The sequence below is a fragment of the Lotus japonicus genome, chromosome 6 (genome assembly GCF_012489685.1).
Source record: "Lotus japonicus ecotype B-129 chromosome 6, LjGifu_v1.2".
Classification (NCBI taxonomy): Eukaryota; Viridiplantae; Streptophyta; class Magnoliopsida; order Fabales; family Fabaceae; genus Lotus; species Lotus japonicus.
The window spans coordinates 32479910-32551533 of record NC_080046.1 but is presented as its reverse complement, the minus strand read 5'-3'; the positions used below and the strand labels follow the sequence as shown (position 1 = coordinate 32551533).

Sequence of the window (71624 nt, the reverse complement as noted above, 5' to 3'; positions counted from 1 at the left end):
TTACTACGCCTATTATGACTTTACTTTACTGTTACTCGTATTTTAGCTATAGAAGTTATACGAGGTTTAGAATGACACGCTAAGCCTAGAAAGTAGTCTTCTACCGATGCGTTTAAAAGGAAGCTAGAAGCTGAAGAATGAATTTCATAGAGATTCATTATGGATAGTATACGTATGATGTCGAGGGTGTGTAGTTCCGTAGCGACATCATTGAAGATTTAACGTCAGGGTATTTGCGACCACTGGATGATAGGAACTCATTGACTGTTCCAGTGGGCTTTTTCTAGATTTTCACCTTCGATGTATTAGGCCTGATCAACTTAATATTGAGGGGGTGATTTTCGGAATCACAGCTGGATATGGACTTTGATAGAAGGATGTGTAAGATGAATTTGAATTGATCGAGGATTAGTCGGATTTGGGAGGAAAGTTCGTGTTAAGTAATTGATTTTCTTTGGGAAGGAGTTGTCGTTGTAAGAGATGAATATTCTTTTAGGAAATGTTGGAGAGCTACAGAGCATCAGAGATCCAAACTTGGAAAAGGTTTAGGTTTTAAGTCTATTAATTCTTGTCATAAGTGTATAGGACTTGAAGTTTGTCATAATTTGATTGGGAGATTAAGAAGTTTATCGACAAGATGGTAATCAAGTTACAAGAAGGAAAGTGTTAGTATTAAGATGAATACTTGAAGTTATCATAGTTGGACAAGCTACTCAGAGTCTAATAGTGAATGGAACTTTGTTATGGATTTCGGTGATGCTTGATAGAGTTAGCAAGTGAATTTTGCTCAGTTGAATAAGAATCCTATGATTAAGATTGACTTGGGGAGTTGGAAATCGTGTGTGAGTAAGGGATGTAGTGGTGATAGCAGTTACGATAGTAGTTAAACCTCAGAAGGTTGGAGGATCGGATGACGAAATGACTAGTTAAGTCCCTTGAGGTATAGTTATGATTTGATCTTCTAGAGGATAAATCTCGATTGATGCGAAGCGTTAGGGATTTCAGTAAGTGTAAACTGGTTTGAGTGAGGAAGGTTTTGAGGACAAAGACGACAATAATGGATTGTTGGATATCAAGAGGATGATTAGCTTATGAGGGGTTGATGAATTTATGATTAAGGAGAATGAGTCTTGTCATGCACAAGGTAGTAAGACTCAAGTTGAGCATTCAATCTGGAACATAGAGATGTACCGAGTTTCTAATCAGTATTTTGGACGAACAAGGGCAGAGGAGCAAGTGGTTAAGGTTGTGCGATTGCACGAATGCCAACAAATATTATTTCCAACGGAGAACCGATTCAAGTGGTCGAACCGGACAACAGAGAGTTAGAGGACGATATGTCTTTTGAGACGCCGTCGGTCAGCATTGGGACTAGAAGAGTGAAACAATCGAGGGGAAAGCAGAGTGCTTTAGTGCAAGTTATTTGGAACAAAGACACAGACGGTGCTATATGGGAGTTAGAGGAAAAGACCAAGGGACAATATTCAGAATTTTTTTTTACTAACCCTTAAGTTTCGAGGACGAAACTTTCTTTTTGGAGGGTAGTAATGTAAGGCCCAAGTTTTTCAGTTTATACCAAGTGAATAAATTCTTATTCACCAGTAGGTTTGATGCATGGCGAAGGGAAACCTGAACAAGAGTTTAGTAAATGAAATAAATTTATGAAGGAGAAAGTTCAGGAAAAGTCAAAGGATTACATCATGATCGATAAAAGTTATAGTACGATCGTTATACGCTTAACCTAGGTCAGAAACCCTAGTATATAGCTAATTTTCACTTTTAGGCACGCTGGCAGTTAATTCCAAAAATCTTCAGAGAAATGTTAGAACTTCTCTTTTTCCATATATCACCATCATTTCGAGGCGAAACTCTAGGATCTACGAACGTCTGATTCCAATCATCGGAAGTTTGCCGAAACCGAATCCCTGGTATTTCAAAACCCTAGAATTTCTCGACGATGAAGACTTTTTCTATTCAGAGCTTCAAATGAATATTCCACACGCGTACACCCATTTCTCTTGATGATTTTAATCTTTCTTCAGAAGGAAGTTTTCCATTCCGACATTCGATGCAAAAAGCAACTTATCGGGTAAAATAGTTTTATACCGACTATGCTTTAGTTGCCAAAAATATAAGGAGACGTCATTTTAGTTTTGGAATTCTTTCGCCAAAACCTATCTTAGAATTCACGGAGAATGACGCCAAAAAAAATCAGATTCGCGAAACTTTCATTTTCCCGCGAATTTCCAACCTTTATATATAGCAAAGAAAGGAAGAAAAACTCAAATTTTCCTCCATTTTCTTCATCAAGGCCGCGAGTTCTACAAGGGAGGGAGAAGAGAAGATTTTCTTCATCGTTTGCTTGATCGTTGATCCGTTAGTTGCTACTTCAAGGCTTCGAGGTATAGTCGCTAATCCTTACCTCTGATCGCTTTTTCCATAGCTTTTCTGTAGAGTTTTCTGAGCGGATAGTTTATGGGTTTTTGCAAAACTATCCTGAATCTTTCATTTCTGATTCTAAACCTCTTCCTTATGCGCCCAAGATCACTTCTGCCGGGTTAGATTTTCCGTTATGTCGCCGGAATTCCGCCGGAATCAATTTGAGCCTAAAATACCCATTTTTGGAGTTTTTGGTGTAAAGCTTCAACCTTTAGGCTGAAAACTATCGCCTTAGCTTAGTGCTAGTAGGATTAGTTGTCATAAACGTCGTTGGTGACGTCCCTGCAAAATTTTATTTTTGGGATTTCAGTTTTGAAAAATCCTAAGTAAAAATCATGACCAAAATACCCCTGCGACAGTTTTTGATCCGATAATTTTTCCGAGTTCAGAATACCCTTAGTTACGGCTTATGAAAGCATAAGAACCAAGTTTGATCGAAGAAAAATCGAGCCCCATAATTGCACAAAGTGGCCGAGCTCTATTAGGGGGGAGGAGGAAAATTTCCTTTTCCGAAAACTTGTCTTTCGCGCTAGATTATCGTACCTTAGAGTATAGATTACTTCGAGTAACCTTAGTAAGTATCGATAGCTTAGTTTTCGATAGATTCTGATAGTATTTCTGTGGTTTTGCTCTAAAGGTGATTTTGAGGAATTCCCAGAGGAGCAAGCCTTTGATTGTGAACAAGTGTTAGGAGATCGTCCTGGAGAATCTACAGGTGAGGGCTTCTCACTGAATCTCTAGTTAATGCTTAGGGTCGATGTTTCGACATTGTTTACTGTTTATGCACTGGAATTGTGTGTGATTGGAAAATGTTTTCTGAGGCTTCGGCTGACAATGTAGATGATTCATCTACTGAATGTTTTTGAGATTGTCTTACATGCTATGTGCTATGTGGGTAATCTAGGATGTGTGGAGCATACTTTATATGCTAAGTGCTAAGTGTTTATGATGCGATTTATTGATATATAACATGTTGTTGATTGTGATGATTTAAATATGCTCTGTACTGGAATCTGAGATTCTGAATGGTGAGAATAGCGGGCAGGTCAAGCCGATTTTATTTTGAGAGTTTTGAGAAAGTTTGATAGGACGAACGAGGTTCGGGCCTTAATTTTGTTTAGTGGATCGAGACATCCTCTGGAAGCGACTTGGGATTGGGAGATCCTGAAAATGTATAAGACTTGCGATAAGACAAAATGGAATCTATTTTATAAAGAAAATTCATAAGACCTTAAATAACCTCAAAATCTTTAAGTAATGATAACAACCTCGAAGGAAGGCATTGGAAGTCAAATCATAGTTTTGGAAAAACGAGGAGTGTCGTCGGATCCAAGTGTTGAGTTTGTTGTTGTGCTGTTGGAGCAGCGTTTGTTGTTGTGCTGTTGGAGCAGCGTTTATTGTTGTGCTGTTGGAGCAGCGTTTGTTATTGTGCTGTTGGAGCAGCGTTGGTTGTGGTGCTGTTGGAGCAGCTATGTGTCGTTATGAAGTGTGTCTTTTGGTCGCAGAATCGACTTTACCTTAGGGTAAGCTTTTAGAGACTTTAACTTCCCTAGAACACGTGGCGACGTGTCGAGTGAGGACGGAGACGTTGTTTGACTAATCATTTTGCATACATGCAACATTAATGGGGTATTAACACAGGACGTACTCTGGACCTCGTCGGTTTCCAAAATGGTCATAAGACCCGGAATGCCGTGAAAGAGCGTTTATAGACGTCTCTTGTAGCAGACCGAAATGGCAGACCTACGGGTTTACTGCTGATCTGGCTACCTTTGTGTGGTGTAAGAGGCACGCGGGCCGAAATGGTTCCACCGTGGCTGGTGTTAGGGCTGATCCGTTTGATGTCCATCCCTTTCCGGAATGCATGTGGTTAACTGGGTTAACCTGCATATCATTTCATGCAACATGCATACTGACTTAGTGATGAGTGTGTTTGATACTTGTTAATTCTATTTGAGGCATGTTAACTGTGATTTATCGTCGTTTATATTCATCATGAGATAGGCAACCCTAGGATGTTATCCCTAGCTAAAAGCCTAAGTGGCTATCCTATTATCTGTATCTATCCTTGCTATTATTTACATAATTCTTTGGAGTTGACCCTCGCGTCTTCTGTGTGTGCTTTGGCGAACAAACGCCCTTTGTCAGATGTCTTTGGCGGACTAGTTCACGACGGTTCACCCTTCGGGGGAAACTAGAGTTGGGATGCTGGAACAGGAGCGCATCGCGATAGCGAGCGGAGGACGGAGGATGTACCTAGACTTAGTCGTTCTGGATTCAGATTCGGACGACGATCACGCTAGCATGTAGGATTGAGTGTTAGTGTGAGCTCCTCGAGATGGGATTAGTGTAGGAGTAGAGTCTTAGCTCTGAACATCATTTGTTTCATTCGGGACAGGGTAGTTTCCCACCTATAGCTTTTTGTGTGGTTTCGTTACGGGAATCACAGAGAGTTGGTTGGACTTAGGAAGTCTTGTTTCAGGCCGATGGGCCAGCTTATTCTCATTTTGAGGGATAGTGTTGCGGACACTTAACCTTTTCTTTTGGTTTGTACTTTTGCCTACGGGCGCTACTCTTCTATTACCCGTCACTGGAGGTTCACTCGTGACGAGGTTGCTACTTACAGCGGGGGTTGTTTATATATTGTATATTAGTTTTATTACTTTTCGCACTTGGGTTTTATTTATTTCAGTCTTGTCTTAGTTATAATCAAAAAAAATATATATATATTCACGTTTTTCCGCATTAAGTTTACTTTTGGTTACTAAAGTGACGCCACCGAAATCGGGGTGTTACACATGGCCTGATTCACAGTCTCAAGAGGGCTCTCACCTGCACTTGTGCCTCTGCTAGATTCAATTTTAGAATCAATGAGATTTTGGATCAAATCTCAAAGAACTTGTGCGTCCCAATCTCAAGGGACTATGATTTGAGTTTAAATTTATGAAATTCGTTCCTGTATTTTTTTTCCTTTGAAAAAAATGGAGGAAAAGTCGTGAGTGAGTGAGAGAGATGGAGCTTCTTCCTTATGTTTACCAAAAAGAGAGAGATGGAGCAATTTCTAAAAAGAAGCAGAGAAGTTGGTAAAGTTAACTTGAGAAGTTGAGAGTTAACGGAGTTAGGGAGAGAGAAGAAATTAGTCCATGTGTCAAATTTTAATTGGAAAACAGTATCAACAACACTTAAAGTACTGTACCTAAGTTTTACCCCTTTAATATCTTAATCTTAATAATACTAGTTTTTAACCCGTGCCTTGCACGGGGAATTTGTTCTTGATTTTTTTAAAAAAAAATTGTTTAACAAATTGTTTAATATTTACTTATTAATTATAGTTATGTTCTTTTTTTTATGGTTTTTTAAAGTTTTGTGGGTGTTATTTTGTTAGTTTAGCATATAGGTTTAGTGTTCCCAAAAATTGACAATTTTTTCATCGTTGTTGTTTCAGAGCAATGTGTTTTTGGTTGAAAAGCACATATATATAATTCCGCACTAAGATTTTCAAACAGACAACGATTCCTTGAAAAATTGACAACCGTGGTCAATAAACGAAAAATTTAAAAATTGTCAAAATGATTCTAATTGACCACCGAGGTCAATATACCCGAAAAAGTAGAAATTGTCAATGCGGATAAAGAAATATAAAGAAAATTTTTATGTGTAAGCAACATAAAGGGAATGGTTCTACATCTTCTCCACATTGATCTTCTTCATCATATCTGCACTTGTAAATTTGACTTGAATTTTGAAATTATTTGTGGGTCCATGCAAATTTTGAGCACATTAAATGCCGATTTGAACCACCTTCCGAATCTATTCTTCCCTTTGACAGGAGTAATTGTTTTTAATGTATTTTTAAATGGATTATAGTTAGTTAATATTTTTAATATATGACCCGTGCCTTCGACGGAGGAATTAAAAATTATATAATTTTTAAATTTTTATAAAAAATTGTTAATTTTATTTTGTAATCGTAGTGGATATTTTATGTATTCAGGCACATTTGTGTTTATTTCGTTTTGGTTGCAGTGAATAACCCTAATATGGTCGTTTAAATATTGAAATAAATTTTTTTTTGTCTTACACAGCATGAAGTTTTAACGTCAATTTGTCGGCGGTGTCATTTTAAGTTCTTGTGCAAACTATAGAATATATGTTTTATAGATTGAATAAATAAAGCAAGACGAACTATAATAGATAATCATTTGAAATAATGAATTCTTCAAAAAGTCTTATGGCACGCTGAATTATTTAAAATTCAAAGGTAGCTAGAATATTTTTTAATTTGCACCCTAAATTAATGTATCATGTAATTTAAATTTAATTCGTGTTAAATTCCTAGAACTGCACTACTGTTTGAAAATACTTTCTAAGTTTTAAGATAAGTTGTTTCTTTTTTATTTGATCTAAAATAATTCACTTTAATTTTGCTAGAAGTTCCCTGCTGTTTTAAAATATTTTAAGTTTCAAGATAAGTTCTTGGTTTTTTTAATTTTGGTCTAAAATTGAATCATTTATTTTTCTAAAGTAAAATATTATTTAAATATGAATCATAATTGATTATGAATTTATGATAAGCTACTTTAAATTTAATTTTTTAAATGCTCATTTTTTAAGTTGAATTGAATCTCCCTTTTTTTTTGTACCAAAAAAAATCTCATTTTTTAAAACCATGAAAATAAAGTAGTTATGTTTTTTTAAATAACACCCTAATTTTGCGGTTTAATTTCAACGCCCCTGTCATGATAGTTTTGTCCTCCAAAAATTTTATTTTTAAGTTATTAACATTAATACACATTAAAATACTGTAAAATGAAAGACATATTCGAATTACAAAGATTTAAAAAAAATGACAACAATAATAATATTCTGTCTATTCTTTTAATATTGTAATTCAATAATTTATCACATAATAAATTACGATATTAACAACTTAATAAATCATATATTTTTCTTTTGTGAAAAAAAGAATGAAAATACGTGCAAAGGAAACTTAAAATTCTTCTATTAGGCAAGCTTAGTAAAACTCCTCCAAGTGGAGGTTCAAGTTCAATAGATCCACAGCAAGGCAGCATCCATTAGAATTTCTTTATAATCTTAGTCATCAGAAAGCAAAGATATTGAGTCACAAAACTATGATGCTATTAAAATATAAATAAGTGAACCTGAACAAATTAGAACCTTCGGAGCTGTCCAATAAGGGCTTCCTTTGAATGCGAATGGACCCTGATCTGCAAATTACATAAGGTATAAGTAGGAAAGAATAAAATAAAGAACCACTTTCGGGTTCAGTAAGTCTCATAAATTCAATCTCATAAATAAAACTCAACAGAAAAAAATGAAGCTTAAGAAAACCACTATTAGAGTCCCCTTTTTTCATGTTAATTGCATCCTGATACAGTCCTGATACAGAATATTTACAGCTACTGGTGCGTGATCAAGATTGCATTTGTATATTTTCCCATACCCTAAGGACATTAAGTTCAGCCACTTGTCTTTCATATGGTTCCTGTTAGTTGTATCGACCTCTGATTGGCAAGCACATCCTCCTTACGTACTCCGAGCAGCATCCTAAATCACATTCTTATTGAACAACTCTGATTCAAAATCATGAAGAGAAGGGTTTTTTATTTCACAAAATAGAGAAGAAAGTGATAACAAAAATGCCATCAACAAATATCAAGGACCATGGTGGCGGCTCAGAGTGGTTGTGATTAGCAGTGACCCATGATTTCACTTTTCAGCCTCCGATCTGCTCGAAAATTAGGGAAGAACTCAAAATTATCAAAAATAGTCACGTCAGATATTGAGTAGCCTAGAATTTTATATTAGTTTTAGCATATTTTCTTTTAATTTACATATGAAAGTATTTTCATGTAAAATGTTCGTACTCATAGGAGCTTATTACTTACTAACTTAAACATAAATAAATAGATTATATGTGATCTCATTTTGTATTGTAGCTCCAGATTTTAAACTTAATTTAGTCATGTTCTTTCAGTTTTGTTACTAATATGTTATGGAAGGCTAAAAGCAAGATAATTTGTTTTTGCTACAGAGTCTGGAGTTTTTAATTCTTCACAATTGAGGCTTAGATATTTTGCATGTTCTCCACACAAAAAAATTACACATAAAAATAAAAGATTGGTTATTAAGTAAAGCTTTATACCTTGTTAGCTGGAAAATTTTCCGAATTATCTTACCAGATGAGTTAAGGAAGGAAAGCTCCAAGGCTGAGAGCCGGACACAATGGTTAATATAGAACAACCAAATCCTATGTTCGTTCTTGATGTTCCATTCTATAGAGATCCCATTATCTCCAGTGAGAAAGAAATCAAACATCTAAAAAAAATTAAGTTAGCAACATAGATTGAATCATTGGAAAATTTCGATTTCTTTATCAAATGAATCATTGCAGACAATTTACGTATTAATGGCATTATAAAACTCATTCAGGAAAAGATCCTCATTTAAATTTCGATTTTCTTCAAATATTATGTTGTATGTTAAACTGTGAGTACTGATGATGATTCATGATAGTGAGGAGAATCCGATTTCACCATCATAGAACTTAAGGCACACTTTTAAAATACTTTTAGGAGTCAGAATCAGACAATTTCATTAAGAATCAAGCCCAATGCATGTATAAACAATGCAAAAAATGATTGAGAAAATATTTCCTTTTCCTTCATCAATAAATCCACATTGCTATGGAGCTCCTTGTTTCTCCCATTCAGCTTCTCTCTATCTTCTCATCATGTAGTAGCTGTAGCTGATAAGCTCCTTTAAGAATTCTTCCATGAAGATTGGGAAGAACGTTTCCTTCCTTTTGAGAAGAAGAAACTTGGTGTCCATGAAATTTTTAAAAAGTATCCATATCTTAAATTCAATTTGCTATTGATTGCAAAGTGTGTTTACTTCTTTGTTCGAAACAGTTTCTCCACATTTTCAAGTTTTATAGTTCTTGAAAGAACACATAGGATGATCAGAATGAGTGTCACCATAATGTGCGGAACTGATGTAATTAAGATGACCTTCTTATTATTCTTACAATCTTCCAGGAGAATCAAATGGGGCAATGAGATGGATTACAAATATGCCAGAATCAAGTCTTCAAGCAATTAACCATGACACCAACCATATCTCTACTTTTAAGGACCATATTTAATCCTTGCTGCTAAATTAAGAGTAGATTAAGAGCTCCTTTTTAATGTCTCTACAATTTTCACTTAGGGAGTTTGATTAGCACGCTCCCAGTTCAAATTTAATTTAACTTAAAAAATAAGTTTGAACATCATATCAGTTATGGCTTCACATATTCTCTTATGACCTCAGAAGCTAAAACAAAATGGCTCACAAAGTACCCCAAAGTGAAGGGATCTTAATATCAATTGCTGATACTGCATTTCTTGATCCTGGAGAAGGATAATAAGAGTCAACAATAGAGTTCCCATATGAAATCATGAGAAACATAAGGATAACACGCATTAAATAAAAATGCACATTTTTGTTCCTTTGAACTCAATATGTGATCGGTGATCTAACTCTTACTTTCTTCTCATAAATGCTAGCTTTCCTCTCTCACCTAGGATAACATGGACCCTAATGTGCAAAATACTTTACTCACCTGCAACATCTTAATCTGCCAAAAAAATTACCCCATCAATTTACTTTGGCATTCAATTTAAGAAAATGCTGAAATGCAGTGGATAGAGTAGGTCATACAATTGCATTGATTTGGCTGATATTGAAGAGCATCGTCATCTTTATGTGCAATCTTTCACTTGCAGAAAATATTTGTGCAAATGTATGAAAGTATTTTCATGTAAAATGTTCACTCTAATGTGAGAATCTAAATCTTTAACTTGTACATTTAAGTTAAAATTACTATAAAAACTTTTGTACCATTTTGTCACTAATAACTGCCATTGAAATAAACAAATGCCATTGAAATGAAAAAAATTATTGAAGTGATCGTACCAAAATAAATAACAAAATTTTGTATTTTTTTAGTAGGCACAGCTTCATGAGAGATAGTTATGAAACTAAATCTTCCACAAAATATTTTAGTTTAAATTGTTGATTCCTTATACAACAACGGGACATGTCTAACCGCTCAATACTTGCAAATAGAGACCCAACCAATAAGAACAAACCAATTTTATTTGGGTGCCATTATCGGCGGCTAATAGAGTTGGTTAGTTGAGTCATGATATTTAGATAAATTATTGCAGCATAATATACCTGATAACAGATTCTAGGCAATTTAAAAGATATTGATACATAAAAATGTACTATAAAGAGTTAATTATAGATTCCATAAAAATGCTAGATTCCATTATCATTTACGGTCGATATATGATTGCATAACCAGCGCTGAAAAAACCAATAGTAATGTTATAAAAGTTGATCAAAAATTCTGATACTATAATGCAAGGGGTCTCAAAAATCCTTTAAACCTTCATTAGCATTGTTAGACATAATTAAAGCCTAAAATACCATTTAAATGGGACAAATATGAGTACATACAATGAACTAAAAAAGATGGAAAATGGGCACATAGATGAAAGCATGTCAATTGGTCATAGCTGGCACGCATTATCTGTCTCTGAACATCTTCAGCATTGTCCTGTAAGAAGAATGAGCCTCCACTAATCGTGTGCATTTTTCAACCTTCCTCCTACGCTTTATGAACACTAATTCCAGGTCTTGAATAGTAAGTTTTTGTTCTTCAATTTCATAAATAACTTTGAGATGCTGCAACATGTAACCAAGGACCAAATTCTTCATTATAACTATCACAAAAGATGTGAGATAAGAATGAATATATATTGATATCCAACATTATTTCCCTTTACTCAGTACAACAAACATAAATTCATTTGAAGAACTAAGGAATCACATGAACTGAATACAATATAGACATAGGTACCCTTCTTTAAGATATATTTCATGGGGAATTAATTAGTAAAAATAGCTTTGAAGTACCACTTTATATTATTTCAAAAAACCAAGACACCAGGGAGACGAATGAGATTTGTGAGCAAGACAGAAACTAAAGGTGAAATTGGTTGAAAAGGGGTGGTGGGACATAATCGTTGCTGAACTTACATTTGTTTTTGAGATGATAGTGGTTCAAAGGGGGTGGTGGTTCATGGAGGCTGCCAAATTTTATCCTTGTTTCTGAGAATAACAATGCTTTCAACTTAATCTGATATGTAGTGAAGTTTAATCAAGTAGAAAACACTTAATTTTGAGCACCCTAAGAAACAAACTGATAAGAAGAGTTACTTGAGGATTACACAACTATCACAAACATGAAGACTCTAGCCAACAATAGTTATTACTACTTACTATCATACTGGGGAAAACTTCCAAATGTAGCTATTATCAAGACTTAAGTTTGGAAATAAGCATTGAGAATATAAACATGAAGATCCCACACAACTTGTGCACTGAACATGAAAATGAGCATAATTGTAGCAAAATTTGGAACTATTAAGAATTAAGAAATAATTCAGACCATATGTTTGAGAAAGCCAGAGCCTCACCTTAGCTTAAAAAGTTTGATGAGTAAGCCTCTTTTGTAGAACCCCTCCAGATTGCGGATGCATGCTGAGCCATAGAATCACTCTACTGCAAGCTAAAATTTATAAAAGCAAAGATAGCATAACTAATCTTGATCTTAATCAACAACAATTTCGTTATCAAAATAAAAATATGTAACCTTCTTTGCTGATTATGGATGATACATACCCCCTCTTTCTTTCCTTCAATATGTTTCTCCAACCTCAGTGTGTTTTAAAAATAATATAATTCTCTCATTTCTCGAAGTGTGTGAATGTGTTTTTGTGAAGATAGGAATGAGACGCAAATCATTGAGAGCTCATTGGTACAAAAATGGATACAAAACAATGTCCCTTGAGAGCATTACATACCTATAAGTCACAGAACACAACACAAGTAGTCCTCTCAATTTCTTGTTCTCATACAAGTTCATCGACAAAATGCAATAAGATTAAGCCAGATGTTTATAAAATGAAAAGGCTATATCATGAGGGATTTTTATACATTCAAAAGTCACAAATAAACTGAGAAATAATTAGAATACATCTCAAGTAGGATTGTAGGAAGATTGGACGTGTACATTGATACGTGATTTATAATTTCCCTTCATACATTTACATTTATATGTAAAACCCCCTTCAACCTCATTTCAACAAACAACTCAAATGCATAAAAAATAATAATAGAGTCCTCCAACCATCTCTAATGACTCACCTCTACAAATCATGCCCCTCTACACATCTAGGAAGTGGAAGCAAACAAATAAAGAAAAGAAAGGAATACCTTAAGTCACAACACAATCAAAAAAAAAAAAAAAGAATACCTTCTCGAGTTCTCCTTGGACTGCTTTTACAATTTCATTCTTCAGCTCAAAAGCAGAATCTGGTTCAAGGCTTGATCTGGCCAAAGGTAACATAATATGAAAAAGAACATGACTGGAAAAAGAATATATATGACCAAATTATATCACCTTCACCCAAAGGTAAAAATTTCCTATCTGAAAACATTGAGACAAATGTTCGGCGAATATTTCTCTTTGGACAATGAAAAAGAATATGATTGGAAAAGAAAAAAAAAAAGCATCTGAATATCTACTATTGCTGACCCAACTAAGAGTTTAGCGATGAAGGTATCCTCAATTTCACCACTACATTAAAAAAAATATGAAACACATCTGAGCAACATAGAAAAAGAAAAACAAAACAAAATGGGAGTTGTGTGGGAGCAACAATGAACGTTCAATGCCTGTGGTGGCTAGCCATGACTCTCCGGCTAGCTGTCTTAGTAATTTTCACAGCTTCAATACTATCAATTACACTGCCAATTTGGTTCATCTATAGAATAGCTAGTAAAAAATGAAAATTTCCTCATATAGTTAGAACATAATATGATTGTAGTATTTTCAGATTGAAATGAAGGAACTTCTGAGAGGGAAGTCATGCAAATAAAAAGATGGAAAAAGCTAATTTACCTTCAACAAAAGAACATTGCAAGCCTCTTCATGAGTGGAAAATCACAGATCTTCTTAGGTACTTAAGTTTTGGTCCCTTCAAATGGGTGACATGACGCTGATCACCAAAGATAATTTTTGCGGACTCATTCTAATAAATCGTTCTTTTCCAGCAAACACACCATCAGAAGCAGCTCCTTCTAAATAGCCACCACTTTTCCTAACACAAATGTACTCTGCAAAGTCAAGTATCTTTCAGCACATATTGACAGGGTATGATAGAGAGAGAATTGATCTTTCATGGTGCTTTCTAAGCTTGATATGAGTTTTGTTATTGTTTAAAAAATAGATGTATAAAAGAGTTAAGTAAGATTAAATAGAGGACAAAGAAGCAAACCTGATTTTAAAGGGGTTCATGCATGACAGTGCCTTGAAACCAAGTCATGCTAAGGGCCAAGATATTTGCATTTTTATTGTTGACATTAGTAGATAACTTTTTACTGGCAGCAACATTCCTTCTCCTAGTTCTTGCTTCTTTGCTTGATTTTAGACTGAAAAACGTGATTCTGTCCATTTAAGCAAGTATATATGAAATGGATATAAGAAGTTCAAGGACCAAAATGGGGCAGAACTATAAAGGAACTAAACAATACTAACGTGGAAGATAAGTAAAGTTTGAGCTATGATGAAACAGAGGTTGAATAACGCAAAAAACTGAGTTAGAACTCCTAGCCAATAAGAAATAACGTGCAGGCAATAGCATACAGAACATAAACCAATACTTATGATCATTTTGAAATGAATCTATTCCCTCAAGTCCAATTAAAAATCAGAAATGAGATTTGCTTCTTTCTTCTATGAGCTCGCAATCACTAAAATGTGTGCTCAACTGCTCATGAGTGCCTAAAATACAAAAGCGATTAAGCGACAAACGTTCTAAAATTTTGAGAAAAAAAAATCTGTATAATAGACAGGTTTTTCAATAAGATGATGGGGTTGTTGTTTACCCTTAATTTGGGATCCAATTTTCCAGCCAATGCCAACAAAAGGGTCACTTTCCTTGTAGAAGGGGACCTAGCAAAAGGGCCATCCTGCACAATACCACAAGGGTTATAAAATGAAGAGCTGTATAGAAAAGTCAAATAACATAAAAAAACTACTCAAGATTGTTCAATTCCGACCACTCTAGATTAGAACTTGTCCGTAGTACCTTCCTAGTTTAACAATCCTAGAGACATTCTTAGGAATTATGAGCTTTTCTCTCATAGAAGTACTAATCCCACATTCATCGAGAAGTATTTCTACAATGTTCAACGCAGAGTTTGCTTTTCCTAACTTGACACACAACTACATAAACAAAGAACATAAAAGAAGTAAAAAATGAAGCTCTGCTGCCTTAAAACAACTTCTTAGAGAAAGAGAAAATAAAATTAAAAAATAAACAGCTGCAAAAATAAACAATCAAGAAATTCAGTAAAAAGGCATAGTACAAATCACAGAGGAACATATAACCTTTTTATCATATATCCCCTTTAACCATATAAAGTAATCAAGTAATAAGACACGGGGAGTTAATATTCTAAGAGAAAAAATAAAGTAATATAGTCACCGGTATGTTCCATTTAAAATGAACTTGACAGAAAGAATTAACAATGGAATTTCAGTTCCAGTACTGACAGAAAAAAAAATCAGTTACCGACACAAATCAGAGTCTACAAAATCATGCATGGATGAGTAGTTGAGTTGGATCAAAATCATAACACAGATGTCAGTTATCATATTTTTACAGTAAAAGAAATAGAATGTTTCCGGTGCTATTGGAACTTCCCTTCATTCTTCCCCTTCATTATAATTCTCCTCTCATATACATTACAAACTAAAAGATTATATGAGAAATGAGGCAGGAAAAGAGACAACATAAAGACTCAAAGCATTAACTAATTCTTGCCTAAACCCTTAACTAATTTTTCAATTCACAGATTGTAGCAAAACTTCAAAATCATAACTGAGATTAAACATAAAATGATAGCTTAGAGACAAAACATTATTTGTCATTATCAATTTGAAGTAAAACATACACACTGAAAGGTAATTTTTCCCAATAGGAAACTTGACTCTTAACATGAAAGACTCTTAATTATAAAATATGTTACTCACCTGCAATCTTTATCAATAGCCCAAAAGCTCCTTGCTGCAATTTTTGATATCACAGAAGGCATAATTGTGAAAATAAAAGTTGGGAGGACCCTCAAGTTCATGTCTGCTGTCAAGATAGAGATATTGGTTAAATCATAAACATAAGTATTCTAAAATGTCATATGAATTAATTCCAATAGAGCATGATCAGTGCATATGAGTACCCTTTAAATAGTATAAGGGGAATCTAGTCCATACCTATATAGCAATTGAAATTCAATGTCGATCAACCTCCATTGTTCTCTGAGCTCTGTATTGAACTGCCTGATAAAACAGCTCAGAATTTCTCCTTCATGCTGCATGAAGATAACAGCAGTGTTAGATAAATATGGATTTAGGATTATCACTAATTGGATTGAAAAAAATTGCATTATAAACTTACCTTCCATTCGTAGCTGAGTATAGGAACCCAATACTTGAAATTCATCCATGGGTAATCTTCATTCTCATGCATGGCTGATAAACAGATTGGATGAACAAACAGGAATCAGTGAAGGATATATAGGACAGAGGACAGGATAATTTGTGGTTACATTTTATAATAAATGTCTTACCTTGACATCAAACTTCACTCCTTAATATAAGGGGTCATTATGTTTTTTTAATTAATTTCTGAATAAAGTCAAAGAAACATAACAGCCAAGACACTGATTATGCAAACAGTATTTATGGTACTTGATTAAATCATAACCATTGATTTTCTTTAATCATGATCATCATAGACTTTTACTTACCAATCCATCCCTAATTGTAGTGAAGAGCCAGTAAGACATTAAGTTATAAGAGAAACATAACAGTCAAATCACTGATTAATAGAATCAGTTTTTGAAATTGCAAAAGGCATATTTGGAAGCATTGTTATCATAATATGGAAGTTTCACACATTGAATGATTTTTGCCAATTGATTTACTGATACTGTTTAGACATATCACCATGGTTGAAATAGCTACACTGTAATGTAGAAAATATCTTAACTGATAAGTTGGTGGTGCTGTATGATGTTCAGAACAGTAAGAATATCTGCTCATTATATATTTATCATGTTAAACATGAAAGATGTACATGATAATTTTGGTTTTTAATTATCCCTCTAGGAAACTTGAGACTCTTAACATGAAAGACTCTTAATTATCAAACATGTTACTCACCTGCATTCTTTATCAATAGCCCAAAAGCAACTTGCTGCAATTTTTGATATCACTTAAGGCATAATGGTGAAAATAAAATTTGGGGGAATCCTCAAGCTTATGTCTGGTGTCAAGATAGAGAGATTGGTTAAATCATAAACATAAATATGGCTGAAATAGTATAAGGGGAATCTAGTCCATAACTATATAGCAATTGAAATTCAAAGTGTAGTGTGGACTGGCAATTGAAGTACAAAACAGAGCACATAAAACTTATCATCTGCAAAGCCAAGGAAAAAAAGGAACAAAATCTCGAAAGGAAGAAACGTAGTATATGATTCATACAGAATTACAGTAAGAGAATGCACGGGTCATATCTTGCAAAGCCAAGGAAAAAAAAAAAGGAACAAAATCTCCCTGAAATAACAAAACAGATATGAAACAAAGTCTGAGGTTGTGAGGAATTTACTAACTAAGAGAATCAGGATTTGATATAAACATCAAAGCTCTTACCTTGATGGAGGATATAATGTAGAGCATCTGCCTGAATCTGATTTAGGGTTTCTACAAAACATCAGGTATTGTATCTGATGTAGAGAATCGGCCTGCAAACCACAAATTTATCAAAATCAAAATACAGGCACTAAAAATACATCAATTAAGCCCAGAATACCTGCGGTGTCGCCGTCGTGGCGTTGAGAGGAATGAAGCCGGGAGGGGCGATTTACACAGAGTCGAAGTCATCAATTCTATGCCACCCATAAACATCTCAGTTACACAGATTCGAAACAGGAACCGAGAGGGGAAGAGAGATGCGATTCAAGGGGAATTGGAAGGGGCCATGAGAGATTCGATTGAAGGGGAAGAGAGGAAGGGAGCGATGAGAGAAAAATATCTGATTCGAAACAGGAACCGAAAGGGGAAGAGAGATGCGATTGAAGGGGAATTTGAAGGGCTATGAAATGGGAGTTGGGTTTGGGGCCCCCCCTATGGGGCTCCCCGCCCCACTTAAAGTGGGGAAATTACTGGAACGCCCCCCTTTAATAGAATACGGAAGACACATTTCCGTATTGAATACGGAAGTTTAATATCCGTATTATATTAGTATGTAAACCGGCAAGGGTTTATTCAAACCCATTTCAAACCCATTTCCGTATTTTGCCAAGCTCTTCTCCCCTCTTCAACCTTCGATCTCTGTCGCTCCCCTTGCTTGAACCGTGTACTTGAAAGGTTCCATCATCTCCATCAAAGCTCTTCACAACCCCATTCTCAGAATTGAAACCTAGAGGTAAGGATTTTTGGATTTTCCCCATTTAACTTGAAATTATGTTAATCATTGAACCCTAGGGTAGTCGATTGTTGCTTGTGTAGAGGTATTGTTGGCTGAAATGTCTTGAATGTGGTTTGGGTTTAGGGCCGATAGCTCATTGTCGTTAATGGCGTTTCTGGGTAAATACGGATCACAGGTTTCCGTATTGAATATGGAAAATGGTTTTCCGTATTCAGTATGGAACATGGTTTTCCGTATTGAATACGGAAAAACGTTTTCCGTATTCATCTCAGAACCAAACCCAACACTTATAATTGATTCTGGGTTCAGAATCAATTATAGAAGGTTTCCAAAGCATTTGTGAGTAGTTTCTAGATGCCATAATTGATTATTAGGAAAATAAAAGTTGATCCAAGCATGCATAATCCACAGAAGATCCGATTATCATCTATGTACTTATAAAATTCTAGGAATTTTCCATTTGCTTGCATCATGTTTCTGTCTATGGCTGAAATGGTATATATAGTGAATGTTTGCTCTGAATATATAGTGAGAATGAAGAACAGAAAGAGGTCTCATGCTTCTAGTGAGGATGTCGGGGCTACTGAGGATAGACACCGGCGGTTACATGCTTCTAGCCGGCGCGGCGATCATGCTGCAACCTCTCAGGCGGTGGAGGCTTCAGCTCCAGTTGTTTCTCCGCCGTCTCCCATGATTGAGGTTCCTCTGGTTGATTATCCGCCGTCTCCCACGGTTGAGATACCTACAGTTGTTTCTCCGCCCTCTCCCATGGTTGAGTCATCAGGCGAGGAGTCCTCAGGCGAGGAGTCCTCAGGCGAGGAGTCCTCAGGCGAGGAGTCTTCCGGCGAGGAGTCATCAGGCGAGGCCTCATCCGGCATGGGAGGATCTGACGAGGATAGTATTCCTCCGCCTACTGTTGATGCTGATGTCCTGCCGCCAGAGCAGGGGGAGCAGGGGGCACAGGGTGGCGAGGAGGACCTGATCCAGAGGTTGCCGCCGTTTCCGGGGGGGCCTGTTGAGCTATCGCTCCTCACCCATTATGCTGATCACAAGGCTCCCTGGGCGTGGCATGCACTCCTACGCACAGACGAGCGGTATGTGGACCGTCGACAGTTGAAGGTGGCCACAGCTGGGGGGAAGGTTTGGAACCTTGCTTGTGATGGTGATTCAGACAGTCACAGGCGGGTTCGAGAGTTGATTGAGCAGACGGGTCTTCATCAGCTACCATATTGCAGCTACCCGGTGACAGATGCAGGCCTTATTTTGGCCCTTGTGGAGCGATGGCATGAGGAGACTAGTAGCTTCCACATGCCGTTCGGGGAGATGACTATCACCTTGGACGACGTGTCGGCTCTTCTCCATCTCCCCATGGGGTCGAGGTTCTATACGCCTGGGAGGGGGGAGAGGGACGAGTGTGCAGCGCTCTGTGCTCAGTTGATGGGAGGATCTGTTGGTATTTATGAGGCTGAGTTTGATACGAATAGGTCCCAGACTATTCGCTTTGGGGTCTTGCAGACCCGGTATGAGGCTGCGTTGGCGGGTATGTCTTAATTATTATTGTATTGTCTTTGTATCTATTATTATTGTATTGTTATAAACTATTAACTTAATTCACTTCATTGTAGAGCACCGATATGAGGACGCTGCACGGATTTGGCTGGTGAACCAGCTAGGCGCCACGCTCTTTGCTAGCAAGAGCGGAGGCTACCATACGACCGTCTACTGGATAGGGATGTTGGAGGATCTTGGTCGAGTGTGCGAGTACGCGTGGGGCGCGATTGCGCTCGCTACGCTATACGACCAGCTTAGTCGAGCGTCCAGGAGGGGGACGGCCCAGATGGGAGGTTTTACCTCGCTCCTGCTAGGATGGGTCTACGAGTACCTTTCTGACCGCGTCATTATCCGTAGGGTGGTATTTTCTCATTCGCCTTAAGAGTGCGCTTGGACCTTATCTTAACCGCAGGAGTACAAAGTGAACTGCTTTCAGGACAATAGATCGCTTGAAGCTTCCTCCTTACCATACTCTGCCCTCCAGTATCCAAAGAACTGAAATAATGTGTCAATGCCTCAACTTCTGGTTGCATATCTCCATGGTTCATGCCGCAAATATGGTTGCTGGTAGTATCTGCAACAGGTTCAGGTACATGCTCCCAACTCAGTCTCTTCCAGAATGGATGAATTGACTCATATGGAATTCTTTCATAACCTGCAAGTTCACAAAAGTGTCACTTTCAATAACAAATAGAATTAATTGACAAGAGAGTGGTTGACCGGTGACCTGCAAGTTCACAACCGCAAGGTAGTCCATGAGTCTCTCTCAACAAGCAATCGCATCTGCCGTAGGACTTCATTCTTATATGTTCATCGTCGATGAGCTGCAGGCATTTGTTTGACACAAATCCTCTAATATTTGTGTAAAATGGGAACATGAAAATGTGATCAATTCTGTGAATACTGCGCTCAAACGATGCTAATATTTCAGTATGTCGATTACATGTCAAACTATGCGACGCATCCCATGAAGTGGCCAGGTCACCCTTGCAATCCCGTAACATCTTCTTCAAACTGGCATGTGCACCCTCAGCCCTGCAAACAACAAATAGATATCTTATTAACAACAATCTATCAAATGAACAAACAACGCATAAATTAAGCTCATGTAATTTTTTTACCTGTTACTTGTTGTTGTTCCAAAGTGCATCACATGATTTGTCCATGCCTTGGCGAATTTCTCCTTGTGAACCAACCATGTAGTAGAACAATAGGAGGTAAAGTTGCTGTATTTTGCCTTGCACATATTAAACAATTGCATCCATTTCACTTCAAATTCTTCAACTGTTGCAGCATCCACCACCTATGCCCACTTCATCATAACCAACTCAGCAAAATCATCTGTGCCAACATAGAGTTTGAACTTTGCCAAAACACACTTGTTGATGTGCCACAAGCATAATAAATGTGTAGTGTTAGGAAGGCTTTGCTTAGCAGCACTCAATAAGGCAAGATCCCTGTCAGTAACAATCACCTTAGGCAACATGGCTTGATCAGCTAATAGAGACTTCATACACTCCAGTGCCCAAACGTAGTCATCTGTGCCCTCATTAACAATGTAGCAAAAGGCTATGGAGTATGTCTTATCTGTGGAAGTCAGTCCAACAATCTCAAGCAAGGGAATTGCATATTTGTTTGTCTTGTATGTGCAATCCATAATCACTACATATGGAAATGTGTTGAACAGTTTGATAGCATTTGGATGAGCCCAAAATACATCCCTAATGACTTCCGATCCAGGCTCATGTCTTTCAAAGTGGACATACTTGTCACCGTCCAACTTCTTCAACAAGTGTTGCATTTCTGTCAATCCCCCGCGGAGGGATTTTCTTAACCTCTTGCAAACACCATAAATCTGAGATATGGTAGTCAAGTTTGAAGGATTGTTTTCCTTCAAAGTCAACAACATCTTTCTCGGTGGAACCCAACTCCTTGTCATTTTTCCCACTTGCTCCTTCTCTCCGGGTTTTAGACGACCAACAAAATTGTGCCCAAGTAGTGACCTAGCTGGTTCATGGTTGTGTATACCTTCCATCACCTTTAGCCGCCAATCTCTATCTATGCCATTTTTCCTAGGTCGTCCTTTTAGTCTAAAAGGACAACCTGTCTTTTGTGATCTCGTCCCTTCAACAAGGTCAGGGTCTCTATAAGGAACATATTTACCATGCTTCTCGCACCCCAACATGACATAAGCTTTTCTGCTTCCATTCCCACCATAATCTGACTTTGTGATCAACGTAACATATCCATTTTCAATCGCAATTCCATGAACCCAATTGATAAGATCATCACGGGTAGGGAAAATCTGTTATAATAATAAGAATTGATTACAAGGGTGATCAAGACATAATAAGAATTGATATATTACACTCTCAAAACAATGCAAAAATATGTTCAAAGAATACCTGATCAGTTGCAAATAAATGCGAGACATCTATACTTATACACGGGGGCACAAATGCTGGTGGTGGCACCTCTGTAGTGGCCTCTTCAGGTTGACCATTGTGAAATCCAGCTTCAATCAATTGTGACTCACCAAAGAAAAATGAATCTGTCATCCCTGGAAGAGAATACGGAAAGTTACATTCCATACTCAATACGGAAATATACTTTCCATACCGAATACGGATTGTTACTTTCCATACTGAATACGGAAAGTACCTTTCCATATTCAATACGGAAGATAACAATCCGTATTATATCACGACTCAGAATTCAAAAACCCATCCTTCTAACTACTTAAACTACTTAATCTAACTACTTAAACTACTTAATCTAACTACTTCCACTACTTAATCCTACAAAATAACAACAAATAAACACATAGACTTACCTCTACTACAACACTTGTTGTAGTGGTGGAGAGCTTGGGAAATGAAGGAGTGGATGGTGGTGGAGAGCTTGGGAATGAAAGTGAGGTAGGAGAGGGTGAGAGAGAGGGTGGTCTGGAGGCATTGAGGAGGTTCAGGGGGGCTGGTGAGGGGTTGGTGAAAGTTGGTGAGGGAGGAGTAATGGTGGAAAAAGGGGGAATCCTGTCAGAGTTAAATACGGAAAATACCTTTCCGTATTCATCAAAATATAATACGGAAAGTACCTTTCCGTATTCAGTTAAATTGAATACGGAAAGTACCTTTCCGTAGGGCACTTTTGGGTTTAAAAAAAAAAGGTGGGGCGCGCAGCCCCATAGGGGAGGCCCCAAACCCAACTCCCCTATGAAATGCGATTAATACAGATCGGAAGAGATGAGCTTGAAGGTTGAAACGGCAGAGGATGTAAACGCGTTTAGAATGAAGGTTGAAACGGCAAAGGATGTAAAACGCGTTTAGAATCAATGTGATTAAGGAGAGATGAGTGAAGGATAAGGAGAAAGGTGTAGGATAATAAGAATGAAGGATTGAGTGCCATGTAGGATTTTTTCTGATATTAACCAATCAGTAGATGCCAAGTAAGCGATGACTGTGCTGAGATCTTTTCCTAAATGTATATACTATGGATATAAAGTCCATCCACCAAAGTGGGCCACATTGTTATTTAATTTCCACATGTTTTCATTTCATTGGTTGTTACTATTGAATTTCCAAATATCCTAACCTTATTGGTCCACATTAGTTAGTTTTCATTGGTCCAAATTAATGAGTCAATAAACCAATAAATAAATCATTAAATTAAATATATGGAATTTTTTTACCAGAAATTAAATATCCATTCAAATTTGAGTTTCAAATTTTGAATTATATTTAATGCGTGTGCCAACCTGTTCATGGCACAAGTGTAAACGGCAATAACTGTGGAAATAAATAAGGAATGTTTGGATATAAATAAGGAATGTTTGGATAATAGCTGATAAATAAATAAGGATTGGTACAAAATTTGAATCATCCAAATATGATTATACGAAGACATAATGGCACATGAATAACATGAAATAAAATTGTCTATATACCAACCTGTTACTGTTTTGTTTTTTTTTCCACGCGTTTTAATTTTAACCGGTTTATGATTTGTTTTGCAATTAACCCTGACTTTTCTCATCTCTTTCACAGTTTCACTCTCCCAAATAGAAATCCTCGACCAGTAATTGTATTTTCAAATTTCAAACCCATAAAATTAGTCCCAAATTCTGAGTCAGTTTTTTCAATCACTCACTGCATAAAACCCCATTTCCTTTTCACTCTCCCAAATCCTCGAAGCCTTTTCACTCTTCCAGTTTCAAAAATCAGTTATTTCTACAATGGATTCTGTAAAGCGAGATTCCAGGATCGCAAAGGATTCATGAGGTTGGCAACCGGCACTTCTCAATTCATTTCATGTTCGTATTTTTATTTTGATTGTGTTTCATCACCGTGTATTTGTCCCTAATTGTGCCTTTTCTGGGTTCTGTTTTGTATTGGCCAATTCAGCTTTTGAAGAGAGTGTGTGAATCTCACCTTGACATATTACCATATCATGATAAGCCTTTCTTTGGGTCTAAGCTTAATCTGGTGAGTAGTTCTATTTATTTATTTTTATCATGTTTCATTTCGTTGAGTTCATTTTGAAAGGTACTCATTAACTACATTCTCATTCTGTGTTTTTATCTGTGACATTTTCTTATTCACACACAATGAGCTTCTTCTTATTCTCAATTCAAATTTCTTTTCTTTAGTATTTTGGAAGTTATTGAAAGCTGACTTAATCCGTGGAAAATCCAAAGGTGTTCATGAGATTGTATTTGGTGTTTGAAATTTTCCTTTCTCTTTGATGATTGTATTTGGTGGCTGAAAAAACCATACATTAACTGGAAAAGACAAATGAAAATGATTATTAGTGGTATATCCTAAGTAGAGATGGTTTCATATTATATTTCTCTAGCATAATTATCGGTGGGTTGTTATGCCATTAATTTCTTTTTTATTGGAAATAGATGAAGTCCCTGTATACCCTTTGGGACAACAACTGAATTGTACAATAAAAAACTTCTATTCTTATGAATTCAAGTGCAATGTGCTTGCAGACACTCTGGTATTGGTGAAACCACTGAGAAAAGGCATTATCAGTTGCTTGAAATGGTTAGATTTGGTGCTGAAATGGTTTGAAGTTCCAAGGACAGTATAATCACTAATGAGTACATTGAGCGAATTATTAATAAGGGTATGTCAAAACCTCATTGACTTCAAGCCCAACCAACCGAAATTCCATATTGCTCGACTCATAAAATGCTTTACTTTTCACGAGGAAGCAACTTTCAAGACCTAAAGTGCTTTATTTTTAAATGTTCGAAAATGAGAAGCAATCAAAATGGTACAACTCCTTTTTTCCCCAGTCAAAACTGTTTGTTTTGCATACTTGTGAAACTTATCTCTGTCATAACGTCTCACCTGAATTCTCTCTTTCTTTCTTTCTTTTGTAGTGTGTTTTGTGTTTTGAGAGGAATAAGTCTCAACTTGAAGCAAATAAGGTTTTATCTAAGTTACATGACTTAAATTAAACAAGTGGCGTGACTGTAAAGCAAATAAGGTTCTGTTAAAGGATAATCATTGGTGAGTACATTGACAGAATTATTTCTATTGGAGGGAAAGCAAATAGGCTGAGCTTAATGCTAAGATGAAGAAATTTACTGAAGATGCTATCAAATTTAGGATTGATGTCAGTATATAAATTTGAATATAAAGTCTGGTTTTGCAAATTATAGCTTGATTGATATTGTTGTGGTGTTTTGAAACCGCATTTGTTTCTTTTCTTTTCTTTTTTGGCTCTGTTGGGGCCTAGGGTCACTTCCACATTGTTGAGGTGTTATTCTATAATTTTATTTTGGGTATATCTTCTATTCTCTGCTCTCCTTTCCCTGATATATTTATGAAGTTATTATAAAATGTTTTCTTTTGTTCCATGGAAGTAAGTACTTTTATTATGCTCCTGGAGCATTATTATGATCATTTAACAAGTTCTATTTCTACAGTTTCAAATTTAGATATTAAGGTTTATTTGAGGGTGTCTTGGCTCACAAACATTTTTAACAGGTTCATCCAATAAAATTGCTTCCCTCAGAACCATCAAGAGATGCTCCGGATGCTTCTCTCCACCATGTCAGGACTGCATGGATCGCAATACTCTACCAACAATCTTCCTTGCTAAGCCACCATAAGCTATGCCACTAATTAAAACATGTTATCTATTAAATGAGCTGACTACTATAAAATGTTAATTGTTATTTAACTTTACTTACTAAATCAGTTTTGCATCTCCCCTTAAATCAATAATGTAACTTACATACCTCCTTTTGAGGTGGAAGATATGGAATGAGGAGAGATAAAAATTTTAACAATCCATTTTAAGCTATAAAAATTTATTATTATAAAGCATTCGAAGTCATTTAATACTTATATAGGAAAAATGATTTAATCAGATGTGACCGTCTAATCAAATATTTTTAATTCATAATTTTAAATATGTACTTACAATTTATGTGATTCAATAATTTTACTTTATCTATAAAAATTAAACCTTAATTGAGGTAAATCTTAATAATATATAAGGGTCATCCACCAAAGTGGGTCATATTGCAACCTAAATGCCTCATGTTTTTCTCCTATTGATTGTTACAATGATTTTCCAAATGTAAGTTTTTGATTGGTCCATATTGATGATTTTTCATTGGTCCATATTAATGACTCAATAAATTAAAAAAATTAAAAATTAAATCATTGACTCAAAAGAGATTAAATCAAAAGATTAATTACACAATCAATAGGTTAAATCAAAAGATTCCTTTAATCCTTCAAATTTGAAATTTAAGTTGTTTGAATTGATCAGCATGAATTTCAAAAAAAATTGATCAACATGGAAACAACATTAGATTTTAAATTTCTATCAAAAAAACATTAGATTCTTAAATATTCGTACTTTTTCAAAATAGATTTTCTTTTTTTTTTCTCAGAATAATGTTTATACCTTCCAGAAAATAATTTAATCTCAACATCCGGAAAAAGTGAAATGAGTCTATAGAAAGAACTAGGAAACGCCCTAAAAATGCATACCATAATAACTGAAACTCATACTACTCAAAAGTGTGTTTAATAACACATACGAAAATCGCATGGCCTTTTGGCAAATAATAAAATTAGACCAAAGTCTTTCAATCAGCAAATTACTTGGTTACTCTATAAGCCTTGACGCTTTTTAGTAGCTCTTTAGCATTGCTGTCCTTTTCAATGTGTTCCCTTACCCAAAATGGCTATAGACTTTAATAATCCAATAGTGAAATATGTTTTCCATGAATTTGAAGGTAAAAATTTCTCACAGGAGAAATATTGTATATGAAAATATTTTATGTTAAAATTAATACGAAAAAATTTTAAATTAATTTTAGTGCTTTTTCATAATTCTTATAAGTTTCAGGAGTAAACATATATAATAAATATAGTTTATTGAACTATGTTTAAATTACAAGATTGTTTAAATAAAAATTACAGAATTAAAAGCTCTCAAGGGATGAGACATACATTAAAATATTTTCATGTTAAATAGCAAAATACATATATAGTCTTTATTTATTTATGGTAAATATGCAAATTACGACCCCAAGGTTTGGCTCCCATGCGATTTAGACCTTAACCTTTTTAAAGGTGTATTTATCACCCTAAACTTACTAAAATGTGCAAACTAACCCTTCTGTTGATTTTTCTTTTAAGTTTTAATAGACTTTATCACATGACATCTTCTTTCCTAAAGTACCCCTCTAAGTTATTCATCCTCACCCTCATTTCATATTTTTTTAATAAAATAAATAAAAAACTATTTGAGTATTATATTATATAAAAATATTTTTAAATTCTGAAGTTGAAATTTTCTTTTGTATAATTATGTGCAATCACGGCGGAAAAAAAATAAAAAACTCTTATTATGTATAGGAAAATCCAATTTCACATCTTATTCAACACATGTATTTATTTAGTTTTATAAACAATAATATATTGTGCATGTTTATTTATTTTATTGCTCACAGAAATAATTTTAAATTTTAAAATGTGTTTTACTAAAAAAATTGGAATGTTTTAAATGCTAGAATTAGGGGAGAGGGAGAATAATTTGAAGGGTATTTTAGGGGTAAAACATGTAAAGTGATAAAGAATATTAAAAGTTAAAAGAAAAGTTAACAGAAGGGTTGTTTTGCACAGTTTAGTAAGTTTGGGAGATAAATGCACCTATTAAAAGGTTAGGGTCTAATTAAGTCACACATGAGACAAACATCAGGATGGTAGTTTGCATTTTTCCCTTTATTTATTCTTAAATTGCAAATTTAAAAGTTCCTGCAGGAAGAACATATTATTTACTTGAAAATAGTTTCACGTAAAAGTTAATAGAAAATTAAATTTAAATAATTTCACTACCTCTACAGTAAAATTTCATGTTAAAAGTTTATTATTCTACATATAATCTACTATCTTTGTTATACAAATTACAAATGTATGTATTTCACGGGGAGAAAGGAGTGAGAAATCTAAAAATACTTCAAATCCGGAGTATTCATTATGTCGCTTAAAAGGAAAAGTGTAATTACTTTTCTTGCAAAGACCACCTGATTTGTTGTTTAATCTAATGACTGGAGTCGATCCAAGGTCGAAACACTTAAAAGAAAATATAAGAACATACAACAGTGCATTCTTTTGCAAAGTCATGAAATTGTCTAAGAACATGCGGCTAACCGCAACTGAGGCGACTGATGAAGCAAAATAAATCAAAGAGTTTGCAGATTGGATTCTTAAAATTGAAAATGACGATTATCCTTATTCTGGAGCAGGAGAGTATGATGTTCAAATCTTGCCAGATCTACTTATCCCTATTAGTCCTAACCCATTAATGGAACTGATTAAATATACATATCCTGACCTTCCACACAATGAAAGACCCGCAATTCTTTAAAGATAGAGAAATATTGGCCCGTACACCGGATGTTGTTGAAATGATAAACATTTACATGTCTGGCATGATAGCTGCACCAGAACATGAATATCTCAGCTCCGACTCTGCCTTGCGATCTGATGAGGATTCTAAAATCTGTGTTGAGTGGTTTACCACAGAATTTTTGAACAACACTAAAAGTTCAGAAATGCTAACCACAAACTATTATTGAAAGTTGGTACTCCAATCATGCTTTTGATAAATATAGACCAAGCAACATGTTTATGCAATGGAACTAACTTAATTGTGGATGAACTTGGTGGACGTTTTATTGGTGCAATTGTTATAACGAGAACAAATGCTAATGACAAATTGCACATTTCAATAATGGACTTGGTTCCTTCTAATTCCAAATTTCCAATTAAATTCAAAAGAAGGCAATTTCCAATTGTAATATGCTTTGCGATAACCATAAACAAAAGCCAAGGACAAACACTATCTCAGGTAGGGTTCTTCCTTCTGAGACCCGTCTTCACTCATGGTCAGTTATATGTAGCTCTATCTAGAGTACGCTCAAGAAAGGACCTTAAACTTTGTATACTGGATGAGTCGGACAAACAACAGACCAGTACTGTAAATGTAGTGTTTAAGGAAGTTTTTGAAAATGTTTGATGTATACAACACAATTTCATTCATTTATTCCATTTTCCTCTTCATATATTATTACATTGTTGACTTATTTATAATTTAAAAATTACATATATATGAAAACTAATTTATTTATTATAAAATTCAAAAATAAAATTCCGTGCAATGCACGGGTTATCGCACTAGTATATATATAGATGTTATCCAGTTTCAAAAATAATATTTTGAAAAAATCACGTTATAAACAATCTCTAAAGGTTTTTTTTGAACTAATCTCTAAAGTTGTTTAAAAGAAAAGAATGTCTAAAGTTAAAAAGAGCTTATAAAAAAAATCTAAAAAGTATTTTAAATTTAAAATAACCGTAAAAGAAATTAAAGAAAAGAGAAGGAATCAGAATGGTAGAATAAAATTAAAAGAAAATGAATTCAAATCTTCTGGAATTATAAAAGGTTGTTTTAGGGTTTTGGGATATTAATTGGAGGCTGCCTAGTTTTTTTGTTTCGATGGTTTGTGAGGCTGGCTAGTGATAGAATCAAAGAGGAGGATTAAATAGGAAGGTTTAATTTTCAGGAGGGAGATAAGGAAAGGGAACGAATTAATGAGGGTGAGAGGAATAAAAAAATGAGATAGTGTGAGAGAGAAGAGGAGACAAAAAAGAGACGTGAAGGGAAAGAATTAGAGGAGAGAATTAAGGAATCAATATATTGGAGAGAGAAAGGGTAGGATGCGAATTTCCACCTAGAAAAGAGGAAGAATTAACACAATCAGAGGAAAGTATTAAAGAGGAGAGAGGGAGGAGAAAAATAATAATGAAGATAGTGGGGGAAGAGGGAGAAGGAATAATGGTTGAATAAATTTGAATATAATAATACAAAGAGGACAAGTGGTAAGCTATGGTTCAAAGTTAGGGGAATAAAATATTACAAAATATTATGGAGTTGAGGTTTTAGGAAATGACAAAGTTACTGCTTTAATATATATATATATATATTCTATAACTGAACACTCTCTATTCAGTTAGGACAGCTTGCTGGACAAGCTTCAGGTTTTCCTATATATAGCCAAGAGTTATCTTGTATTCATTTCATCAAATCAATATATAAATTCTGTGACAGTCTAGATTCTCTCATAGGGTTTTCAATAAGGATAAAACTTAGATCAAGTTCCTTAAATCTATTTCATCAAGTTTACCAATCATGTGATGACACATGTGTAACTATTTCTAAAAATAAATGTCATTTATTAAGAATTTGTCAAAATTTGAAAAATTACACATAAACTTGATGAATGGAGGAACTTGATCTAAGTTTTATCCTTTCAATAAATAACCTATTGCCCCCTCACCGGCAAAAAAGAAATAAAACAATCCCCCTTTCCCCTCTTGCAGTCTTGTTCACCATAGTGACATAGTCCATATAAAACATATATTTTAAATAAGGTAATTTGAATTATAAATTTTCCATCATAGGGTTTTCAATAAGGATAAAACTTAGATCAAGTTCCTTAAATCTATTTCATCAAGTTTACCAATCATGTGATGACACATGTGTAACTATTTCTAAAAATAAATGTCATTTATTAAGAATTTGTCAAAATTTGAAAAATTACACATAAACTTGATGAATGGAGGAACTTGATCTAAGTTTTATCCTTTCAATAAATAACCTATTGCCCCCTCACCAGCAAAAAAGAAATAAAACAATCCCCCTTTCCCCTCTTGCAGTCTTGTTCACCATAGTGACATAGTCCATATAAAACATATATTTTAAATAAGGTAATTTGAATTATAAATTTTCCTAAAACACTCATTTTATTTGTCAGAGTTAGTTTTACTGTTTGTGACCTTCATATAAAACACTCACATTGTATCATTTCACTCTTAGAAAGAATAAATAGAAATACATTTCTCATACTCTTCTCTTCCGCTGAATTCATTCTCAACACTGTCTAAATTGATCCCAATATCCATTCTATCTGCCTAATCCACATCTTAAATAGTTATAATTTCACACTTCATTCTAACTTTTAAGGTATCAGCGGATTCATGGCCCTATTTTTCACTGCACTTTCTAGTCCAAACACTGCCATCACCTCATCATAGAGAAATGAATTCCATATTTAGATGCAAATATACTTTTATGACTCAACTAATTACCTAGCCAGCAGAATACACGAGCCACTATGAGTCTTCTGTATGAAGAGACATCCTCATAGGGTTTATTGAATGAACATCAGGAAAGTTCTATGGTACCAAGCAATGAAGAAAACAAGCTCACATAAGTTACAAACTCTGAAGTGATTCCTAGCAGGGTTGATACAAGTTGTGGACAGCTCAGCAATTCTGTTATAACAAATTTGACAGCTAAGCAAGCCAACTCAGCAAGAGGCAGTTATGGCTAACTGATTTGGAAATAGAATAGGGTGTAGTAGAGTAACAGAATAGTTATGGTGTACTCTATTATAGCTAGTATAAATAAGTACTGTACATTGTAAATCCACATACTTTCAATCTTGTTCAATACGATTCTTCTTCTTCAATTCTATTTGCTCTGCAAATTTCTGAAAAATCAAACTAGTGATGAAGTTAAGTAATTTGCAAGAAATAAAGTACACAGCTCATTAACAGTACACAAAAAAAACGGCAACCAAGCAAGGGAGGAATGAGATCTACAAGTAACATGCCATCATAAAAACTACCATCTCAGGTTGAAGGAATACCCTAAAAACAAACACAAGGACTGGAAGTTGTTTTTGAATTCATATATGAACTGTGAAACAGTCAATGATGTTTCTCCGTGGACCCATTATGAATATGAAGCATGAAAAAAAACACGCTCTTTTACCTAAGTCTCAAACAACGAGATGGAATCAACCTAACGGAAATAGATGGATACTTGAGGTATGTCAATGTCATTATCATCATCATCCTCACATGCCACAACAACATCCAAGTGACGACGGTATGGAGGAATTTCCAACTTGGCTACTTCCCTTGCAAGATCTGCTACTTTTTTGTCAATTCGCTCTTTGTGCCTGGGGAACATGCTATTATAGAGCATGCAATTTCCACATGAAATGCTATAAGCATGTAAGCCTTTCGCTTTCAGCCACTCCAGAAGTTCCTTAAGGGTAGGATTGCCTTCCAGAATCCACCTGTCCCAAACTGTCCAGCTCATATCTTTATGCTTGATAACCTTCGGCGGAACTGGCTCAGCCATTGAAAAGAGAGGCAGTGCTAAGTTAGCAAATGTGTTCCTGTAGTCTTCAACTTTGTGGCCCCCATCCACAGCTTTGTAGAGCTCCAGGCAGACAAGGCCAGTGGCCATGGCGGTTGAGGTTGCAATTGCAGGAATGATCCGTCCAGCTATGAACTTGGCTTTAAGCTTGTCAACCTCAGGAATGCTGTAATTCCGTGCTCTCATATTGGCAAGCCCAGCAATCACATCCATATGGTAATTTGTGTCATCATCCTGCAGTTTTATAAGAGAAGCAATTCCTTAGTGGGCAATAATCAGAATAAATGTAGAGAAGGCATAAAACGAACAATTCAAATTCCACCAATTCAAATTTTCAAGCGAAACAACATATATAGGACATATAATGAACAGGATTACAGGAAAATTTAATCAGAAGGGCATGGCTGAAAGGAGCATAGCAAAATTCAGTTAGAAGAAATGTGTAATGGAAAGAAGACCTTCTCAAACTGAATCGGTTTCATTCTGAACTTCGGTGGCAGTTTTGTCCGGCACCTCTCTAAAGTGACAATTAGATCATTAATAACAGCTGCATCATCTATAGAAGCTGTGGAAAGACTGGTGGCCTTCTCATCTGTCTCTATTTTCACACCTTTCTTAGGCTGAAAGTCAGGTACTATCACCTTATCAACTGCTTCAGCCATTTTCCTAGGGTTCTTAACCCAGTCAGGAATCAGGATGCCAAATGTTTCAGCCCGTAAAATAGAAGCTGCCATCACAAAATTTAGATGACCCGAATCAGAAGACGAGAAATGCAGTGGTTGAGGGAATCTTTTTGGTGCAGACCAGAAAGGAGCTCCAGTACTGGTTGCAGAATCTTCAGGGAAAGTATATATCAACTGCTTTACTCGATTAGCAAAATAATCTTCGAACCTGTGGAAAAAAAGTGTATGAATGAAACAGAAATACAAACACACTCCCACAACATTATTAAAACAAAAGAAACAAGCATTTGTTATCAAGGGGACATACTTTAACCGGGCCCAAGTGATACAGTCTTCAAAAGTTTCACACTTTTCGCTGTCCAGGCACTCAATAACACGCTCCAAGTTATCCCTTGCTTGAGCATCACCAGCATTCCTCGCTGTATTAGTAAATTCACTTGGGTTAGACAAATATGTATTCACTTCAGCTGGAGTTTTCTCAAGCAACCCCTCAAACTCTGATCGCGCCCATGTCAAGCAATGGTCAATATTGTGGGGAAATGAGTGCACAGTACACATCGGAGCCTGTTTCTCTGGAGGATCTCTTGACGCACCATAGTTTTCTGTCAGGTGGGGAATGACCATCTGGGTATTGCATTTGGCTCCAAGAGTTCCAGACTCAAGAAGAGGCTTTTGGAAATACAAGCATCTCTGATCAACATATAGTCTTGCATTCACATTGTCTAGTGCATTGATCACAACACTCAAATTTTCCCAGAAGCTATCATGAAATACATTTTCAGTTTCAGGGCTAACGCGATTTTGTAGAGCTTCAATATTAAATCGAGAATTTATAGATGCAGCAGCTGAAGCAGCAACTGTGGACTTGGCCTGTCCAATATTCCAATCACGGAAGAGGAACTGCCTACTTAGGTTACTCTTCTCTATCACATCATCATCAGTAACTGTGAGCTTCCCCTGACTTCCACAAGAAACTCCCATAAGAGCAAGATTTTTTAAAAATTCACATCCCAACGCACCAGATCCAACAACAAACACTTGAGAGTCCTCTAACTTCTTTTGTAACTTCTTTCCAAAAACTGAAATCTGTGCATCATAACGACAATTTACTGGTCTGAAATCATCAGGTCCCAGTGGTTCTGAAGGAAGTGATTCCACAGAATCGAAGTAGAAAAACTACAGAGGAAGAAATGTTAAAAAATAAATAAATGCCAAAAACAAGAACTATTGTAGGCTTGAAAATGATGCTTCATTAAAGAGGCAAAAATCAAAACATGATGAAATTGCAGAGCAACTGAACATAGTGTACCAATAGGACAAAAGGGGATGGAGTAGTTGGGTAGGAGCAGCTAGTTAGAGGAGATATAGAGAGGGGGATGTAAGGACGAGGATCATTACAATTTGTTAGTTTTAAAAACCAGAGCAGTGGCTCAGTTGTAAGGAGAAATCCTCGGAGGAGAATTATCTCCTATTTTCAGTTTTGAGTCGAATGGTTCATTTCTTTCATTTGTTTCTATCAATTCCTTATCTCTAACCCTTAGTTCCTAACAAATTGGTCCAACATGCAAGATTTGCACATTAGTAAGATGGATAATTTGACATTGAAGAAAGTAAAGGGAACTGCAGTCTCTTTAATTGGTTCTAGCAGTTCTGAGATCAAGAAGAGTTTTTATGTACATAACTAGCTGCAGTTAAAGTTTCTAAATAAGCAAGAAATCAATCTCGAGTGAGTATGCATGAAAACACAACCATCACTACGGTGTGCATCATCACATTCAAACATGAACGGAGGCTTTTTGGATTTGGGCAATGACAAGTCATGTTCTTTGGCATAAACAGGCTTAGTTTCAATGGAAGTGGTCCATGGGGTTGGATACCACAAACACAAGAAACAAATTCAGAATTAGATTGGCAATTAGAGAAGATAATGGTCAAAAAAGGTGTTACACAGAACAAACTTGCTTAATTCAATAGGCAAAGAATAACAGTAAAATGAGGTTAAAAAAATCAAAGATTAATTCAAGCAACAAACTGAACACATAACATCAAACAGCTAACCACTGTAGAGGGAAAGTAATCTTGTCAAAAGGTATTTAATCTAGGCGTGGTTTCACTCTCAAAATACAAAATATTATAACATACAAGAGCATGTGAAGCACTTAATAAATATACTTACTTGAAAAAGTGGATGAAACTTTCCAGAGCATGCTTTGACAACCTCTTGTCCAACAATTCCACCAAACATTGCAGCCATAGGGTTCAATACTGCCCTAGCACCAAAGGAAAAGTGTCGCAAAAGCTTTGGATTTATATCTTCTAATTTCCCATCGCCTGAGTTGTCATTAATGTTACTGGCAATGGATATAAGCTTCTGAGCATCATCTTCCACTCCAGCAACAGGAAAACGACCTAACTCAGAAATGAACTTATCCAAAGCCTGGAATGCAAAGTGAAGGAGAGGTGGGCGATCAAACTTGGAAAAATCACTCAGAAGAAAGTCGCCTGGATCACTGAGTGCTTCCCTGAGTGGCTTAAAGTTCAATACCTTTGGTTGTTTGACCTGTGTAACAATGCCACCTTTCTCATAGATACCATAATTTGTGGTGTCTTCTTCAAGAGTAAATGAATATGCTCTGGCATTCTTAATCTTCCTTGGCTTTCCATCACTCAATTCTTTCATACCATGAACTTCAGAGAATACAACAAAATCTCCATCCTGAAACTCAAGCCTCTCATCATCAACACAGGATACTAGAGCAGGGTTGTCGTTGCTGATAGATGCAATTATGCCAGTATGAGGGTCCTCTCCATCAACATCAACAACAGTGAACTCAGGTCCAAAATCACAGAACACAGAGCCAAAAAGGCCTCTAACTTCAGCTTTAATAAAAGAGATAGGAGGTTGATGAATGTGGCAGTAATCATTGAACTCGCAGGCTTTCTCAAGACTGATATCAGTAAAAACAACAGCCTAAAAAATAATAAATGAATAACATAAATATATATATATATATCCAAGTAAACTACATCCAAATTGATTAATGGTTGATTGGTTGGAACTAGAAAAAAGAAAAACAGCACATTAAATTACACCATTATTCAACAAGCATGAATATTCTAAGTGTTTACACTACTTCAGAATCACACAAGTCACAACAGGGACTTTTATTTAAAGAGGCACGAAATACATTATGCAGCAATGTATATGTTGATTGTTTGCTAGGAACAAAATCTCTAACAATAACCACAAATAGAAGTGAACTTATTTGCAGCAGCTACGCTGCCACATCAAAACCTAAGGATATATGAACATAATCATATTCAGAATTAGTTAAAGGGTAGTGTATATGTTGATTGTTTGCTAGGAACAAATTCGCTCACAATAACCACAAATAGAAGTGAACTTATTTGCAGCAGCTACGCTGCCACATCAAACCTAAGGATATATGAACATAATCATATTCAGAATTAGTTAAAGGGTAGTGTATATGTTGATTGTTAGCTAGGAACAAATTCGCTCACAATAACCACAAATAGAAGTGAAATTATTTGCAGCAGCTACACTGTCATTTAAAAACCTACGGATATATGAACATAATCATATTCAGAATTAGTTAAAGTGTAATGTTCTGTTACGATTAAGATGTGATGCGAATAGTGAGCAGTGACTTACTACAAAAGCATGACATAGCACCCAAAAAACATTAAATGGAATATGACATAAAAATGATATAAAATAGGAAAAGTAAAAAGCAGGAGAGGTACTTGGAAATTAGAAAGTTGCTCCTTTGTTAGAGCAGTGGTCAAGCTCAGTACAACCACTGCAGTGTTGAGTTCCTGCAACTTACTGACAGAAGCCACTGCCCTGTTCTTACCAATGTCATCCTCTGTAAACACAAAATTGCTAGAAAGATCCCATAACTCTACAGTCCCCTCATCATGCAAGGTCACAGATTTTACTCCAGCAAGAATGAGATTCTTCGCTGCAGGCAGTAAACATTATTAGATTTCAAAAGCATAATTAAATATTAGAGTCAGAACCTGCACTATTTGAAGCTGAACCTAAACATGACAAACAATGAATTAAAAAAAGTTACCAAAGCTAGGAATGAGATATACTTCGCTGCATGTAGTAAAAATTACTAGAATACAGAAACATGATCAAATAATTACAGAGTCAGTGTTACTTGAAGCTTGAACCTGAATATCAGAACTATTAAATAGTAAAACAAGTCACGAAACCAAAAGAATGCTTCAACTTGCATGTATAATCTTTTAATTGATTAGTCTAAATTGAAAAGGCTGAGATAACAAGGCAACAAAATACAGCAATAGTGAATTATCACAGTAGTGTATGGGGATATAACTGCGTTAGTTCACAATATGAATTTCATAAGATTGAATTTGAGAAGCCGGCAACTATTTTCATCAAAAAATATATCATAGACAAGAAATAGCAAGATTACAATTGTTAATGCCGAAATCACCAAAACCTACTAGTATCAAATTCCATGGGTCAAATAGTCTAAATTGAACAAGGCTGAGATAACAAGGCTTCCCAAACAAAATACAACAATAATGAATTATCACAGTAGTGCATGGGAGATATAACTGTGTCAGTTCAAGATATGAATTTCATAAAATTAAATTTGAGAAGCCGGCAACTATTTTCATCAAAAAATATATCATAGACAAGAAATAGCAAGATTACGATTGTTAATGACGAAATCACCAAAACCTACTAGCGTCAAATTACATGGATCGAATAGTCTAAATTGTACAAGGCTGAGATAACAAGTCCTCCTGAACGAAATACAACAATAATGAATTACCACAGTAGTGCATGGGAGATATAACTGCTTAAGTTCACAATGCAAAGTTTGTAAGATTAGATTTGAGAAGCCAGTACCCATTTCCATCAAAAAAATAAATTCATCATAGACAAAAAATAGCAAGATTACAATTGTAAATGACGAAATCACCAAAACCTACTACCATCAGTTCCATGGACCAAACCAATTTCTTCTACTAGAAGTGGAAATGAGTCATAACACAATTGACAAAGTTTTACCAAGAATCATCACACATCCAAAAGGTGCACAAAGATCATAGAGGAATTCAGGAAATCTAATCTAATATCCATCAAGACCAAAGACTACAGTGAACACAATCAAGAAGCAGATGCATGATCAAAGGCTAAGGGCTATACCTATCTCGACACCAAGACCTTGCATCCCTGAGATGAGCACGCTGGAGCCGAAGAGCCTGCGCATGGTCTCGCGACCATACACGGCAAGCTGCCGGCTATGCAAATCCTCATCAATGTCCGGCGGATTGGAATCGCCCAAAGTCATGTCGCTGCTGTCGTTCCTGTTGGTTCCGTCGGTGCTGCTGTTGAAGCTCACAGTAGAGTCTCCGGCAGTTCCGGTAGCGGCGGCGGCGGCAATCCGATACTTCTTGGGGAAACTCTTGTCGTCAGTCTCAGCTTCTACAACCTCTCCGTCACAGGGTCTCTTTCTAGGAAGCATATAGTGCAGTAAGCTGCTGAACACGCCACGGAACCGCATCGTTAGCACAAGAACAAAGAAACGAAAACAAAAAACATCAAAATCAACACAAACGATGAAACAAGATAATGATCTACAAGAAACCCTAACCCTAACTACAAAGCATGGTGAGATTCCTACATGACAGAGAGAAGCAAGGTACGTACCGATTGGAACTTGGAGGAGAAGGAAGGGAAGGACGATGGATTGCGTTTGGAAGCAAAGAATCGGAGAGAAAATGAGAGAGAAAGTGTGTTTGCTCGGAAATGAGAGTGTGATTCTGTTTCTCTGGTTTTTAAGGGTGAAATGAGAAAGAGAGGAGGGGCATTTATGGGTTTGCATATATGAGAGTGGATTCTACTATTCTAGGGTTTGGGAATATGGAGGGATAGAAAGGACAGGTTCTACTACTTCCATTTCTCTCCTATTCTCAGAGAGAGAGAGAGAGGACGAAAAAGTTTGACTGATAAGGTCAGAAAGAACAGAGAAGGGCGTGACACGTCGTCGTTTCGCCTTGTGGTGGCGTCTAACAACAATGCGTTTGGGCTCTCTACTGCATCATCGCTTTTTGTTTTTAGTGCGCCAGTACTAGTAGTGATAGAATTTGCTTGAGTAAAGCATATTTACATGTGATTTAAGATGCATTTAAGTTAAAAAAAATAAGATGCACTTAATATCCTTTCAAATAAAAAGATACAATTTTTTTAAGAGAAAGTTATTCCAAGACAAATTAGCCCTGAGTTGTTTGCAAATTAAACATGGCACTGTCATTGTTTGGGACTTAGGTTTCAAACAGATTATCTATGAAAACAATTCATTGGATATTATTCGTTTAGTGGAAGATCCCGTGTTGGTGTCTCATGTGGCTTTGTTATCGAATAAGATAAGATTGTTTCCATCGCTCTTCACCCTTCGCATATCTCTTTCATTCATGTTTGTAGGGAAGCCAACTATTTTGCGAATTGGCAACCGGCTCTATATTTACGCATGCAGTGTGATCTTTGGACTTGGTCGGTTCCCCACGTGGTTTAGCCCCGCTTCTTGCTTCTAACAAGAGGTGTTGTGTTGGCAGCATTGTCTTTTATTTCACTTTCACAACAACAAAAAAGCCTATGAAGTGGTTTAGTCTCCGATTTTTTTGGTTACAAGATTAAAAGTAACAAACTAAAAACAGAAACTAGCTAACAGCATCCAGATACAAGGATGCATAAATGAAAGAAGGGGGTTGCCTCCATATTTGTGTCCGAGCACCTGACATACTAGCCTGTTACGCCAAACAATTCGCTGTATTATTCCTCTCACGCTGAGCATGTAAGAATTGAACTCGCAAGAACCTGGGTACCATATCACGGATACGCTGGAGGACATCCCTAGCCCAGAAGGTTCTGAAATCATCATTGCTTTGAAAGGCAGCAACCACATTCAAACAATCAGAAAAGCAAACGATATTATGATATCCCAAATCAAGCACATGTTGCCACCCGAGTTCCACAGTCAACGCTTCCGCCATGAAAGCACTGTCATTGCCCATGCTGTTGGAAACCCCTGAAATCCACTCACCATCCTTATCTTTGACCACCGTCGCACATCCCATACAAACAAGCGCCAGGTTCCCACTACCATCCACTACTATCACCATGGTCATCCTGCCATCAGTGATACTCGTGCCTAAGCTGTCATAAAGGGGAGAGAAATAAAGAGATGAAGGTTGAAGGTACCGGGTCTAAACTATCACATCATGATGCATAAACCGTAACACATGGTTCAACTGTCAGCCGCTCTCGCCAAAAGCTCGATGGTTACGTCTCAGATTTTTTAAAATGTTATAAAGAGTGTAAAATAATTCTTCTATCAATATTTTTGTTAATTATTCATGTTCAATTGTTAAGCTACACATGTCTGTCATGGCTTCTCCCATTCTTTTCTCTTTATTTTTTTTCATGCATTTTTTTATTAGATAATATATATATTATATTGAAAATTTGAAAATTTTATTATTTATTAATATTATGAGTAATGTTGGGTAATATTATATATATATATATATATATATATATTATATTGAAAATTTGATAATTTTATTATTTAATATGATATATAGACCAAAATTCCAAACTCGAGTCGCGCATGTTTGGCTAGCGATAGCTCCCTAGGGATAAGGAGGTGGTTCCAATTCAAGAGTAATTATCGCATGGGCTCTTTCACCTACAAGATGCAAAACTCAGATCCTCTCTCACTACGTGTCTTGCGCGACGAAACAAAAGATAGATTTAATATGGTTCAATTATTTGTTTTCGAAAACAAAAAACTGTGGGTAAACATCAGGTTATTTGCAAGAAATCAGGCCACTTGGGTATTCTTTCATTTCTTGCCTCCACGATTCATAACAAAAGAGAATTCCTAAAGATTACTTGTAATTTCTCTCAGTTTTTATACAGTTTTTTTTTTCATATTAAACAATTTTTTCTTTTATTTGTTATTAAAATTAAGGGTCTCTCTAATATGCACCACTTTTAGAGTGGTGCAATTTTACACCACTTACTTTGACCAGTTATACCAGGTCAACACATTATTTTTTTTTTAAAAAGTATCATTAAAAATTTGTTATATATTAAATTTCTTTAAAAAAATATGTGTTGACCTATTATAGCAGGTTAAAAAAAGAGGTGTAAAATTGTACCACTCTAAAAGTGGTGCATATTAGAGGTCACCTAAAATTAATTATAGAATTAGTTTTTGTTCCGGGAAGGAACATTGTGAGATAGGGTAGTCCCTAGAGGGTAAAGAGATTGCACTATAGAGAGAGGTTAGAGAGAGAGAGAGTGTCACTGAATTTCACTTGTATTATTGAGAAATAAATCAAAAGTCCTTTACAATTGGTAACCATCTCTTATTTATAGGGCGGGTGTGGGCCCCCGCATACTAGCCTATTCTAGGGGTCGGCTGGGCCGCGCATACATGCCTAAGTTATAGGTTAATGACCCGCCATCGGGCGGGCCACCCTAGGGCGTTGCCCCTATAGGGGCTCGCCCGGTCCAGAAGTCCACAAGACACCAGGCTTAAGGCACGAAAGCCGAGCGTGTCTTTGAAAAGCTTAGCAGCCTTCCAGGCCTATTTAAATTCTAAGACATTTATTTATCGTAGGTCGCCAACATGGCGAGGTCCTAGATCTATGATATCGTAAGGTCGCAAGTCCTACAAGTCCACAAGTTCACAACTCGGCAAGTAGCTTTGCGGCGATTGGAACGGCAAGTCGGCGAGTTTCGAGGTTGCGTTGACTAACGGCTCCTGGCGAGCCGTCTTTTCAAATCCATCATACGTCACTTCAGTGCAGAAGTTGAAAAGGTCTCTCACCAATCACGCGCATCCATCGTCATTAATGCGCCATATGCCCTTCCCAAGGTAATCATTCACTCCTGTAATTATGGATTACGCTTTCCCACTAACTCCACGCGGCCACCACGTGGTTCAAGCCAAACGTCACCCTGTGCCAATAAAAGCCTTGTTCCTACATCATTTCTCACTTTCCAAACTTCATCACCTTCCTCCGATCCCTTTGAGCAAACAACCAGTGCACTTCTGCTCCAAGACCGCTGCTTCCTTCCCTTTCCTCCACCCCTTGCTTCCTTCATTCTCGGTGAGTTCCCTGATTCCATGTCTTTGTCCTCTTCCTTGTTGTTGTATTGCCGTTTTCTTTTAAATAGTTCCAACCTTTCCCTCCCCAACAATGTCTCCCAAACCACAAACTGCATCTTCCTCCCAAAACACTCCTAATCAGGAGACTGCGCCTGACTCCTCCGCTCCCGGAGGGCTTCTTCTCGAGCCCTCCGAGGTTGCTACCTTTCGTTTAAGGACCTTCGCCACGCTTCCCACTCCTGTCCAAGAGGCCCCCCTCAATCGGTGATCGACCAGCCTTTGGAGTATACTACACGGGACATGGTGATCGACTTTATTGAGGTGGTTGACGGTTTATGTCACGAGGATGATCTAAATGAGAAGCTACGTGTTGCTGCCTGTAAGGAAGAGGACCGCCCCCTGGTTCCATAAGGTTGATGGCGGCATAGCTCGCTATCATGCCTTTTATGTGTACGAATATTTATTCACGAAATTGGGAATTAAGTTCCCTTTTTCGCCTTTCTTTTGTGACGTCCTGGCCGACATCAACGTGGCCCCCAGCCAATTGCATCCTAACGCTTGGGCGTTCATGCGGTGCTTCGAGATTTTGTGTGATGCCATCCAAATCATACCACTGCATGTCCACTTTTTCTACCTATATGATGTTGACGCTAAGTCTCTAAATGTCAGAGGTTGGGTCTCTCTGAAGGCGCGCACAGGACGCAAGTGCCTAAACCCCTTCAAGAGTAACGCCAAAACCAGCTTCGCCCGGAAGTACTTCAGGATGGCGGTTCATCAGGCCTACCCTTAGCTTTTTACCTTAAGATATGGAACCGCCCGTTTTCCCTTCTTCTGGACCGACAAACCCAACGGGATCGTCGACCCTCCAGCAGATTCGCTGACCGCCGAGGACAAAAACATCATTAACTTCTTTGCCCAACTCCCAATCCTTGATTGCTCCAAGGTCATTGAAGGCGCTCGCCATTCAAAAACCCCAAGATACCTAGGTCGCCACCCTTCACCTGAACACTGTTACTCACCTCTTTTCCAGCCCTCTATTTTCCCGTTTTAACCTGTTTCTATAAAAAAATTGTGCTCGACTTGAATTCTTCCTTGTTTAACTTGCTTTTTGTTTTCTTTTGCAGCTGACATGGGTTTCACCAATGAGGAACTTCAGCTCGCCGCTGCGAGAAGGCTTGCGAAGTTTCCCCAGAATTTTAACACCAACGCTGAGAACCCCAAGAAGAAACACCACCTTCGAGACGGCGAGGGTGAAAAGAACTCCTCGCCCCTCAAGAAGAAAATCACCAGGCCCTCTCAGCCTACCTCCGACTCCGCCGACCCCCAAGGCGAGGAGACTTCTACTCTCGACCAACCATCACCAACTCATGAAACTACGACCCCCCACACTCAAGTTCGTGTGCATCCTAGCCCCGTTCACCAAGGGAATGGCGAAAAAGAAAGCCAAACTAGCATAGAAAAAGAAAGTCGCTCCGACCCGGTCGGAAAAGAAGCTCATTCTGACCCGGGAGAAAAAGAAAAAGAAAATCCCTCTGAGAACTCCACCATGCTGCGTGACGCCACCGACCCCGTGGAATTTCTGCTTTCTGGGATTAACCACGACTACCTGGAAAAAGAAGTTTTCGGCAAGGGGATTGACGTCGCGAGACAAGAGTGCATTGCGTCACTCTTGCACGCTGGGTGCATCTTCGCCCACGCTTTCAGGAAGTTTGGAGCCTCTACTGCTGAAGAAGAGAAACTCCGAGCCGATTATGCTGCACTCAAGGCCGAGCATGCCAAGTGTCCAGACCTTCTGGACAAGGTCATGACCAGAGCGGCGAGGGACAAGATCGCCATCGACAAAAAACTTGTGACGATCGCCAACGATCTTTCCGAGGCGCGAGTCGAGCTTGTTCGTCAGGGTAGTACGATCGGGGAACTTGAGGAAGAAACTTGTTCGTTGATGGTAAATTCGCAAGTGTACGAATCCACCCGGTTTTAATTATCGAACCACAGGGATTGTGAGTGAATAGATTCAGTTTAAGTCTTGAGTTAAAAGGTTTGTTTTATTGAAAAAAGAGAAATGTCGAAGTAGTAAAAGGGAAAATAAACATAAACTCATAAAAGAACATGCTTTGGGTTCTTGCTCAACTAGTCAATTCAAGCACATCATTCTAAGCACATGTTCTCATGGATCTATCCTCGATGTTATAGCCTAGTTACTCACTTATTGATTCCTCACATAAGCAATTCTCTCATACTAAAAGGTAATCATAATTCCTTGTGTACTCAGTCATTTATATGAGGTTTTAGATCATGCAAATTCAGGCCAACAAACCCCAACCCTTCCTCTATTCCTAGTAGCCAAGATAGAAGGGGCAATCCCAAATCGGTTCCCTAATCTATAACAAACTTCCGTTCTGATTATAGAAAAGCATAAAGCAAGCATGCATACAAGCTTATATTGATATTCAGAAAATGGGATTCAAGGAAAGACGAAGAACATGTGGGAAAGAACTTAAGATTATAACTCAAATATGAAAACCAAAGCATAAGAAGAGAGATTAGCCAAGCATGGTTGCCATGCTTGGCTAAGAACCTGAATTACAAGCTTGGAAGCCTTCTCTCACTCTCCTAGATGATCCTCTACCTCTGAATTTTACAAAGTATGAAAAGATTCAAAACAAAATGACTAGAATCCTATTTATAGGCAAAATAGTCGAGTTGGGGCGCTCAAGCGCTGCGCTTGAGCGCCCATATGGCAGAAGCTAGCATTCCTACTACTGGAAGGCTGGCGCTCAGGCGCTAGGCATGGGCGCTTGAGCGCCAGACACACGTTCTGATGGTCTTTTTAGCTTCTTGTAACCCCCCTTTGAATGTTTCCATCAATTCTTCATGCTTTTTGGCCTTCCCTCTTCATGAGTTACCTGCTGAAGCACTTAAGGACCAAGACAAGGAAAAATATCAAGAAATTCAAAGGGCTTTTAAGCACAATAGTCCTCGCAATTCCATGGAAAACAAATGCAAGTCCTAAAATCTATAAAAATATAAGAAAGACCCTTATAAAACTATATAATTACTAAAACCAAACAAAAACTCAAATAAAGATAAAAATGCATGAGAATGCATGAAACACTACATGAGACAAAGAAAAAAGACTCAAAACTAGCAAAGGAATGACCCTAAAAACACTACTAAATCCGGGTCATCATTCGTCGGGCTAGTACGAGCGGTGAGGGACAAGTTTCATGCTTTCTATTGTTGATCTAGCCTATATCTCTAAGTGTCGATTCCTCAAGCCAAAAAGAGCTTTCAAAAGACTTCACTAGTTAAATCTTGATCGATTCCTAGCCACCTATGAGCAGTCAAACTGAAGGTTAAGTTCATTTTAGTTTCAAGCCATCAACTACTAGTCGTTGCCCTTATTCCTAAGGCGCAAATGCTCTAATAAACGAACTCCCAGTTCCCCATTTCTAAACCAAACTTCAATTTGTGCAAAGAAAGGTAAGATAACTTGCATGCATTTCAAGTCTTATTATAACAGAAGGGTATGCTCATAGAAAGAAAACTCTTTATTCCATATGAAGATTCAGAATGTTAAAACAATAACAAGTGTAGGAGCTACATCCCAAATGCTAAAACAAACTTAGGAACCTTGGAAGAGCTCCTTAATCCTTACACAAGCTAAAACTTCAAAAAAACTAAGATACAAAACTGAAATTGCAAAGTCCTATTTACAGGAAAAATATAACATACAGGCACGCATGTGCATGCAACAAGGTGCACACACATGCGTGCAAGCTTGGCTGAAAAACCAAGCTACTGACTCTCCACGCATTGCGTACAAGGGGGTACACGCACATGCGTGGCCTCCCTTCAAAACACCAACCTCCTAAACTTGCACGCATGTGCGTGCAATATGGTGCACGCCCATGCGTGCACACCTCGCCAGGGTGAATCTTCAATTCTCTTCAGCTCATTTCTTCATTAATGGCTTTGTAACTCCCCTTCAACATCTCCTAGCCTTCATGCTTGTAAGACCCTTGTTTTTAGAATAGGTTAAATAATTAATTTCTCATTCACGCTTAGGTTTACGATGTAACGTGAATGGAACTTGATCAAGTGTTTACTGATTTGGATGACTTTATGAAGAAGAAAGTTCAGGAGATGAATATGGATGGTACCATAGACAGTTTAAGTTATAGTTCGAGCCATTTCAACACCCGACTTATGTCGAGAGTGTTCGAAAAAGACTATTTTCGCTTCTAGAGCACTGTTTATGCGAAACTCAAAATCGTTAGAAGAATAAGAACCTCCGAGTAATTTTCCCATGACCAATGTTTTGCTACGAAACCCTTGACTATTCATACGATAGGTTTGGCTTCACGGAAGTCCGTCGAAGTTGGGCCTTATCTTCTCGGGGACTTTAATTAAGACCTTTAATGAAGCATTTTTCTATTCGAAGCTTTTAACGAAATTTCCTTCCGTGATGTCACAATTCTTTCAGCAATTGCAATCTTTCTTCAGAAGGAAGTTTCTTCATCCGACGTCAACTGCAAAAAGTGGTTTTCCGGCATATTTTGGCCAATACTGCGTTTATATCGTTTTCTTCAATTCTGAGAACTTCATTTTGAGTTTTGGCATTCAGTTGTCAAATATTCACTTCTTATCGTCAGACGAAAGTACCAGAACGATCGGATTCGGAAAACCTCGAAGTTTACTTTTTCGACGTCCGCTATAAAAGGCGGGAAATGAGATAATATCTAGGGAGGAGACAACGATTTTAGTTTCTCTGGAACGATAGCGAGTTATTCTTGCTATTCCATAACTTTGTTTCTACTTTCTGTAGCTTTAAACCATGTCTTTCCGTGCTCAAAGTTACGAGCATTTTCCAAAAATATCTTTTTAATTCGATTTTTTCTGTCAATCATCTTCTATACCCTTCCTGTGTTCCATATTCACCGCCGGTGCGCTCGGATTTTCTCCAAAGTTCCGCTTTTTGAACAAAAAATTTACGACTTAACCTAGTGCCTTTAGAATTAGTTGCTATAAACGCTACGATCTATGACCCTTTCAAGTTTGTTCTCAAAAATTTCAACTTTGAGTTTTTGAGCTGAAAGTTTGGACCCAAAAGCCCCTAGTTATAAAATTTCATATCAATTTCTAAAATTTTTCAGAGCATTGATTTACCCTAGTTATAGCCCTAGATTACTTAGGAATTAAATTAGATCGAAGAAAAAGCGCCGAAACGCAAAAAGTGGTAGAGTGGCCGAGAGCCTATTTGGGTGTTGGGGGAGATTTTATTTTTGTAAAAAACTTGTCTTTTGTGCTAGATTCTCATACTCTGAAACTTTTAAAGTTTCTTCGGACGTTAGTTGATATTGTTTAAGTTATTGTGATTGATTTTGACTGAGTAATGTTGTTTTTACTCAAAGGTTTGAGTTTGGGAACTTCTGGAGCTGCTGGGGAATCGCTTGAGGAGCTTGTGGATTGTGAAGTTTGACGAGTTAGAGGTGAGGGCAACTTGCTCTACTAGATAATGATTTAGGCGTCGATAACTTCGACTTGTTTATGTGACTGTTTGATATTGATTGATCTGAATTGGAAAATGTTTTCTGAGGCTTCGGCCGTTGTTAAAACTTGAGACTTGTGTCTCCAATTTCTAGGGATTCGGCCGACATATGTGTATAAGCTTTAATTGTTCTATGATTGAAGTTGACTGAATCACATGCTTTATGTGCTAAGTGTAAGATCAAGTTTTGATCAAGTAGTACAACTCTATGTTTTGATGATTACATGCTAACTATTGTGTATGAACAATTATGGTACTCTAACGTTGTTTTCTGAGTGTTTTAATGACAGGCTCTGACTCTGATCTAATTACACATAAACGTCTAAATCCTAATCCGTGGAGTATATAAAGAGGTTGAATATGAAAGATGCCGCCTAAGAAAGCTCACGCGATATAAAAATATTCTCATAGCAATCTTTCTTCAAACTGTTCTTATTGTGTTTACTTTAGCCTTCTGAGAAGCAATTCTTTGTAAACCCAAACTCTCAAACAGTTGTTTGCTTTTTCCTTAAGGAGAACAAGGTTGGTTAGATCCTTGAGAAGACTAAGAGAGTGAATCTTAGTGATAGCTAAGTCATTGTATTGTTAGTCACTTTGCAGGTTGCAAGTGCAGTTGTAACAAAACTCTGATTAGTGGATTGCCTTCATTTTAAGAAGGAAGAAATCACCTTAACGGGTGGACTGGATTAGCTTGAGGGATTTATCAAGTGAACCAGGATAAAATCATTGTGTGCTTTCCTCAACTCTTATCTTAGCACTTTTATCTTCGGTGTTTGAAGAGATTTGTTAAAATCTCAAGTGGGAAAAGTTTTAGATTGAAAACGCTATTCAAACCCCCCTTTCTATCGTTTTTCATACCTTCACTAAGTGGCTAAGTGTAGAATATCATGATATGTTTGAATATGCATTATTGGATTGTACTATCTGCTTGTGCAATTATTTATTCGTATATTGTGATATCGTCGCAGTGTGGGTAACGAGAGTTTATGCCATGCTAGTGCCGGAAACCATTAAGAGAATGATCATTAGGTCGGGCCAAGGTATGAACCTTTGCTACTTTAGGAGATCGAGACCTTCTCGGGGAATTAATTGGGTTTAAGGGAAACCTTAGAACTTATAGAATTATAAATCATTTCATAAATAAAAAATCATAATACGCTAAACAACATTCGAACACTTTAAAGTATCGATAAATTAGTGAAGAAGACTTAGAGCTTGAATAAAAATTCGGGAATATGAGAAGTGTCGGTGATCCTAGTTTAGGGGAAACCCTGAGTGCTTCTGCACCTTTTGCCAATCGGCAGTTAATGTTTAGGCTACCTAAGGGATAAGTCTGGGAAACCACTAAGTTTTTAAATACGATGTACTCCGTTTGCTCTAAGAGCAGTACGACCATACGAGTGATAAGTCAAATGATTCGAGCAATCATCAACGGTGTTTGCATTCTTCATTTTGGGAATTCGAGGTCGATAGTTCGACAATTGCCTTAGAGAATCTTAGAGACAATATTCTTAGCTAGACACTTACGTTTGTGAGGATGATTCGATGTTTGGCTAACCATGTTGCATCATTCATTAATGTTCGAGGATACATGATGGAATGTCGGACCTCGGTGGAGCCAGTGAGATCGAAAGATCGGGTTTCTACGTAGATCACCAAGAGTGACTACCCATTTAGGTTGTAAGATACACCGAGTCTTATGGTTAACACAAAGGCCAGTGAAAAGACCGACTCGTAAACACGTGTCCAACCTGTCTGGAGCATAATTTGAGCATCACATTGCATTCCATACCATTCATTTGATGAGTTGATGTTGATAAACATCGTTATGAGTTTGATAATTTGATGTTGATAAACATCGTTATTTGTTTTGCTGAATCAATGATCTATGCATGCTGATGTAGTAGTTGAGGATATGATAATATATGTCATGATAACATTTATCGAACCTATATATATTAATCCCTATGCTTTACTTATTCTCTCTATTATCTACCCTATTCTGTGAGTTGACCCTCGCGCCTTGCCTTGTTTGTATCGTTGTGTTTGGGCAGTCGGCAAACTGCCAAATGTCGCTGGAGGAGTGGTTCACATTGGTTCGCCCGTCCGGGGGAATCAAGTACGAGATGATTGACAGAGTTGACCCTGCCGCTTGGGAGTTGGACCCCGCCAACCACCGAGCGACGTATAGAGGGAGAGTGATGGAGGACGTGATTGATAACCATGGAGATCTGACTACTAGAGTTCCGCGGAAGTACACCATTTCCTTTGACCTACCGTCGATGGTTCGTTTCGGACCTGGCTGTGGTTTGCAACCACCTATGCCATCGTCGTCATTGTCGTTGTCGTTTGATGAGGAGGATCCTTCCGAGATCGATGTTGATGCTGAGACACCGTCTGGACCGACACTGCCTGCTGTTGTGGACCCTATGGACGTTGCATCCTCTTCTAGGCTCGTTGAGCCAAAGAAGGAGCCTGTTGCCACGACTCCAACTCGTTTTGAAGCGTCTACTTCCTCTCGTGGTTACCGCGTGCAACCTTTGGTTCGCGTGGTTGAGGAGGAGATCGCTACCGACGTAGTCGATCTGGAGACCGGTTTGACTAGGGTGGCACGAAAGACAGTGAGGAGGGAGGTTCTTGACTTGGATGTCGATGTGCTTACTGTGGACTCAGACACGGAGGACGACTACACGAGCGAGGAGAAGGAAGAGGGTTGGGATACCTGCTTCTTTGCATGACTTGGGTTTAGGGTGTATATACAGCAGTAGCTCTGATTAGTCAGTTGTACATTGTGGGACAGGGTAGGTTCCCGACCTCTTGCTTTTTGTGTGATTTTCTGTATGGGAATCACAACGAGTAGTCGGACGATAGGAGGTCTGAGGAGGTTGTTTTGGGCTGACTCTCTCACATTTGGAGGATTGTAATTATTACACTACTTTGATCACTGTTGCGTACACTTGCCTTCTGGCATACTTTCTGTCACCGTCAGGTTCTGGTGACGTTTATGGTACAACATGGACTGTATCTGCTTTATATATATATATAGTTTATCGGGGTATGTCTGGAGTTTTTATTTAAGTCCTCGTTGGACAAGTCTTGTCACATTTAAAAAAAAATACCTTCATTTTCCCTGTTAGTTTTTAATTGGTTACTAAAGTGACACTCCGAATGTTGGGGGTGTTACAATGCTTCATCAAACCCTTGTAATTCTTCATCAATGAGATTCCTTTGACAAGAAAATCTTCCTTTAAACACCTTTACTAAGGGCTGCAACACACCATCAAACCTTTCTTTGTAACCTAAAACCGCTTAAACTAATGCATATAATGCCATGAGAGTTCAGATAAGTTACAAGATTCCTTCCAATAATGTCCCTAAATGCTCTAACAACTAGACCATATACTTAAATGCAAAAAGACTCAACTATTATGGATTAAAATGTAATAACTAAAATGCAAATGATGACTCTAAAGTAGTAAAAGTACTAAATGCAACTAAAGACTCTAATAAATCGACTAAAAAGATAATAAAACCTAAGAAAAAGATAGAAAAACAAAGGCAAAAATACCATATAAATTCCTATCATCATTCCTCAATTCCCTCTAGTTTTTCAACCTGACCACGAGAAGCAACAAAAGAAGTGCCCTCGCCAAACTTCTGAGGACGAACCAAAACAACCACAACAAAAGACCCGCAAAACCAAACCGTCACCCTAGAAGCAAGCTGCCAAAGCTGGCCCCAGTGATAACCAGCTTAAAATTATTGAGGCCTTAACCAAGCACGGCGCTACAATGGCGATTAACTCCTCCCTAGGTGAGACTACCCAACATGACCGCCCGCAAACTCCACCCACTGCTCAACCCCACTCCAACACCGTCATTCTAACCCCGAACGCCAACACCCAAACTCCAAACATGGACAACCAAGTCACCAGCACCAAAACTCAGAATGAAAATTCCTCCCATCAAATCCCCCCTCTCCCAAACATCCAAACCAAAACCAAAACACCCACCTTGATTCCTGTGGGCGAAAGCTCCGACCTCTGCCCATTTCCATTGGGGGATACCTATGATCCCTTCGCCCACTTCCTCACAAACTTTAGGCTTGACGACTTTGATGTAGAGGCGGTCGACAACAACTTGGACCATTTGGAAGGAGAAGCCTTGATGTCACCCTTCCATGCAAGAAATGTCTTTGCACATACTTTCAACCCCCGTCGCGCCGCTGTCGCCCAAGAACAAAAAGTTGCAAACAAAGCCCTTGAGACCGCAGAGCGCGCAGAACAACCTGAACGAAAGATCCCCGACCTTGAGAAAGCATTCTTCGTTGAAAAAACCCTTTGCGCCCAAGAGGTTGAAAAGCTAAAAGCAAAGCTGACGGAAGAAGAAGCTCAGCGCATCTAGGAAATTGATCATGCCCTAGCCGACCAAAAAAACCTTCACGACCAAGAAATGTCTAAGGCGTTGGCTGATCAAAAGATCCTTGATGAGCAGGCGATGGAGAGAGCCTTGAATGATCAGAAAGCGGTTTATGACGAAAAGTTGATCAAGATGGGCATCGTGTGCCATAACCTAGAGGTCGACGTGGAAAACAAAGACAACCTGCTCGCCGACCTCGAAGAACAACTAGCAGAAAAGGAAAAGGCCATCGCCGACATGACAAAGCAACATTCAGCCGATGTTGACAAGATGAAGGATGACTTGACCTTGGCGGGTGCTAAACAACGGGTCGTGGGTCATCTGGGCGCCCGGGATAAAGTTCACTTGCTTTTTCCCAAATTGGACTTAACTCCCATGGGGGAATGTGGAAGAAAATCACCCTTGGCGCCCTGGAAGGACCCTGCGAAAATCTGGATGAGATTCGTGCTTTCGTGCCCCCCCCCGCCATCGCCTCCACATGAAGCCAACGACGAAGAAGAGCAAGGAGTCCAGGAAGGAGAGAAAAATGGCGAAGAAGGTCAAATCGGCGAGGATGAAAACAACAATGAATCAAACGGTGATCGGCAGAGGCCTTAAGCGTAGGATTAGCCTACTATGCAATTTTCACTTTTCTTTTCCTTACAAAATTTTAGCAACTTCAACAGCCCTCGCGACATATCTCTGTAAAGACTTTAGCCTTAATCCCAAAGTTTTATGTTACTTGTGTTCTTTCAATTAACACTTCAATATTTCATTCGCCGTTTATATTTCCGACCCTTTTTGATGATGACAAAACCAAGTATTTTGATGAACAAATTTTAAACAATAAACTGAATACACTCAGAGTTTAGGGTATCAAAGTTAAACTTATCCTGAGATGTATGGTTTATTTTGCTCGTCCTGAATCCAAGTCACAACTTGATTCTGAGCTTAGCTCCCCCTGATAAATCTATGGTCATAATTTTGGATCACTGAAAATTCTCCAAAAGAAAATTGTACGCTAACATAGCTTACACATCAAAAACTAGGTTGTACCCCCCCTTTTTGTCATAAGCAAGAAGAATGGGGTGTGAAAAACTAAGCGTGAAGTACAGGGTACTCCCCCTCAGAGAAGGGTTAAGTTAAAGAAAAATGTGGAGAAAAGGATAAATAGTTAATAAGATTAATTAAGAAAATTGTTAATTAAATTAATTAAGAAAATAGTTAATTAATGCAGATGCAGAAAATTAAATGAAGTGAATGGTACCGGTCAAGAAAGAGAATGGAGCGTTTACCACTGGCTAGAGAGTTTAAGATTTGCACCAGTTTCCAATGTAAACATCTCGAGAAACTGCTTTAGCAATAACTTCTAGAGACTGAGCTGAGCTTATAAATAGCAGGTAAATCATAACAGTCTTCACAACGCATCTGCTTCTGAAATCAATCAGTATAATGCCATCCTTCGAAAATTTCTTGAGTGAGCTTAAGAGGAAGGCATTTGAAGAGGATATGTTCTTCAATGTCAGGCACCCAGATGATTCAAGCGTGTATCAACTGACAAACCAGTTGCTAGGCATGGGTCTGAGTCCAGAGTTGGACGCCACACTAAGAGGGTTCCTAGGGTTCGTAGAGGAAATGGAGCAACTCTTCTAGAGGGAGTTGGAAACCTCCAACGAGATCCGTGCTGTAGAGGCAGCTCTTGAGGCCATGCCTGCGAGTCTTGAAGAGGAGAAGTAGAGGGTTCGCCAGAGCCTGGTCAACTTGGAGTACGAACAACATCGTCTAGAGCTGGAGAAGGCGAAGAAGCGTAGGCAGTTGTAAGGCCCGAGTTTTTAAGTTCATGCTAAGTGAATAAACTTCTTATTCACGATTAGGGTTGATGTAATGTGAAGGGAAACCTGAACGAAAGTTTATTAAATGAAATATATTTATGAAGGAGAAAGTTCAGGAAAAGTTCAAGGATTTCATTATGATCGATAAAAGTTATAGCACGAACGTTTTACGCTTAAACCTAGGTCAGAAACCCTAGTATATAGCTAATTTTCACTTTTAGGCACGATGGCAGTTAATTCCAAAAATCTTCAGAGAAATGTTAGAACTTCTCTTCTTCCATATATCACAATCGTTTTGAGGCGAAACTCTAGGATCTACGAACGTCCGATTCCAATCATCGGAAGTTTGCCGAAACCGAATCCCTGGTATTTCAAAACCCTAGAATTTCTCGACAATGAAGACTTTATCTATTCAGAGCTTCAAATGAATATTCTACACGCGTACACCCATTTCTCTTGATGATTTCAATCTTTCTTCCGAAGGAAGTTTTCTATTCCGACATTCGAGGCAAAAAGCAACTTGTCGGGTAAAATAGTTTTACACCGACTTTGCACCGACTTTGCATTAGTTGCCAAAAATACAAGGAGACATCTTCTTAGCTTAGGAATTCCTTTGCCAAAACCTATCTTAGAATTCATGGAGAATGATGCCGGAAAAATCAGATTCGCGAAACTTTCATTTTCCCGCGAATTACCATCTTCTATATATAGCAAAGAAAGGAAGAAAAAACCAAAAAAACTACCCATTTCCCCACCCAAACCCGCGGCCACAAAGAGGAAGAAGGAGGAGAAGATTTTCTTCATCGTTTGCTTGATCGTCGATCAATCAGTTGCTACTTCAAGGCTTCGAGGTATAGTCGCTAATCCTTACCTCTGATCGCTTTTTCCATAGCTTTTCTGTAGAGTTTTCTGAGTGGATAGTTTATGGGTTTTTGCAAAACTATCCTAAATCTTTCATTTCTGATTCTAAACCTCTTCTATATGTGCCCAAGATCACTTCTGCCGGATTAGATTTTCCGTTATGTCGCCGGAATTCCGCCGGAATCAATTTGAACCTAAAATACCCATTTTTGGAGTTTTTGGTGTAAAGCTTCAACCTTTAGGCTGAAAACTATCGCCTTAGCTTAGTGCTAGTAGGATTAGTTGTCATAAACGTCGTTGGTGACGTCCCTGCAAAATTTTATTTTTGGGATTTCAGTTTTGAAAATCCTAAGTTAAAAATCATGACCAAAATACCCTTGCGACAGTTTTTGATCCGATAATTTTTCCGAGTTCAGAATACCCTTAGTTACGGCTAATGATAGCATAGGAACCAAGTTTGATCGAAGAAAAATCGAGCCCCATAATTACCTAAAGTGGCCGAGCCCTATTAGAGGGGGAGGAGGAAATTTCCTTTTCCGAAAACTTGTCCTTTCGCGCTAGTTTATCGTACCTTAGGGTATAGATTACTGCGAGTAACCTTAGTAAGTATCGATAGCTTAGTTTCCGATAGATTCTGACAGTATTCTGTGATTTTATTATAAAGGTGCTTTTGAGGATTTCCCCGAGGACCAACACTTTGAGTGCGAGGAAGCACTAGTTGATCATTCTGGAGAACTTTCAGGTGAGGGCTTCTCACTGAATCTCTAGTTAATGCTTAGGGTCGATGTTTCGACATTGTTTACTGTTTATGCACTGGAATTGTGTGTGATTGGAAAATGTTTTCTGAGGCTTCGGCTGACAATGTAGATGATTCATCTACTGAATGTTTTTGAGATTGTCTTACATGCTATGTGCTATGTGGGTAATCTAAGATGTGTGGTGCATGCTTTATATGCTAAGTGCTAAGTGTTTATGATGCGATTTATTGATATATGACATGTTGTTGATTGTGATGATTTAAATATGCTCTGTACTGGAATCTGAGATTCTGAATGGTGAGAATAGCGGGCAGGTCATGCCGATTTTATTTTGAGAGTTTTGAGAAAGTTTGATGGGACGAACGAGGTTCGGGCCTTAATTTTGTTTAGTGGATCGAGACATCCCCTGGAAGCGACTTGGGATTGGGAGATCCTGCAAATGTATAAGACTTGCGATAAGACAAAATGGAATCTATTTTATAAAGAAAATTCATAAGACCTTAAATAACCTCTAAATCTTTAAGTAATGATAATAACCTCGAAGGGAGGCATTGGAAGTCAAATCTTAGTTTTGGAAAAACGAGGAGTGTCGTCGGATCCAAGTGTTGAGTATGTCGTTGTTGTGCTGTTGGAGCAGCGTTTGTTGTTGTGCTGTTGGAGCAGCGTTGGTTGTTGTGCTGTTGGAGCAGCGTTGGTTGTTGTGCTGTTGGAGCAGCTATGTTGTGGGGCTATCCTGGGGATAAGTCCGGGGAACCGTTAGTTCCCGAGTATGTGATACTCTTGTGCTGTTGGAGCAGCTATGTGTGTTGTGAAGTGTGTCTTTTGTCGCAGAATCGACTTTGCCTTAGGGTAAGATTTTAGAGACTTTAATTTACCTAGAACACGTGGCGACGTGTCGAGTGAGGACGGAGACGTTGTTTGACTAAGCATCCTGCATTCATGCAACATTAATGGGGTATTAACACAGGACGTACTCTGGACCTCGTCGGATTCCAAAATGGTCATAAGACCCGGATTTCCGTGATAGAGCGTCTGTAGACGTCTCTTGTAGCAGACCGAAATGGCAGACCTACGGGTTACGGCTGATCTGACTACCGTTGTTGTTGGAGTAAGAGGCACGCGGGCCGAAATGGCACCACCGTGGCTGGTGAAGGGCTGATCCGTTGATGTCCATCCGTTCCGGATTGCATATTGGTTGACTGGGTTAACCTGCATACATATCACGCAACATGCATACTCACTTAGTTGATGAGTGTGGTTGCTATTTGATAAACTTACTTGGAACATGCTAATTGTTATTATTGTCGTTATGATTTTGTGGAACATGCAACCCTAGGAATGACATCTCTAGTTATAAGCCTAAGTGGCTATTTATTATTTGTACCTATTGGGTTTATTATCTACATAGTTCTTTAGAGTTGACCCTCGCGTCTTCTGTGTGTGTTTTGGCGGACAACGCCTTTTGTCAGATGAATATTGCGGATTGGTACACCATGGTCCACCCTTCGGGGGGGATTAGGTATGAGATGATCGATCAGGACGACCCCGGGTCGTGGGTGGTTGACCCCGCGAGCCATCGAGCGACGTATTCGGGGCGCATCATGGAGGATCACGTGGATAGCGGAGGACTTCTGAGGTCAGGAGTGTTGAGGCGATGCTCTATCAGCTTCAACTTGCCACCGGGCGTTCACTGCGGACCAGGATTCGGAGGACCACCACCTCCACCATTGTCTTCAGACGAGGAGGATCCCTCAGAGGAGATTCCAGTGGGAGTGCCTTCGGCAGGGTCTAGTGCACCCACCGTTGCGATCATCGATGATCAGGGTTCGGGCCCTAAGCCCGTGAGTCCAGCATCGGAGCGCACTGCGGTTGCGAGGGGAGGACGGATAGGGTTAGTAGACTTGGTCGTTCTGGATTCTGATTCAGACGACGATCATGCTAGCACATAGTTTTGAGTGTTGGTATGAGCTCCTCGAGTTAGGATTAGTGTAGGAGTAGAGTTTTAGCTCTGACAGTCTTGCTTCATTTGTTACTTAGGGGACAGGGTAGATCCGCCTATAGCTTTTTGTGTGGTTTCCTTACGGGAATCACAGAGAGTTGGTTGGACTTAGGAAGTCTTATTTTCAGGCCATTGGGTCAGCTGATTCTCAGTTTTGAGGGATGGTGTTGCAGGCACTTCACCCTTTTCATTTGGTTTGTATATATTGCCTACGGGCGTTGCACTTTTCTTTCCGTCACTGGAGGTTACTCGTGACGAGGTTACTACTACAGCGGGGGCTGTTTATATATTGTATATTAGTTCTGATTATCGTTATTGTTGGGTTTTATTTAATTCCGTCTTGTCTTAGTTATTATTATAAAAAAAAATATTTCACGTTTTTCCGCATTAAGTTTATTTTGGTTACTAAAGTGACGCCACCGAAATCGGGGTGTTACAGCAGTGTAGATCATTGAGGAAAAATCCTCCTTTTTAGATGTAATGCCATGAGTTATTAAATAAATGAGAAGTTTTATCAAATATTTTGTGTTTGTTTGTTAATACATATGCTAAATAGGATAATAAATTAAGAACAGAAACGGAAAATCATCAAGTTAACTGGATCAAAAACACGGTTAAACAAAGAAAAATTAATATCATAATAAAGAGAAAAAGTGGAAGGAGAAGAAATTTCCTAAAACTAAGGTTTAGGGAGCCTGCTGATAATTTCAGCACACATCTTTGTAAGATTTTGAATCAGTGTGGAGTGAGAATCAAGTCGCCTTTCAATAGAGTCAAGTCTGGCCTGATTCGGAGCAGATTGATCTAGAGCAGACGACACAGCTTGGTCAGAGGACGGTCTATCAGAGCCTGGTGTGGTCTGAGGAACTTGAGCAGAGGTTGAGGCAATATCAGTAACGGGAACAGCCATAAGCGCTTGAGCCTTTAGAGCAGCAGCCTCAACTTCTAACTTAGCAGCCTGTTCCAGAGCCTGTAAGCGAGCAGACTCACGTAGAACAACTTCGATTCTTGCAGCTTCTTCTCGCTCGTGCTTCCTTCTGGCTTCTTCCATTTTATTCCAGAGCTTTTCCCTTAGACGCATCTCATGCAGAGCTTCCCTCCTTCTGTTTCTTGCTTCTAGCCTTTGTCTGGCAGCATCAACTTTTTCCTCTCGTTCCGCAGTATAAAATTCCAACATCGTATCAATTATGTCATGCAGCCAATTGCATAGACGTCCCCAATCCCCAGCAACTATATGTGGTTTCTCACTATGATCAGTGCTACCATATAGGTTGCGTACCCGAGTTGCTGCTTGATCACTGAACAAATTGATGCATTCCAGCAGTGTCTCTGGTTCAGGATAAGTTTAGGGAATGATAGGAAGGTTGGCTTCAGGTGGAGGAGGATAATTGCAGCTCGTAGCTTCAGAGGTAGCTTGAGGAGAGGCAACTTCCAGAGCCATGAGATTAGAGGTCTTTGGGTCTGGAGTTGGGTTAGAGGTGCCAGCTTCAGTGTTTGGAAACTCAAAGTCTTCAGAGTTGACAGATGAGTAGTTGGAGAGGGACACCTTAGAAAATTTTCTTTCCTTTGGAGGAGGAAAGGCCAAGTTCAGAGGGACCACATCCAGAGGTGCAGGAACAAGAGGTTCTGGTCTTGGTCCAGGATACCGGTTTGGACTTGGAGCACTTAGGATATTCTCAAGAAGCTCTGAGATCCTATCACTAGCCGCTTGGAAGAATTTTTGCTGTGATTCAGAGTTGTTGGATGGGGAGGAGTCAGCAGTATTGGTGACAAAAGGTATGGATGGAGTGGGAGATGGAGTTTCCTTTTCAGAATGGTCAGAGGGTTGTGGTTCAGAATCTTGTTGTTCAGGAGCTTGTTGTTTAGAGGCTTGTTGTTCAGAGGCAGAGGCTTGTTGAGGTTCAGAGGCTTGTGAGGGATATGGAAGTAGAATGGTGGAAGTAGGTTCAGAGGGTTGAGGAGTTTGGATGCGTTGCCAAAGAGGTTCATCTTCAATGGAAGGTTGAATTAATGAAGTCTTTGGTGGTGGAGAGTGTAACACCCCGATTTCGGTGGCGTCACTTTAGTAACTCAAAATAAAATAAAGCCGAAAAGCAGGTATTTTTTTTCGTTTTGTTTAAATAAAAAGACTTGTCGAAATAAAGACTCAACCCAATCGCGATTAACAGCGATTAATATACAATACAAGCACAGCCCTCGCTGCAACTAAAAACATCGTCACGAGTGACCTCCAGTGACGGAAAGGTAGTGCCCGTGGGCAATTATGTACAAACTAAAACAAAAGGTCAAGTATTCTGAATACAGTCCTCCAACGAAAGTAAGTCGGCCCAAAACGGCCTCAAAAGACTTCCTACGTCCGACAAACTCCCTGTGATCCTCATGGAAGGGAATCACACGAAAAGCTAATAGTCGGGGACCTGCCCTGCCCCAAAATAAGGAATGACAATCAGAGCTATGACTCTAACAACCAACTCAAAGACTCTAACCACCCATATCCCACACTACTTTCATCGACCCTTCCTCGATCAGGCCTGAAGTCCGGGTCCTCGTCGAAAGCTTCAGTAATAGTCATTACGCTCCTGGTCCTCCTCGAGTGACGAGTCATCACGAATCAGCTGACGGACGCCTGGCAGCAGGCCGACCGCCCAAACACAAACATACAAACAAAGCCAAGGCGCTAGGGTCAACTTACAGAATACAATAGATATACAACCAACATGCGATAAAGGGGGTATATATATGTTGTATATATACATATAAGTTATGCGTTGCCTACCCTAAGGTATATACATGACATGTTATCAAATCTCTTACACAATTCAATCATCAAAACACATAACGATGTTTATCAACATCAAATCATCAAGTCTCAACAATTATAGTTAGAGTGCATGATATGTCATACAACGGTAATCATAATAAGATGCATGGTGTGCCAATGCAGAATATGCTGACACAAACCCGAATAACGTCACTCTGCTTGGCGACGGGACAAACCAATGGTATTGCCACTTAAAGGCTGGGCACCTCGAGACGGTCGTAACACTGGCCTCGTGTTTAACCATTTCTGCTCGGGCGTCACTTATCACCTTTGGCTATAGTCAAGACGGTACAAACTCTACATGGTTCGACCATTTCTGCTTGCTATGCCGGACATCAACAGGCACGATACAACTCTACATAAATAATATTGGTTGGCACTCGGTGCAATCGCACAGCCTTATCCACTTGCTCATTTGCTTTCGTTCGTTCGATATTCTGCTTAAAACTCGTACACCTCTGCCATTCCAGAGTGAATGTTCAACTTGTCCTTGTGATCTTCACTCATGTTTCAAAACTTAACTCGATCGCTCTATAACTCATAGACGAACAATTCCCTTGGAATCTACTAGTCCATTAATCATTACCTCTAACTTCGTAACTATCCTTATTCGCACCCTGAAATCAATCTTCTACTTAGTCATCATTCAAATTAAAACTCGACTCGAGTCTTGATACCTTGTGCATCGCTAGACCCAATCCCTTTTAACATCCATTCATCAACAACTTATAAGCTAATCATCATATCAATATCTTACAATCCATCATTGTCATCTCCCCTTTTTCGAGACTTACCTTACTCGAACCATAAAACCAACCTTCACTTATTCACAACCCACTTTACAATTACCTAAAATCCTTAACACTTCCCCCAAATCCGAACTTATTCCCTAGAAGATCAAATCATAACTGTACCTCGGGAAACTTAACTAGTCATTTTATCATCCGATCCCTCAACATTCTGAGGTTTAACTACAATCGTTAATGCTAACACCACTAAATATCTTATTCGTACATGATTTTCACCTCCCAAGGTCAATCTTAACCCTAAGACCCTCATTCAACTTAGTGAAAATCACTTGCTAACCCCAGCATGCAACATCGGACTTCATAACAAAGTCCCATTCACTCTTAGACTCTAAGAAATTTGTCCACATATAACAACCTCAAGTATTCATCTTAACACTAACTCACTATTTTCGTAACTAGATCGTCCTCCAATCAATCCGATACTTAGTCTCTCGATCAAAACCTGACAAACTTTGAGTCTTAAACACTTAGGGCAAGAATTATAGACTTAAACCTAAACTTTCACCAAGTTTGGACCTCAAATGTCCTTTAATTCTTCAATACTTCTTAAATGAATATCCATTTCTTAAAACTATAACTCCTTCGCAAGCAAACAAATACTTCACGCGAACTTTACCTCCCAACTCAACTAGTCCTCGATCCAATCAAATCAACCTTACCAATCCATCTATCAAGTCCATTGCCAGTTCTGATTCCGAATATCACCCCCTCAACATTAAGTTGATCAGGCCTAATACCTCGAAGGTGAAGATTTAGAAAAACTCACTGGAACAGTCAATGAGTTCCTAACATCCAGTAACCACAAATATCCTGATATCAAGTCCCTAACGATTCCGCTACGGAACCACACATCCTCAACATAACACGTATACTGCCCCTAAGGAATTTCTCTAAGATTCATTCTTCAGCTTCTAGCTTCCTTATAAACGCATCGGTGCGAGACTACTTTCCAGGCTTAGCGTGTCATCCTAAACCTCGTGTAACTTCTATAGTTTAAACACGAGTAACCGTCAAATAAAGTCTTAATAGGTGTATTAACCATAAGGTCAAAGCTTAAACGGTATAAGTAAGTTAGGTGTGTTGCACATTCTACGAGAGTAATGAAGAGCATGTTGTACTAGAATGAGAAAGAATAGTTAGAAGGTTACCATCGTTCTTGCGCTCTCCTCTGGTTAACTCCTCAGCTCCTTCACCATCCATGATATAAACTCTTCCTCTAGCAGCAGGGCGCTTTCCCCTTATGGTGTTGACAAATGGCTCAACCTTGGGTGTCTTGCAGTTGTTGGCCAGATGTCCTGGTAGATCACACTTGAAACACCTCGGCTTCCCCTTCGGGCATTTCGTGGAGTAGTGCCCAATCTCCCCGTATTTAAAACATGTCATCTCACGGCTCCCAGCTTGGCTTCCTGCTCCTCCCGCAGCAGCAATCGTAGGCATGTACGGTCCTGGGGTAAACCCTTCCCCCGTAGGACGCTGATAAGGCTTCTTCATCTGTAACTTTCCTTTTCCCTTGTTGTCTTGGGAGCTCGACCTCATCGGTCCCCCAATTCCTGCTCTATTCATCCTTCTATTTTTCATCAGCTCCACCTCGGTGGCCTTCTCCACCAAAGTTTGAAACCGCATAATTCCCAACGGTCTCACTGAGTCCTCAATGTCAGCTCTCAGTCCCCTCACAAAGCGCTTGCACATATAGGGTTCATCAACCTGATCACGGAAAAATCGGAAGTGTTTGGCCAAAGATTCCAACTTAGCAGCATATTCCGGAATAGTCATGCTCCCTTGGCGAAGAGTCAGAAACTGCGACTCACGCTCGTCACGAGCACTATCAGGAAAATACTTCTCCAGAAAAGCAGCACGAAAAGAATTCCAGTTCACCTCAACATGGTTTGCCTCCATCATCCCTCTAGCGCCCCTCCACCAGTACTCAGCATCGCCCAGCAGTAGATGAGTTGCCAGGCCCACCTTGGCCCCTTCACTAGTCTGTAGTACTTCAAAAATCTTCTCAATCTCTTGGATCCAGAGATCCGCCTCGTCCGGGTCGGTCCCACCCGTGAACTTGGGTGGATTCTATCTTCTGAAATCATTCAATCCCCTGTTCTGGTCCAGGGCTGCTTCTCTCTGAAGCCGGTGTAGCTCACGTGCATCCTCAGCAGCACGCCTATGTGCATTGTCATTCGTTTGTACAGTCATTGCTTGGACCAAAGTGGCCACCATCTCAGCAAGTTGGTTCGCGTTCACCATGTTCTGTATTCGTTTAGCAAACAGTCAGTACCAATCATAAGATAGTATTATGCATTGCTATACAATATGATTAGGTAGCAACTTCAATCAATTAAAGCGAAGATCGCTTGGCAGACAATCAATTTTTTCTCTTTGCAGAGTCACACAACCTAGCACAGAAGACCTATTCCCCAAAGACTCCCGAAAGACTCGACAAGCTCTGATACCACAATGTAACACCCCGATTTCGGTGGCGTCACTTTAGTAACTCAAAATAAAATAAAGCCGAAAAGCAGGTATTTTTTTTCGTTTTGTTTAAATAAAAAGACTTGTCGAAATAAAGACTCAACCCAATCGCGATTAACAGCGATTAATATACAATACAAGCACAGCCCTCGCTGCAACTAAAAACATCGTCACGAGTGACCTCCAGTGACGGAAAGGTAGTGCCCGTGGGCAATTATGTACAAACTAAAACAAAAGGTCAAGTATTCTGAATACAGTCCTCCAACGAAAGTAAGTCGGCCCAAAACGGCCTCAAAAGACTTCCTACGTCCGACAAACTCCCTGTGATCCTCATGGAAGGGAATCACACGAAAAGCTAATAGTCGGGGACCTGCCCTGCCCCAAAATAAGGAATGACAATCAGAGCTATGACTCTAACAACCAACTCAAAGACTCTAACCACCCATATCCCACACTACTTTCATCGACCCTTCCTCGATCAGGCCTGAAGTCCGGGTCCTCGTCGAAAGCTTCAGTAATAGTCATTACGCTCCTGGTCCTCCTCGAGTGACGAGTCATCACGAATCGGCTGACGGACGCCTGGCAGCAGGCCGACCGCCCAAACACAAACATACAAACAAAGCCAAGGCGCTAGGGTCAACTTACAAAATACAATAGATATACAACCAACATGCGATAAAGGGGGTATATGTTGTATATATACATATAAGTTATGCGTTGCCTACCCTAAGGTATATACATGACATGTTATCAAATCTCTTACACAATTCAATCATCAAAACACATAACGATGTTTATCAACATCAAATCATCAAGTCTCAACAATTATAGTTAGAGTGCATGATATGTCATACAACGGTAATCATAATAAGATGCATGGTGTGCCAATGCAGAATATGCTGACACAAACCCGAATAACGTCACTCTGCTTGGCGACGGGACAAACCAATGGTATTGCCACTTAAAGGCTGGGCACCTCGAGACGGTCGTAACACTGGCCTCGTGTTTAACCATTTATGCTCGGGCGTCACTTATCACCTTTGGCTATAGTCAAGACGGTACAAACTCTACATGGTTCGACCATTTCTGCTTGCTATGCCGGACATTAACAGGCACGATACAACTCTACATGGATGATCGTTACCTCCTGTTGTGCCAGGTATAATCAGGACCGATTCAACTCTACACGGCTGATCGTTGCTTCCTGCTATACCGAAGTACTCCACTTGGCACTTCATCGCGTGTATGCATGGGTGCAATATGGTTAGCTAAACAACGATTCGTCCTCACAGGTAAAATTGGTTCATTGACCAAAGGCTTCTACAACGAGAACCCTAGGCTATAGTCAAGTCGGTTGTGACCCTACGGGTTTAACCATTCTGCTTGCTACGCCAGACATCAACAGGCACGATACAACTCTACACGACTGACCGTCACTACCTGTTGTGCCAAGTGTACTCTACTAGGTACCTTACTAATGCCCAGACCCTTGGCTAAAGCCCGTCTTCAAATTCTTTTCCATAAAAATGAGTTCCCTTAAAACAATATTTCTTTTATTAGGTAAAGTGTTCCATCGTGAGTTAATCCATTATGTCGTTAATTCCAAAGTTCAGTTTTCATTTCCAACACCTTTCAAAATAAAGTTCCCAAAGCTAGGATCACCGACCCATTCCCGTTTTCCAAACTCACTTTCATTCCTAAGTCTTTTCCGTTGAATCATCGTCATTAATTAAAAACATTATATTCTTAGTAAGTATATTATGGATTTATTTACATAAAACAGATTATGATTATTTTCGGTCCAAAACTCTATAAGTTCAAAGTTCCCATCAAACCCAAACAACTCCCCGAGAAAACACTAGATCCCCTAGAACAATGAAGGTTCGAACCTTGGTCCGACCTAACAAACGTTCCCAAAACAAACCCGTCCTTGTCATGACGAAGGTAAGTGTATTCTACACTCCAAAAGTGGCATAAAAATGCACGAATATAGTCAGCACAATTTAATCATAAACGCAAATACATCAAGCTCTATCGAGCGATGAGTCAATATGGCAGTGCTGTAAACATAACCTTGTCATATCCACTAGAAAGCGATAAGACAGAAACCAGTAAACGGCCGAAGCCTCTCAGAAAACGGAGACACACGTCTCATATAAGTTCACTCGGCCGAAGCCTCCAGAAAACATTTTCCAATTCACAGCGATAAACAATATCCAAGCAATATACAATATCACGCAATATTCAAGTCGAAGTTATCGACGCCTACAATGCAAATAGCTAGTAAGTAAGTTGCCCTAACCTCAAGTTGTTCTAGTCTCGCGGTGCAGGTCTCGCTCACAAGCTTGCTCAGTCAATCCCAAGGTTTCCACAATTGAACCTTTGAGCAAACAAAGCAATAATGAATCAACACAAGTCGATACAGTCGAAACAATCCTAACTAATGGTCGACAAAGCTCGAGAAGCTTCAGAGTACAACATTTAGGCACGAATGGAAGGGCTTCCCCCGAATGGATGAGTTTTGACTCGATTCAAGTTTTGTACAAAAACACTTTATTCGCTAAAACGTGCATAACTCGAGCTACAGAACTCGGAATGACACAAAACCAGCGCCAAAATTTCGACAATTGAAAGAGCTAGGCAATGGCTCAGGTCATAGAGACTCAAAAATTATTTTTGGACACGGTACCCAAGCAAATAGGTTTTGGCCACTATGGAAAATAGGGTTTTCGAACTTTTTCTTCGATCTAAATCAATTCCTAGGTATTCTTAGGCGATATCTAGGCCAGGGAAACTCTCAGAAAAATTATCGGGTCGAATACTGTCGCAGGGGTATTTTGGTCAATATTTTTAGCTCGGAAACTCAAAATCAGAATTTCGAAAAACAAATTAGATGGGGTCGATCCTAACGACATTTATAACAACTAATCCTACTAAAGCTAAGCTCAGTCGAGAGTTTTTGATCCAAAAAGCGGAACCTCAGCATAAAAATGGGTTTTTGAGCAGAATTGAAACTCGGCGGCAATTCGGCGAGATTCAACAGAAAACAACCGGATATTCATGCTCTAGAGCACGTAGGCAATAAGTTTAGACACTGAAATCAAGTTATTTGGACAGTTTTACAAAAAGCTCCAAACTTTGAGCTCAGAAAAACATAGAAAAAGTCGACAGATCTGACGATCAGAAGTGAGGGATAGTAACTATACCTCGATGTCTTCGATTAGCAACGAACGGAACGACGATCGGTCAAGAATTGGAAAAAAAACACTTTTCCTCCTTTCCTCCAAGAGCTCTCGGCCGTGTGTGTGTGTTTTGGGATTTTTTTTGTTTTTTTTTTTTCATTTTTCATACTATATATAGGAAATGGAAAATGCGGAAAAATGAAAATTTCGCAATTCCGATTTTTCCTACTGATTCCAACGTATTTTAGACACGATATTCTTCCCGCTGAATCTTCTAATTCTTCAAAGAAATATCAGTATGATTTTTGGTTTTCGAGGCTTGTTTTTAATGCTTACCGGCATTAAAAATGCACTTTATGCACTTTATGATATTGACCTCGGATGCAGAAACTTCCTTCTGAAGAAAGATTTGGAACGTCGATTAGAGTGGGCGTGTGCGGATGAAATCTTTATTTGAAGCTCCGAATAGAAAAAGTCTTCATCGTCCGTCGATTTTAGGGTTTTTGAACTATCAGGGATTCCGTTTCGGCAAACTTCCGAGAATTGGAATTTGACGTTCGTACATTCCAGGGATTCGCATCGAAATACTTGTTTATAGACGAATAAGAGAAATTCTAACATTTCTCTGAAGATTTTTGGAATTAGTTTCCATCGCGTCCTAAAGTGTAAATTAGCTATTTACTAGTGTCTTTGACCTAGGCTTAGGCGAATATTAATCGTGCTATAACTCTTATCGGTTTTGATACAATCCTTGAACTTTTCCTGAACCTTCTCCTTCATAAATTTATTTCATCCAATAAACTCTTGTTCAGGTTTCCCTTCACGATACATCGAACTTATTCGTTAATAAGGAATTCACTAATTTATTTTAAGCTTAAAATCTTGGGTCTCACAGAGAGCAGGTAGTGGTGATTGTGATGATTGGTTGGATGACAGAGGTTTGTTGGGTAGGAGGAGAAGGTAAGGCTAAGGTAGAAGTGGGGTTAGACTCAGCTAAACATGCATCAGATTCATCATCGTCAGTAAAATTATGAACTTACTTGAGTTCCTGACAGAAGATCTTGTGACTCTGGTAGTTCTTGGTGCTTGAGTAGTTTCCTGCTGGATAACCCTTGTAGCAATTCTGACCTTCTTCTTCTTCTTCTTCTGAGGTGGTTGCTCGTCATCATCACCATCCTCAGAGTCATCCTTTGCAGCCGTAGTAGTATCCTCTTTCTTCCTCTTTGTCTTATACTTCTTAGGAGATTCATAATCAGGAGCTTCTGGAAGAGCTCTGAAGAACTCATCGACATCAATCTCAAATCCAAGACTCCTCAGATCCTCAATGTAGTATAGGATAGCCTCTGGATCATCAGCCTTAGACCAGAGGGGATAATCATTGAGAGGAATTCTTCTTCCCTTAACCTCTTCTGGAGTGATGACAGATTCAGCCTCAATTTTCTTTTCAATTAGGCACATCCTCTTTAGAGATGTAGAGGTGAAGGCTTCTCCAGCCAGAGTGGAAAGGTCTTCGGTGCATCCAGCATTGATCAAATCCCTGACCAAATTGCTCTCAACAAAGATGTCAGATAACAGCCTTCCAAAAGGAATGTATTTGATTGTGTTCTTGGTCGCAGCAACAATTGTTCTTGATCTCCTTATGCAATCTTTCAGATAAGTGAATAAGAAGTAAGGAAGACATATCTTTTGCCCGGTCTTGATGAAGTAAAGCATCACCTTCTGATTGAAGTTGATGTAGTCAGGAGAGCTTCCAGTGGGTCTGGGATTGAAGCAATTCAGAATGATCTTGTGCCAGATCCTTAAATCAGGATGAAGCTCTCTGGTCTTGTAGTCGGATTTCCCAGATTGCCAATTTGCATACAGCTCCGAATTGATTGTGTCTTTCACTTTCTTCAACTTGGAATCATGGGCCTGAAATCTGTAACCCCTGATAGTGTCTGGACCCAGAAGCAGAGCAATTGATCTTTCAGTAATAATGATCTTCTTGCCCAGCACATAGGAAACAACTTGAAGATCGTCACACTCAGCATGTTTCCAGAATTCTTTTACCAACTTGTAGTAGATGGGTCCTGTGAGCCTATTGAAGTATCCTTCCCAACCTTGAAACTTGACTGCAGGAAGAAGATCCAACCCATTTTTTGCTAAATTCTTGAAATCAACTCGCAATTCGCAAAGAACTTGAAGATCTTTGGGAGAAAAATTGCAAGTGACTGCACAACCTCTTTCAGTAATCGGAGTGACTTTCTTTGACCCTTGAGTCTCAGCCTGAGTGAATTCATTGGACCTTGATCGAAGGCTTGGACCAACTTGACCAGTTGCAAGACCCACAACCATCTTTGGAAACACTTTGCCATCTGCAGAATCAGCTTTCTCGGATCTTTCCATGGCGGATGAGGGTTTGGGTACAAAGAGAGAATGAGCATGAGAGAGAAGAGAGAGTTTTTGAAGGAGAAAACCTAAAGCTTTTGAAATAAGAGAGAGAGAGAGAGAGGTGGAGAACGTGTGTGCATAAGTGGGTTTAAGGTAACCGTTGACGGTTGTAAAATCAAAAGTAAAACCAACGGCTAGAAATTAATGATATAAAGTTAAACAGTAAATACACATAGCACACGGTGGAGAATAAGCAGATCAACATCATTACAACAGATTATCCCAAGAGGCACAAGGAACGAGGCATCAGAAAAGACTGACACACGTTTGCTGTCTTGTCTCAGAGTGGGTACCAATGGGTACTCATCATCTGATAAAGTTACCTTCTGAACTAGACATCTTCTGATAAGGAAGCATCGTAGTCAGAGGTTCTGATCCATCTTCATACTGGACACAAGTCCATATTCAGATTTTTCAGTATAAAATTAAATCTATCCTCTGCTAAGGGCTTTGTAAAGATATATGCCCATTGATGGTCAAAATCAACAAACTTCAGAAGAAGTACGCCCTTCTGAACATAATCTCTAATAAAATGATACTTTACCTCATACTCATTTCAAATTCTGCCTGCATCATCTCAGAAAATTCCTTGCAAAGAGATGGATTAGCAAATCCAAATATAATATCATCAACATAAATTTGCACAATTAAGATATCATCTTTGTAAGTTTTGCAAAAGAGAGTTGTATCTACTTTACCCCTTACAAACTCATTTTCCAGAAGGGATGAGCTTAATCTCTCATACCATGCTCTGGGAGCTTGCTTTATACCATAGAGAGATTTCTTCAATTTGAAGACATGGTCAGGGTTTTTCTCATCTTCAAAACCAGAAGGTTGGTGCACATACACTTCTTCAGAGATGTATCCATTCATGAATGCACTCTTGACATCCATTTGATGAAGAACTACGTTGTGATTCACAGAGAATGAGATCAACAGTCTGATAGCTTCTAATCTTGCTACTGGAGCAAACGTTTCAGTATAATCTATCCCTTCTTGCTGAATGTAGCCTTGAGCAACTAGCCTTGCTTTGTTTCTGACTACTTCTCCTTTCTCATTAAGTTTGTTTCTGTAGACCCATTTGGTTCCAAAAATGTGAACACCTTTGGGTTTCTGGACGAGATTCCAGACATCATTCTTGGAGAATTGATTCAACTCTTCTTCCATGGCCAGAATCCAGTCCTTGTCTTGAAGAGCCTCATCAACTGACTTTGGTTCAATTAATGATACCAATCCTTTTAAGCTTAGTAGAGTCTCTTCAGAGGGTTTAAACGTTGATCTGGTTCTGACAGGTTCGTCTTTGTTTCCCAGAATCAGTTCCTTGGGGTGAGAGGCAATTATTCTGCTCTTCTTCTGAAGTAGCGGATCAGAGGGACCAGCTTCTTCTGGAGAGTCTGCCTCTTGCTCAACTCGTTCTGGAGCTTTGCCTTTATCAGAAACAGTTATGCTCATTTCTGCAAACTTATCAGCTAGATTTGACTGGTCAGAGTCAAGCTTATCATCAAATCTAACATGTATAGATTCCTCAATAGTTTTAGCTTCAGTATTATAAAATCTAAAACCTTTAGAGCTATCAGAGTAGCCAAGTAATAAACATTTAGAAGATTTAGAATCAAATTTATGCAATCTATCCTTAGTATTCAAAACATAGCAGACACAACCAAAAGGATGAAAATAAGAAATGTTAGGCTTTATATTCTTCCACAATTCATAAGGAGTCTTATTCAGAATTGGTATGATAGAGATGTTGTGTTTACTGCCTCTGCCCAGAAGTGCTTTGCCATGTCAGTTTCTTGGAGCATGGTTCTAACCATCTCTTGGAGAGTTCTATTTTTCCTCTCAACAACACCATTCTGTTGAGGAGTCCTAGGACAAGAGAAATCATGTGATATCCCGTAGGTATCAAACAGACTCTCAAACTTGTCATTTTCAAACTCTCCACCATGATCACTTCTAACACGCACAATCCTGCAACCCTTCTCGTTTTGCACTTGGGCAATGAAGGTAGAGAACACATAATGAGACTCATCCTTGCGGCTTAAGAATTTTACCCATGTCCAGCGGCTATAGTCGTCAACGATGACCATCCCATATCTCTTGCCACCTATAGACTCAGTTTTCACTGGTCCAAATAAGTCGATATGTAGAAGTTTCAACGGCCTTGAGGTGGAAACAACATTCTTTGCCTTGAAAGGGACTTTTGTAAATTTGTCTTTCTTACATGCTTCACAAAGAGCATCTGAAGAAAACTTCAGAGTGGGTAAGCCCC

At 38.5% G+C, this 71624-nt stretch overlaps 4 protein-coding genes and 2 long non-coding RNA genes across 12 annotated transcripts; 2 read left to right on the top strand and 4 right to left on the bottom strand.

Moving 5' to 3' along the window:
• Positions 1 to 16540: 16540 nt before the first annotated feature.
• Positions 16541 to 17834, bottom strand: LOC130726688 (uncharacterized). Its single transcript, XR_009014942.1, has 3 exons — positions 17451 to 17834; positions 17291 to 17382; positions 16541 to 16901 (listed from the first exon to the last, which is right to left on the bottom strand). It is a non-coding gene; the product is annotated as an uncharacterized LOC130726688 (long non-coding RNA).
• Positions 17835 to 17850: 16 nt separating this feature from the next.
• On the top strand, positions 17851 to 20001 carry LOC130726685 (serine/threonine-protein phosphatase 7 long form homolog). Of its 2 annotated transcripts, XM_057577984.1 has the most exons (3): positions 17851 to 18065; positions 18598 to 19608; positions 19694 to 20001. In XM_057577984.1, the coding sequence occupies exons 2-3, from the start codon at positions 18603 to 18605 to the stop codon at positions 19999 to 20001; spliced, it is 1314 nt and encodes a 437-aa protein (XP_057433967.1). In that variant the 5' UTR covers positions 17851 to 18065; positions 18598 to 18602. The 2 variants fall into 2 exon arrangements, with proteins under 2 accessions (XP_057433967.1, XP_057433966.1); XM_057577983.1 differs by lacking the exon at positions 17851 to 18065 and having other exon boundaries at positions 18141 to 19608.
• Positions 20002 to 20147: 146 nt separating this feature from the next.
• LOC130726687 (protein FAR1-RELATED SEQUENCE 5-like) lies at positions 20148 to 22819 on the bottom strand. 2 transcript variants are annotated; one of them, XM_057577986.1, is made up of 5 exons: positions 22453 to 22819; positions 22025 to 22179; positions 20741 to 21924; positions 20347 to 20654; positions 20148 to 20274 (listed from the first exon to the last, which is right to left on the bottom strand). In XM_057577986.1, the coding sequence occupies exons 2-3, from the start codon at positions 22175 to 22177 to the stop codon at positions 20923 to 20925; spliced, it is 1155 nt and encodes a 384-aa protein (XP_057433969.1). In that variant the 5' UTR covers positions 22178 to 22179; positions 22453 to 22819; the 3' UTR covers positions 20148 to 20274; positions 20347 to 20654; positions 20741 to 20922. The 2 variants fall into 2 exon arrangements, with proteins under 2 accessions (XP_057433969.1, XP_057433968.1); XM_057577985.1 differs by having other exon boundaries at positions 22025 to 22819.
• An 825-nt stretch (positions 22820 to 23644) lies between these two features.
• On the top strand, positions 23645 to 25936 carry LOC130724104 (uncharacterized). Its single transcript, XR_009014433.1, has 3 exons — positions 23645 to 23896; positions 24020 to 24100; positions 25619 to 25936. It is a non-coding gene; the product is annotated as an uncharacterized LOC130724104 (long non-coding RNA).
• A 5880-nt stretch (positions 25937 to 31816) lies between these two features.
• LOC130726085 (ubiquitin-activating enzyme E1 1-like) lies at positions 31817 to 39065 on the bottom strand. 5 transcript variants are annotated; one of them, XM_057577306.1, is made up of 6 exons: positions 38781 to 39065; positions 38277 to 38611; positions 36833 to 37050; positions 35244 to 36038; positions 32843 to 34243; positions 31817 to 32618 (listed from the first exon to the last, which is right to left on the bottom strand). In XM_057577306.1, the coding sequence occupies exons 2-6, from the start codon at positions 38593 to 38595 to the stop codon at positions 32022 to 32024; spliced, it is 3330 nt and encodes a 1109-aa protein (XP_057433289.1). In that variant the 5' UTR covers positions 38596 to 38611; positions 38781 to 39065; the 3' UTR covers positions 31817 to 32021. The 5 variants fall into 5 exon arrangements, with proteins under 5 accessions (XP_057433289.1, XP_057433290.1, XP_057433291.1 ...); XM_057577307.1 differs by having other exon boundaries at positions 38277 to 38608; XM_057577308.1 differs by lacking the exon at positions 38781 to 39065 and having other exon boundaries at positions 32843 to 33275; positions 33375 to 34243; positions 38277 to 38649.
• Positions 39066 to 58992: 19927 nt separating this feature from the next.
• Positions 58993 to 69310, bottom strand: LOC130725215 (uncharacterized). The gene is made up of 2 exons (XM_057576463.1): positions 67966 to 69310; positions 58993 to 59636 (listed from the first exon to the last, which is right to left on the bottom strand). The coding sequence occupies exons 1-2, from the start codon at positions 69308 to 69310 to the stop codon at positions 58993 to 58995; spliced, it is 1989 nt and encodes a 662-aa protein (XP_057432446.1).
• Between the last annotated feature and the right edge of the window lie 2314 nt (positions 69311 to 71624).

Coding starts and splice junctions, on each gene's coding strand:
- LOC130726685 (XM_057577983.1), top strand. CDS start 18,540: ATGTTTCTGTCTATGGCTGAAATGGTATATATAGTGAATGTTTGCTCT. Junction 19,609..19,693: donor GTATGAGGCTGCGTTGGCGG/GTATGTCTTAAT, acceptor ACTTCATTGTAG/AGCACCGATATGAGGACGCT.
- LOC130726687 (XM_057577985.1), bottom strand. CDS start 22,288: ATGGAAAGGTACTTTCCGTATTCAGTATGGAAAGTAACAATCCGTATT. Junction 21,925..22,024: donor ATTTATTTGCAACTGATCAG/GTATTCTTTGAA, acceptor TTATTATAACAG/ATTTTCCCTACCCGTGATGA.
- LOC130726085 (XM_057577305.1), bottom strand. CDS start 38,634: ATGCGGTTCCGTGGCGTGTTCAGCAGCTTACTGCACTATATGCTTCCT. Junction 34,244..35,243: donor AGTTTCATCCACTTTTTCAA/GTAAGTATATTT, acceptor CTTCCTCTGTAG/TTTTTCTACTTCGATTCTGT. Junction 32,619..32,842: donor AACCGATTCAGTTTGAGAAG/GTCTTCTTTCCA, acceptor ATAAAACTGCAG/GATGATGACACAAATTACCA.
- LOC130725215 (XM_057576463.1), bottom strand. CDS start 69,310: ATGGAAAGATCCGAGAAAGCTGATTCTGCAGATGGCAAAGTGTTTCCA. Junction 59,637..67,965: donor ATCTTCTGTCAGGAACTCAA/GTAAGTTCATAA, acceptor CTTCCATTGAAG/ATGAACCTCTTTGGCAACGC.